Genomic DNA, 72,089 nt, shown 5'->3' with positions numbered 1-72,089 from the left:
TATAATGTGTGTAACTTAGCGACTAAACCACCAATCTATATTTATATTTTAATTTATATGTGTGCATGCATGCTCAGTCATGTCTGATTCTTTGAGACCCCGTGGACTGTAGCTCACTAGGCTCTGCTGTCCATGGTATTTTCCAGGCAAGATATTGGAGTGGGTTGCCATTTCTTCCTCCAAAGGAATCTTGCCCACTCATGGATTGAACCCATGTGTCCTGCGTCTCCTGCACTGGCAGGTGGATTCTTTACCACTGTGCCACCTGGGAAGCCCTTAACTTACGTATATAATGTAAAAATGGCAGATTTTAAAGTAGGTAACTGGCTATACTGCCTATGATGTATATTAAATAACACATCAATCATTGCAATCCTGTCCCGTCTGAGAAGGCCTAATGCTCCAAAACCATCACTTTGCACGTTGAATACTGGATAAAGTGTATTCTCTTACATACCTTATGTTAGGGCTTGTAACTGCTGTAAACTTGTTGCTGAAACTCGGCCTCTGTTCACCGGTGCCAAATAGGAACAGGGAGACAGAGTTTTGGGTGAAGTAGGCATTCTGAAGGAGATCAGCCCTGGGATTTCTTTGGAGGGAATGATGCTAAAGCTGAAACTCCAGTACTTTGGCCACCTCATGCGAAGAGTTGACTCATTGGAAAAGACTCTGATGCTGGGAGGGATTGGGGGCAGGAGGAGAAGGGGACGACAGAGGATGAGATGGCTGGATGGCATCACGGACTCGATGGACGTGAGTCTGGGTGAACTCCGGGAGTTTGTGATGGACAGGGAGGCCTGGCGTGCTGTGATTCATGGGGTCGCAAAGAGTCGGATACGACTGAGCGACTGAACTGAACTGAACTGAGGAAAGAATAGTTTTTTTTTATTGCTTTGCCAGGCAAAGGGGGCCACAGTGGGCTAATGCCCTGAAGACCCTGTGACCCAGCCTGGAGAGGGTAGTAAGGAGTTCTATAGTGTTCAAGGAGCAGGGCATGATCAGCTCGTGGACAGTTCTTGGATTAGTTGGCATCAAGGTAACATTTCAAGCATTATCAACCTTCTGGTTTCAGCCAGTCTAGGGCCTGTGTTCTTGCAGTTAGCAGTTTCCATCTGGTTGGAGGGCGGGGGGGGGGGGGGGGGGGGGGGGGGGGGGGGGGGGGGGGGGGGGCGGTGTCTGCTTTCTGTAAAAACAACTTAGGAATGTGTATCAGGCCTTTATCTATATCCTTCAGGGAACTGGGAGTTCGGGTGATTCTGTTATGTGGCAGAATTACAGTCTACATTGTTACCAGTTCCTTAGCCCAACAGCTATCCTTTGTTTCTAAATCTTCACATTTCCCAATCATTGCCTCAAGTCAGCATTTTACTTCAAAAGACAAGGCCATAGAGGCTTGAACACAGTTTCAAACTTTGTACCAGTTTTGTCAGGAGTAAAGTTAGTGATTTTAGTACATCACATTAAAAAACTACAAGATATTGCTCTGTAATTCATAGTCTTGGGAGAGCCAGACACTGTGGCAGAACTTAATTTTATTAAAGTAACTTCTGAGAGTTTTTCTAAACCCATAGAACGGTTTCTATTTTGAGTACACTAGAGAATAAAGGGAGAAGGCAATGGTAACCCACTCTAGTACTCTTGCCTGGCAAATCCCATGGATGGAGGAGCCTGGTAGGCTGCAGTCCATGGGGTCGCTAAGAGTCGGACACGACTAAGCGACTTCACTTTCACTTTTCACTTTCATGCATTGGAGAAGGAAATGGCAACCCACTCCATTGTTCTTGCCTGGAGAATCCCAGGGACGGGGGAGCCTGGTGGGCTGCCGTCTAAGGGGTCGCAGAGTCGGACACGACTGAAGCGACTTAGCAGCAGCAGAGAATAAAGGGATGCAGAACCACTTGGTACACGCACTGAAAACCCTGAAAGTGACAGTCACTCAGTCGTGTCTGTGTGATCCCATTGACTATACAGTTCACGGCATTCTCCAGGCCAGAATACTGAAGTGAGTAGCCCTTCCCTTCTCCAAGGGATCTTCCCAACCCAGGGATCGAACCCAGCTCTCCCACATTGCAGGCGGATTCTTTACCAGTTGAGCCACCAGGGAAGCCGAGGAATACTGGAGTGGGTAGCCTATCCCTTCTCCAGCGGATCTTTCCTACTCAGGAATCGAACTGCGGTCTCCTGCATCACAGGCAGGTTCTTTACCAACTGAGCTACTTAGGGAAGCCCATGGAAAACCCTAGTGGGTGAGCTACAGAATTTACGATTGTATCACCCAGTGCAGCAGGCGTCCTGATGCGTGATCTTACTAACCCTCCAGCAGTAAACACCACCTTCTACCCTTCTACACTTGAGCAATCTGAACCTCTGGGGCGGTATTCGAACCCATCATCCGAAATCCTCAAAGCCGGCTTAAGCGGCTCGGCACACTGCTCTGGCATCCACTGCGCATGTCACGGAACGATGACCAATGGGAGCCCCGAGCGCGGGAGCGGAGGTGGGGCCATGTTATTCGCTGAACCCTTGCAGCTTCAAAGAATAGCAAGGACGAGAATCCGGTCATCGACCAATCAGAGCCCGTAGCGGTCCTGCTCTCCCCACCCGTAGGCCAATTGCCAGCTCCGGTGCATTGCGAGCGGCTACGAAATTAAATGGAGCGGGGCGGCGGGTGGTGGGGGTGGTGGTGGTGGTGACAGTAGTTAAGATGGCTGATATGAGAGAGGCTGAGGGTGGGAACCCAGAGAGAGGCTCGCCCAAAGTGGGTGAGAATCAGGAAATCTTGGGACTAGCAGGATTGCGACACTCCACTCTCCGTTAGGGAACGAGGCAGCCATCGTATCCCTCCCCCACAAGCAAAATGGTATGTTGCAAGACGGCCACCCTCTCCACAGTGGTACGATCCTGGACGGACTGCTCCATTTTGCGTTCCTCCCCTTTCCCGCAGTCGTCCATTCCAGACTGCCTCGCTAACCCCCCTGGGCTCACACTGTTAAGGTGTGGGCGGCCCTTGGGACCCACTGACCAGAAGGTGGACTCTCTTGAGAGTCTCACACAGACTCGGTTGTGGACCCTTCTGGTGTTACAGAGCGGGAAATAGACAGTTGGGGTCACAGATCAGGGTAGGGGTTAGGAAGGACCCATTTAGGGAAAGTTGGTGGTGATTCTGAGGCTGTGATCAGTGTAGGGACTAGGAGGGGACCTTTGGCTGCCTGGCTGGTCCGAGATGAGTAGCGCAAACCTAGAAGGGATGGAGAGAGCTGGCTGGCACCGTGTTTTCCCATGCAGGTGAGAGGAGTAGGGCAGGAAACGTGGTGGGTGGGACCTCCGAGGTTGATGGGGAAGAGCCCTAGAATAGTGTGACTGGGCCCACACAATGGATCTCCGACATGGGCTTTGCAGCACGGAAAAGTAGGGAAAGGGCAGAGAGAAGGTGGCCATGTTCTGGGTCTCTAAATATCCACCAATGGTGGTGGGACTTAAATGTCTAATGGAGGAGGGTGAGAAAAGGATTGGAGCAGGAATGGGGAGAATGCTAGGCTGAGGGAAGGATAGTGCCTTTATCCAAGTTATTCTGCCATTTCATGAAAACAAACAATGCATAATTATAACATGTTAAGCTCTGTCCTCATCACTTGACATGAATTATCTCATTTAAATCTTCACAACAGTCTTAACTGCTATTGTTATCCACTTTATGGATGAGAGAACTAAGGCACTGAGAGGTTACCAGACTTTAAACAGTTGATAAAAAAAAAGATTAAAAAAATAAATAAATAAACAGCTGATAAGTGCCAGAGCCAGGTTATAAGGCTCGAGAATTTGGCTCTATCCACTGAGCAGTTCTTATCCCTACAGGCATCTCTGCTTTTCTGTGCATGCCCTTTCCTCAATCAACCCCAACCAGGACTAGAAATCAGCCCCTCTCCTAAAACATCCCTTTGGCTGTAGCATCAGTGAACAGTGTAGACATCTCTGTGGGAGGGCCTGGTTCTTGCACACTCGAAGCTGTTTTTCTTCTCTCCCCCCAGGCAGGGAGGTGAAGAGAGGAGGTGGGGGCAGTGAGTAGAGAGCAATAGGTCACAGCATAGGTAACTAGACCATAGAGTGATTATTCAACAGATACTGATTGAGCTTCTGCATGCAGGGTCTTGTGCTAGGTGGTAAGGATATAGCAATGAACAAGACAGACAAGAGTCTGGTTCCTGCCTGCCCTAGGAGTGTGTTTTGGGAATTGCTGGTAGGCAGACTTTGGTTATCACAATGATGCGGATGTTTTGGCATTAAACAGGCAGGGGCCTGAGATGCTGGGGGATAGCCCCACACCACCAAGACTTGTAACATCCATGAATGTCATTCTAAGGTGGTAAAAAGAGGCTTCCCAAAATGTTTCTTATGGAAAGGGTGCATTGTATCCAAGGGTTGGGAACTGCTGTTTCCTTAAGCTAGTCCCAGGAAACACCCCTCAGTCAAGGGTAGGGAGGACCACAAGGGGCAGGAAGGAAAGGGGAGAATAAGGACCAGGGTGTGGAAGAAAACCCTCATGTCTTTTCACTGACAGTGTCTTATTACCTACTCAGGACTTAGGCATGGCAATGGGGATCTTTAAGCAATATTGGATCCCCCCGCTCCCCCTGCCTTGAGACTTCCCTGGCGGTTCAGTGGTTAAGACTTCACTTTCCAGTGCAGGGGGTGCAAGTTCAATCCTTGGTTGGGGAGCTAAGATTCCACATGCCTCTTGGCCAAAAAAACCAAAACGTAAAAAACAGAGGCAATATTGTAACAAATTCAAAAAGACTTAAAATGGTCCACATTAAAAAAAAAACTTTAGAAAAAAGCAATATCCCCTCAAAATAAAGTAAAATATGCACAAGATATAAACAGGAAATATCTCTTCATATGGTGATCCCTGGGAGTTTGACAGAGTTTGGGGTTGATGGGAGAGCATCAGGTGGGTGCAAGTCATTGGGCTTATCATGGTTCTTGGGGGTTCCTGGGTATTCACTGGATTACTGAGAAGTAAGTTAGAACGTCTGCTTCCTGCTGCAGTAGACTGACTTGTGTGGTAAGTATTCAATCCACTTTCCTGCTGGGAACAACTGGAAAAGCTTGATTAGGGTTTTTGGGGTTTTTTAAATCTATTTGAAGTCCCAGGTGAGCAAATTACCTTTGAGGTCATCACCTCACCAAATACTGTCATCCAGTGCAGAGAAGCAAGTGTCGAAGGGAACACATAACAGTAAACTAAACCAGCTCCAAATTATTAATGCAGGTCAACAGAGCAATTCAATAATCTGAAAAAGATTTAAAATGATCATAAAATGATTAATAAATCACTGTATTCCAGGCTGAGGAAACTCATTGTATCAGGGACAAAAATAATAAAAATAAATCTACTTAGGTTTTTTATTTGGAGAAAAATACAAATTTTAAACTTGTCTGCTCCTTAGAAGTAAGAACATGAAATATACAACTTTTACATGTTAATTTACAAAATCACCAGCAAATGTAGCAGAGGTTTAAAACCCCCTGAAATAGACGTAAAGGGGATAGATCTAGGAGCAGAGAAAGAAGGAAAACAAAAGACCAAAGTAGCAGAAGAATTTCATCCTAGGCCCCATGTGGCATTTTAGAGTTTAGGAACCATTTCTCACAAAACTGGCCTCAGCTTCAACTCTCACAAGCTGTGTGACCTCGGGCAACTTAGCAAAGCTACTCTGGGCCACTGCTTCCCTATCAGTAAAATGTAAACAGTTGAAGCTCTCACCTCCTTGGGTCGTCTGTGCATGTGAAATAAGTACATAAGTGTGAGGCACTTAGAAAAATATCAGAAAACACTAAATCAAATTAGATATGAATCCCTCACTCATTCCTTCAAGAAACATTTATTGAGTGTCTAGTTTGTGCCTGGCACACAGTGAGAGCTCAACAAACAATGTCAACATGAATGAATGCAGTGACTTTCTAAGGAAAAAACAGGTGCTTGCCCTAGTGAACAGGCTGGAAGGGACTCCAGACCAGGAGGTATGAAACTGCCCAGTGACTTGGAAGCACCATATGCTGGTTGGTGAGCAGAGAAAGGAGGGAGGGAGGTTGGAATTGCCACACCAGAAGTGGCTTTGATGGTGCTTCCCTGGCGGCTCAGACAGTAAAGAATCCACCTGCAATGCAGGAGACCCAGGTTTGATCCCTGGATTGGGAATATCCCCTGGAGAAGAGAATGGCTACCCACTCCAGTATTCTTGCCTGGAGAATTCCATGGATAGAGGAGCCTGGCGGGCTACACAGTCCATGGATGGGGTCGCAGAGTTGGACACGACTGAGCAACTAACACAAGTGGGTTTGAGCCTTGGCTTAGGAGAGAAGCTTGGCACCTGCAGGCATGGGAGCCATACAGGTTTCCAGGTAGGACTGTGGGTCCCAAGTTGACATGTGCTGTTTTCCTCCAGGTACATGGGAATGCCAGACACAACCCAGATATGCTCAGCTCCCCTCAAGCTGCTGTATGTGTACCTGAAAACTTCACATCTCCAAATGGGAAATAGGTCCAGGGAGGGGTGGGGACTGAGCTGCCATTCTCTTGGGGAAACAGTCTGTCAAAGTTCGAGCTATGCAAGCCCTACAATGCCCCAATTCCCCTCCTGAGAGTGTGCTTGCCTATTTGGAACAGGAGATGCATATAGGAGCAAATAAGGCAGCATCGCTGCCAACCATGAAAGCCAGAAACAGCTCAGATATCTGTTAACAGGAGAATATGAATAAACAAATTGTCTAGTAACACAATGCAGGCTTCCCTGGTGGCTCAGCGATAAAGAATCTGCCTGCAATGTCTCCCGCAATGCAGGAGACACAGGAGATGCTAGTTTGATCCCTGCGGGAGTTGGGAAGATCCCCTGGAGGAGGGCATGGCAACCCACTCCAGTATTCTTGCCTGGAGAATCCCATGGACAGAGGAGCCTGGCAGGCTACAGTCCAAGTGGTCACAAAGAGTCAGACACAACTGAAGCGACTTAGCACGCACATGCACACATAGTAACACAATAGAATGCTATATAGCAGTAACAACTACTGCTACAGGCAAATATGAATCTTAGTAACAGAGCAGGCTGTGGAGCATCTTGATGAACAGTGCACACTAACCAACCTGCCTGGCATGCTAGCTCAGAGCTACTGGGGAAATCATTTAACCACTCTGGGCCTCAGTTTCCCTCCATCAAATGGTAAAAATAGTGAGTGTCCCCCAGGCCAATAGGAGGATTTATATGAGTCAATATTTTCAAAGAGGTCAGAAGAGTGCCTGGCACACATGTTCAGGCTACATGAATGTTTGTTAGATAAAAATAGAATGTTGAGGGACTTCCCTGGTGGTCCAGTGGTTAAGAATCTGCCTTCCAATGCAGGAGATGCGAGTTTGATCCCTGGTTGAGGAACTCAGATCTGACATGCCAAGGGGCAACTAAGCACTCGCATCACAAGAGAATCCCAAACACCACAAGGAGAAACCCTTGCACTGCAACAAGAGAAACCCTTGTACTGCAAAGAGCCTAAATAAGTAAATAAAACATAGAATATTGAGCGGGGGAAAAGACAAGACTCCAAAGATTACACACTTTCAAAAGTTCAGAAGCAAGAGCAACTAAATGAGATGGTGTGGTAGGGATGGGGAAGTTGAGCCAGGTGTGAGCAAGTTGGGGTCTCAGGAGACAGGTGGGGTCCCAGGTGCTTGCTGTGTAATTAAAGGACAATCTTTACTGCAATAACCCTTCAGCACCAGAGCCTTGGACCTTGGGCCCAGAGTAACTGGATGCTTTGGGGAGGAAGAAGGCCACTCAGCCCATGACTGCCCACCGTGGCACTGCAGAAATGCTGTAGTGGCCTATCCCTCTCTGCCAGCCAACCAGAGGGAGGAGGGTCCAAACAAGTCAGAGGGAGATGGGCCCCAGAGAGTAAGAAAGGAGGACAAAAGCTGGTCCAAAAGATGGATCTAACCAGTCAAATGGAGGAGGGCCCCAGTCTAAGGGAGGAGGCCAGGCCTACCGAGGGGCCCCTAGAGGACTTGTTTCCCTTGTGGTTTTTTGCACTTCCTGTTCCCCCGCTCACTGCGGAAGTTCCTCTTCTTACCCTGCACTCAGAGCCCAGCCGGAGAGGACAAGGGCAGGAGGCACCATGAGTGGGGGCCCTTCGGGAGGCAGGCCTGGGGGCCGCGGAGGACAAGGGGTTCAGCAGAACATCCCGTCCACCCTCCTCCAGGACCATGAGAACCAACAACTCTTTGAGATGCTCGGACGGAAGTGCTGGGTGAGCTGGGAATCTTCTGGCCCTTCCTGTCTCCCTCTCCTCCTCTTCTCCTCCTCTTCGTCCTCTTCATCTTCCCCATCCTCTCCCTCTCCTCCTTTCCTCCCCTTCCTCTCTCCTCATCTTTCCCATCTTCCTCTCCTTCTCCTCCTCTTCCTCTCCATCATCTCCTTTCAGAATCCACTTAACCCCATTCACCAATCCCAGGAAGAACTCAATGTTCATTCACTTTCCCTCTGGTTGTGGCTCTTCCTTTGGAGCCATGATGGCCATGGGCAAGAAAGGACCAGGTCTGGTTCCCAGACCCTCTGGCTGCCCCTGACCGGATTCCAACGAGTCCTACTCTCCCCTCCCAGACGCTGGCCACTGCGGTTGTTCAGCTGTACCTGGCGCTGCCCCCTGGAGCCGAGCACTGGACCAAGGGACACTGTGGGGCTGTGTGCTTCGTGAAGGATAACCCCAAGAAGTCTTACTTCATCCGCCTTTATGGCCTTCAGGTGATCCCTGCCCCCCGCCCCCGCACTGGACAGACAACCCAGTTTTCAACCCATAAACCTAGATCTGTGTCCATAACCCTGAGCCCTCAGACAGATCAGTGAAGCCCCTGAGCCCTAGAACCAAAGACTTTATCCAGATGCCAGCCTCTGGTTTGTCTTTCTAAGCCTGTGATGACTGACCCCAGAGTCTTTGTGTCAAGGTCTATAACCCCCAATATTAGTATACCCCCTAAATCTAATCTGTTCCACAAACTCCATACACACACACACACACACACACACACACTATATTTTTACCTGAACCTCATATCTATTTGAAACTCCACATTTTAGGTCTCAGAAACCTCCCATCAGTACTCCTGAACTCCAGAATTTTGCCTAGCTTTTAAGTCATAAATATATTCCACAAATCCCAAACCTAAGTATGCCATTGAATCTTCAACCCCAAATCTGTCCTTTTAAGCCCACAGCATTGGATCCCAGAATTCCTATATGAAAACTCCTAATCACCTAAATATTGAGGTAGCTCTTAAGTCAAAAACCTATTCCACAAACCCTTAACCTAAATTTTCCAAGCATAAACCCCAAAGTCATCCCACTAAACCGATAAAGATAGATCCAGTAGAACCACATCAAGATCCCAGGGTCATCAAATATTGACCAAACTCCTAATTCATAACTCTGCTCTACAAACCTGAAATTGGCTCAACTGCCTCCAAAAAAACCTTCCCAAGTCTGTGTGTCTGAACCTCAAATCTCAATCCCAACTCCTAATACTGGAACCCTACCTGCTCTAATGAAGGCCCCCATATAAGGGGGGGATTTGGGACAGATTCTCTGAATGGACTCAGTTTCCTAGAACTAGAGTCCAAAATCCTCAAATTCAAGTCCCCTTATTCCACATCTGGACCCCAAATCCAAGTTTCTCGCTGAAGGGTCTGACTCCCATTCTGTACCCCAGTCCTCCACTTCTGACTTCTAGATTCCCAACTCTCCAGTTCTGAGCTGGAAATCTCCAAATCAAATTTTGGGGCCCCAGATTTGTATACCATGCTCCCTATCTGGAAAACAGAGGCCCTCCACCCAGGGCATGCCTCGGTGTCAGTGTGCTCCCCCCTCTCCAGGCTGGCCGGCTGCTGTGGGAACAGGAGCTGTACTCACAGCTGGTCTACTCTGCTCCCACCCCCTTTTTCCACACCTTTGCTGGAGATGTAAGTGACCACCTAAACCCTGGGCCTCAGTTGGGGTGCAAGGAGGAGTGGGGAAAGGTGTGGGGAGGTCTGGAAGGCAGCTGACTCCCCAGGCATGTGCAGGACTGCCAAGCGGGGCTGAACTTTGCAAACGAGGGCGAGGCCGAGGCCTTCCGGAACCTGGTGCAGGAGAAGATACAAAAACGGAATCAGAGGCAAAGCGGGGGTAAGGAGGCCTTGGGGAAGGGAAAGAGGTTGAGCAGAAGTGAGGGCAAGAGTGGGGAGCTGGAAAAGCCCCTCTCCTGATTCTGATTTCCTGTCTCTCCACAGACAGGCGCCAGCTCCCGCCTCCACCAGTGCCAGTCAGTGAAGGTGAGTCCTCTAGTGCAAGGAGGAGTAATAAGGGGCTAGCGCAGAAAACTGAGGCAGGGTTGTGATAGTTCTCTATTCATTCTATCTTCCCAGAGAGAAGAGGAGGACTCCCACCCCTGCCCCCTCACCCAGGTGGAGACCAAGGGGGTGAGTGCTGAATATTCCCTGTGTCTCTGGGTGGGCAGGTGTCACCAGCCCCAGAGACACTGGACTGGCTGCTGGGCCTGTGGGGAAAATGGGTGACTGGGCCATTGACCCATTTACCTACCAACCAGAGCATAAGAGTTAGAGACAGGAAGGTGGTTGGGAGAATCAGTGTGTTAGATGGTCATGGAAGGAGTGGGAGAGTGAATAGATACACAGGTGGGGCGTGGGTAGATAAATGAGTAGATGGGTGGGTGCAGTGATAAATAGGTGAATGAATAGGTGGATAGATGTGTGGGTGGATGGATTGGTGGTGGACAGATGGTTAAATGGGGGCATGAATTGATGGAAGGATGTAGATGTACAGGTGGGTGTATAGATGTAGGTGAATGGGTATGTGGGTGAATGGATGAATAGATGGATGGATGATTGAGTAAATTAATGAATGAGTGATGGAATGAATTCAACAGTGAATAAATGAATAAGTGACTAAATTTCAATCAATGGAGAAAGCAATGATTGAATGAGTGAATGAATAATTTAACAAATTAGTCAATGAGCCAGTGAATAGATAAGTCAATACTTAAGTGTGAGTAAATTAATTAATGAATCAGTGAATGTATGGATGGTGTGCAGGACCTACCCACCCACTTCTCCATAAAACCTACTTGGACCCCTCACCCACTCCTTCCATGACCATCTAACACACTGATTCCCCCAACCGTCTTCCTGTCTCTAACTCTTATGCTCTGGTTGGTAGGTAAATAGGTCAATGGCCCAGTCACCCATTTTCCCCACAGGCCCAGCAGCCAGCCCAGTGTCTCTGGGGCTGGTGACAGTGGACATCCAGAACCCAGACATCACGAATTCACGATACCGTTCGCTCCCAGCACCTGGGCCTAGCCCAAGTGATAAGAAACGCTCAGGGAAGAAAAAGATCAGCAAGTCTGATATTGGTGCACCCAGTGGATTCAAGTGAGAACCTCTCTCCAGTGGGCCCATGGATCCTGGGGGTGGGGGAGCAGAGATCAGGTGGATAGGAGGAGAGCTGAGTGAATGGAAGGATGGAAAAATGGATGGGTAGGTGAGAGATTAGGCAGATGAGTGGATGGGTGGGGGGGCGGGCGGGGGGAGTGCAAAGCCAGGACTAGGGAGAGATACCAAAGGCACCAAGATTGCAAATTTTACACAGGCAGTCACTCTCCACCACATCACCCAACTATAATCCAGGACTCCAAGAGTGAGTGCCTCTTTAAATTTTGCTCCCTAGGCATTCCACTCAACCTAGTCCCTCCCTGGTTAGGCTGGTGGGTGAATGGATGGATGGGTAGATATATAGATGGATGAATGAATGGTTGGGTTGGAGAACGAACGGATGGGTAAATGGGAAGTGGGTAGGTAGATGGGTGGGTGAGTGGATGAGTATGTGGACAGAATGATATACAGGCCAGTGGGTTCATATACAAGGTGGATGGGGATGGACAGGTTGCCACATATGTGGATGAAGGACAATTCAGTGGCTACATAGAAGTGTGTGATTGAATGGGTAGTCAAGTGAGTGAATGAATGGAAAGATGGGCATATGGGTAGATGGATGGGTGGATGGATAAGTATGGGTTAAGACAGACTGGTGGACAGATGGGTAAATAAATGTGTGTGGACAGATAAATGGGGAGACAAATTTATATAGATCAGTGGTCTGACAGGTGAATGTGAACAGCTAGGTGGACAAATAGATGGGTGGATGGGTGGTGGAAAGAGGGATGGGCAGACAGATAGGCACCACAAACTGTGAACCCTCTTTAGTTCCATAACTACTATTCTCACTCATTTATTCACTTAAGACTCATTCATTAATTCTGGCTCCTGAGAGTCCCTCTGGGCAGGGGAGGGCAAGAGAGCTTCACTAGGAAGGGAGGGAAGGAACAGCCATGGCGATTCACTGGGGTCTCCTCACCTCCCTCAGACATGTCAGCCACGTGGGGTGGGACCCCCAGAATGGATTTGACGTGAGTAACTCCAGAGTCCCCTGGACTCCACTCAACTCCTGCCTACCCTTCCATAGTCCAGAGCTCCAGATCTACCCCCAGACCCCATCCTTCCCACCCTCCTCTCAGATCCCTCTCTGGGGTGGACCCCATGATAATCTGTGCCCCTCCCCTCCCCACCTTATTCCCCGACCCTTGCCGGGGCCTTTTTCCTCCTGGGAAGGTGAACAACCTGGACCCAGATCTGCGGAGCCTGTTCTCAAGGGCAGGAATCAGTGATGCCCAGCTCACCGATGCTGAGACCTCCAAATTTATCTATGACTTCATTGAAAACCAGGGTGGGATGGAAGCTGTACGGAAGGAGATGAGGCGCCAGGGTGAGCCCCCCGCTTTCTGGATCACCTCTTCTTCTCCAACCCTGGTAGCTGATTTCTAAGAGATACCTTGCAGGCTCTCAGTCCTCATAGAAACCCCTATACTGCTTGAATCAGGAGTTGGTCGGTTGGGGTACCCATTTTACAAGTGAGTAAAACTGAGGCTCTGAAGAAAACTATAATAATAGCTATGTGTTGTCTTTCCCCTCAGAGCCACTTCCACCGCCCCCACCGCCATCCCGAGGAGGGAACCAGCCCCCCCGGCCCCCAACTGTGGGGAGTAACAAGGGTCGCTCTGGCCCTCTGCCCCCTGTACCTTCGGGAGGTGCTCCTCCCCCACCAACTCCCCGGGGACCCCCACCCCCGGGCCGAGGGGGCCCTCCGCCACCACCCCCTCCAGCCACTGGACGCTCTGTGCCACCGCCCCCTCCACCCCCTGGAGCTGGGGGTGGACCACCCATGCCTCCGCCACCACCGCCGCCGCCGCCGCCGCCACCACCCAGCTCTGGGGATGGACCAATCCCTCCCCCAACCCCTCCTTCTCTGGGGCTTGTGGGGGGCCCCGCCCCTGGTGGGGGTCGGGGGGCACTTCTGGATCAAATCCGGCAGGGAATTCAGCTGAACAAGGTGAGGACCAGTGTGATGGAGGATTGAGGAACTGGGACTCTGGGGTGTGCTGTGCAAGTGAGGATGGTAGGGGGCTGGGGCTGAGAGTGATGGGGGTCCCACGATTTGGGGGTTCACTGATAGAGTTGGGAGGCTGGTGGGGAGAGGTGAGTTTCAAGGCAACTATAGTATGTGGAAGGAGAAAGAATGATGAAGGGGTGGGGAGAAGTGCTCCTCTCACAGGCCCTGAGCCCTCTGTGCTGGATCCTGCTTGCTGCAGACCCCTGGGGCCCCAGAGAGCTCAGCGCTGCAGCCACCACCTCAGAGCTCAGAGGGGCTGGTGGGTGCCCTGATGCACGTGATGCAGAAGAGAAGCAAAGCCATCCATTCCTCTGGTGAGAGTGCACCCTCCCCGTGAGCCTGCCATTCAGAGCCCATCCTGCCAGGACCTGTGGCTCTGGTTCCCAGCTAGTGTTGACCTAAAAACACCCCCAACAGCCTCCAGCAATTAGGCCCATCTGTTGATGTGAGAATGAACATGAATCTGTAGCAGTCTCTTTTTTGACAGTGTTAACTGTCATTATGTAACAGTAATATGATTAACTCTCTTTGACAGTGATATTAACATTAATCCCATATGTTCAATAGTATTAACATTAGCCCACTATGTGATGATAATATTACAAAGAACCCTTTCTTTGACACTAATATTAACTCTAATGTCATGTGTCAAAAGATTAACTCATTAAGTGACAATATTATAACTAATTCAATCTTTTACAATAGTGTTAAAGTTAGTCCCTTAATGTATCAACAACATTGTCATTAGGGCTTCCCAGGTGGCTCAGTGATAAAGAATCTGCCTGCCAATGCAGAAGATGCAGGGCACGTGGGTTCGATCCCTGGATCAGGAGGAGCCCCTGGAGGAGGAAATGGCAACCCACTCCAGTATTCTTGCCTGGGAAATCCTACGGACAGAGGAGCCTGGTGTGCTACAGTCCAAAGGGTCGCAAAGAGTTGGACACGACTGAGCAGAGCAGAGAAAGAGAGAGTATTAGCCTCAACCTACTGTGTGACAATAATATAATTAAAGTTCAGCTTTGACAATAATACTGACATCAACCCAGGAGTCTGTTCACAGATCAACAGGAATCCATTATATGACAGAATTATAACAAACCTCATCTTTTGACCATGACATCACTAACCCCATTCTGTGTCAACAATGTTAACATTAATACACTATGAAAAAACAACATTGTAACTTCCTCCACCTTTGCTAATATCTAAATCAGCTCCACTGAGTGACAAGCCTGTTAACAGTAACCCTTTGTGTGACAATAATATCCCAACTAACCACACATTTTTTATAATAATATTAACCTCGCCTCCAACTAGAACCTAGACCCCAGCTATAGTCCCTATCTTGCCCCTAACTCTCCTTCCTCTTAAGAGGTCTCTTTATCCAACACACAAACCTCAGATATAACTTCCAAGTGGGAGATCTCAGCCCCCAGGGTTTAGTAATCCCAACCTCCCAGACCCTAGTAACTCCTCTCTCCAGGGCCTTTGAACCCTCCTACCTATCCTGAGTTCCACTCTTTCTCTCTCCCTCCAGACGAAGGGGAGGACCAGGCCGGGGATGATGATGATGATGATGAATGGGACGACTGAATCACCACCACCTCTGCTGTTCTGTGCTGGGCTCCCCTGGCAGCCCTCCTCGCCACCCTCCACTTAACTTCCAGGCCCCCAAGCCCCTTTTCTTTCCCACCCACCCCTCCAATGCTGTTATCTCTGACTGGCCTCCTCCCACACACACTCACCCTAGCAATAGCCAGGGACCTTTTTATATAAAATGTCTCAGTTCTCCTCATTCAAGGATTTTTAAACAAAAATAAAATAACTGTCTTTTTGTTTCTTTAAATCTCAGTTTCTTTACCTACCAAATGTGAGAATTTGGGGTCATTTTTCCCCCAAAGTCCCTTTTATTCCCATTTCATTTGTTTAGCCGTACATATGTATATTTACTCATTCATTTGTTCCCTTAGTCATTTAGTCTGTATTTCTTTGTTTCCTTCTGCCCTTCCTTCTTTCCACAGATATTTATTACCAGGCACTACTTTGGGGGCTAGGGATAAAGCAATGGGAAACAAACAACAAAAAGTCTTGGTCTTGTGAGGTCAACATTCTAGGGCAGGAGATAGACAAGAAACAAGGAATTAAATAAAAACAGAGTTACAGATCGTGGTAAGAGCTATGTTGTGCTGAGGGGAAGTGATGATAAGATGGAGAGTTCAGGGAAAGCTACTTGGAGGAGGTGACAGTTATGCTGGACCTAAAGAGAAAGGAATCAACCATGTGAATATTTAGAGGGAAGGGCCTTCCAGGCAGAGGGAACAGCCAATGCAAAGGCCCTGAGGTGGGCAAAAGCTTGGTGTGAGGCTGAATGTGGTGAATGAGTGAGAGAGTTATTTGTACACTTATTAAAAAAAAAAGTGCAATCAACACAGTATTAGATCAAGAGAGCACTCAATGATCAGACTTCCCACTCTCCATGCACACAACACCCACACTAGGATCCTGCTGGGCAGGATCCCCCTCTCAATGCTAAAATTTGAGTCTGCCCAGTTCCCAGTGCAATCTAAGTCCTGGCCAATGGCAATGAAAGAGGCAAAGATTTAATAATCACATAGATCTGCTCTAGATCCCAGGCAAGATGCCTCACCTCTGAGCCTCAGTTTCCTCATCTATACAATGGGGGTTGTATAGATATGTAACCTATTTCCAACTGGGATCCTACTGGGTCACCCTCCTCCTCTAGAACTTGCTCTCCAGAGGGGGAAAAAGGCACAACTCAAAACTGTCCCTGGTGTTCAAACCTGTTTTCAAGGGGGTAATTAGAAACTCTTGTACATCAAAGCCTAGAATAGAGGGGCCTACCCCTTCCCATTTCTGAAACCTGGTGGATACAAGATCTCAGGTTTCCTACCTTCAGAGGAGGAAGAGAGCAGGGAGGAAAATAAAGGTGAGGGGGAATTCAAAGGGGGCAGACTTCTTCCATCTGCAAGATCAGTGCAAGAATTTCTGAACCATCCAAGGGCAGCTTAAGGGGTTAGAAGAGGGTGGAGGTGTAAGGAGTAGGAGCTGGCTTTGCCCCTTAAGAATTTCCCTGCAGCCATGGAAGCTGGAGAAGGAGGGAGTCCTGGGTTCCCTTTAATTCTTTCATTATTCTTCATCCTTTACTCCACTTCCCGCCCCACCCTGGTCGGGTTCCCATGGCAAGCACTGAGTCTAGGAAGGGCCTGTCATATCACTTCTACCCCCGCCAAACCCAGAATTCTATAACCCTTTGGGCAGGTTTGTCCTGGAAAAGACCTTACATCACACAACCTCTGAATCCCCAGGAGCATTGGCTAGAGCAAGCACAAATCTGGGGTAAAAGAGTTGACTATGGGGAAGTTGCTTGAGCTCCCTGGGCCTCAGTTTCTTCAGTCTTTAAAATGAAGATACAAATGCTTACCTCACGGGGTTGTGACAAGAATGAAAGTAGATAGTATGTGCAAAGTTCCTGGCTCCTTGTAGGCATTTATAAACATGAGATGCTGTTTCTGCTGTTGTTACTATTGTTATTATTGGGTATCGCTGATCCTGAGTCATCACTGATTATAAAATGCACCATTATTCTATATCACTTAAAAAGACCAAAAGAAAGTACTTCCAGTTAACTTATGACCCATCAGTGCTTTTAAGACAGTCTGATTTTGGATATGTTAAACAATTAAGTGCTTCTAGGGCCCTGGCTGACAATGTTGTTTCTTAACCTGGATTCCAATTCCACATGTATGTTCATTTGTGAAACTCATTACACGGGGTCACCACCCATGGTCTCCTTGTTTTTCTGTATGTGTGGCACACTCCATTGTGAGGTTTATATTAAAAGCCAGTCAAACTTGTGCAGTTTGGAAAGGATAAAATCTTGTATTGGCCCTGCATTGGGAGATGTAGTCTACAGTAGAGTATGCACTAAATTAATGCTGAGTGAACAGATGAACGGCTGGGTGTAGGACACAGTAATAATAGGGTCGTTTCTTACTTTGAGGTCTCCTAAAAAGGTGCTAGCCCAGAAAGATTCATTTTCCAGATGAGCAAGAGATACCTACCCCAAGGTCACTCAACCAAGGTTTTACAGATGAAGAAACTGCCTAAGGTCCCACACTTTAGTGAAGGGTTGAGCTTGGATTGTGCCCAGGTATTTGGGCTCTAAAATCCAAGCCTTTACCCACTATACTATCCTATTTGGGGAAGACTGAGGGATGGTCCCCAACACCTGTAAACCACTACATCTTCCCCAGATTCAGGCAGAAAGAGGTCATGCCAAAAAAAAAAAAGAAAAGAAAAGAAAAAGAAAGAGCTCATGCCTTAAACTACTTTTGTGGGTTGGACAGGCCTCCTGGCTCCTAGGAGTGGGAAGGTCCTGCCTGCCTGGGGAGACTGAGGTCATGTGAGGACCAGCATTTGACTGTTCTAGAAGTAATAACGGAGAGAAGAATTCACGGTGAGACTTCCACTGTTAACTGTTCCACCCATGGCAAGCAGGGGCTAATGGAACTTCATCCTGACCAGTCATTTCTCCAGCTGGCTCACAGTTAGACTGGCAGGCACAGAATAACTATTTGGTTGACTACATAAAGCATGGAGCGACAGGGAGAGGGGCAATTTGAGGAACTGACAGTGTGGTTTATTGACACTGTGAGCTACTTAAAATCTAACTGAATTACAGCCTGCTTGGGACGGGCTGGGGCTGATGACCTGATGGTGCAAAAGAGAGGCAGCCTCCTGAAGGACTTACAGGTTGACTGACTGATGACCTGTGCTGTTGCTGCCTGCCTGGGTAGCCAGATGTTGTGAAGGGCTGACTATTGCTAGGAATCACACCTGGCCAGAGAGCGCGTTTGGATGTTACACTGTCTGGGGATGTGTAAAGGAGATCTGCTCAGTTGCTCAGTCGTGTCCTACTCTTTGTGACCCCATGAACTGCAGCCCACCAGACTCCTCTGTCCATGGAATTTTTCAGGCAAGAATACTAGAGTTGGTTGTCATTTCCTACTCCAGAGGATCTCCCCAACCCAGGGATCAAACCTGTATCTCCTGCCTTGGCAGGCAAATTCTTTACTACTGAGCCACCTGGGAAGCTCCTAAAGGAGGTCTACCCTGAGGGAATTTCAGGTTGACTGATGGACAGATCCGTGGCTGCCTGATAGGCAACTATATCTAGTGACTGACTGTCTACTGTGAACAAATCACAGCACGCTTGACAGACCGTGTGCTCAGTCAGATGTTGAGAATGGCTACCTGGTTGACTGATAGGAGAGGCAGACTGAGTCACAGGCCAGCTGGCCCACTGAAAAATCAGTGTAGGTGCCTGAAACCACGGCTGTCCACAGACAGAATCACATCCACCCTAAAGGGCCCTGGGGGTCAGAGAATGCTGACTGACCTACCAATGAAGGGTATGCCTTGCCTGAGAAATGACAGATTGCTGGCCACTGACAGGTGGCCTGAAGGCTTTAGCTGCTGTGAGTACGTTCTCTGGTGTAATAAACTGCCTGATCATGGCATGAATGAGGAGGAACCTGAGAGAATTATGGAGTGACCAGCTGACAGTGGAGAGTGTAGCCCACACGACAGGGCTACATTCGATGTTGACAATGACAGCCTGTCCTGACATAATCACAGCCAGCCAGAGGGCCCAAGCTGGCTTCCTGGGCGATGGTCAGATGATTTCCCCCAGGGGATTCGGAGCTGCTCCCAGGGCCAGGGTAGATGGAGAGCCTGGCTACTGGACAGACTGATGGTGTGATGAAGGGAATGGCAGGCTGGCTGACAGCAGCATAGCTGTTGTCAACGCCATTTGTCTGCCTCGGGGGCCTCGCAGCTGGCCCGAAATCAAGAATGGATGCTGCTACTGACAGACTGACAGCATGAATGGCGGGCGGGGGTCGGATGAGACAGTGGTAGTGGTAATGGATTTCAGTCGGGCGACTGCCCGAGCAGCTGTATGCGGCGGCAGTCCACCTGGGGAGTCACGGACTGCTTGGGGTTAAAATATGGTGACGGACTGACTGACGGCGGTAATTGGGGGTCTGACAGGACGGAGAATCCCCTCTTGAGGCTAGCTGACAACGTGATTGGCTGACAGCGTGACAGACAGACCGGCGTACGGGCAGGGCGACCGGCGTACGGGCACGGCCTCCGGCAACCTCAGCCGCCCTTGCTGCCGCTGCCGCCCCTCAGACGCACTCTCGCAAAGCACTGGCGAGCACCCGCCTTCGGGACCGAGCCGAGTGGCTGGGAGGGGTCCCGTCACGGCTCGCCGGTTGGTCCGCGCAGGCGCTGCTCGCTGCGCGGCGCGGCCAATAGGCTGCGCGTTCTCGGCCACGCCCGCGCGAGCTCTCTTCTCGCGAGGCCGGTTAGGCCCGAATGTCGTTAGCCGTGGGGAAAGATGGCGGAAAATTTAAAAGGTGAAGCAGTGGCGGCAGCGACGCGGGCCCGCTGGCAGGCTGGGTGGGCTGGAGGGGTGGCGTCGCGGACTCGGGGCCCCCGGCGTCCGAGGCCACCGGGCCGGGAGCCGGAAGGTCGGCGCCAAAAGGCTGGGGCTCGAGGCGCGCGGGCCTGGCGCGCGGGGCTGGGCGGGGCTGAGGGGAGGGGGCGCGTGCCTTGGAACACGGCGGGCGCGGGGCTAAGTGGGGACGCGAGAGGGGGGCGCGCGCCGCAGATTGCGGCCTGACGGTGCGCGCACGCGCGGGGGCTTGTTGGGGGAGGCCGCGCCCGCGCGCGGGAAAATTGGCCGCCGGTGACCGTTACCCTCTTGGTGTCCACGCGAGACGCCGGAAGGGGAGGGGAGGGAAGGGGACGGACCTCCTTTTCAGAGTTGGGGGACAGGGGATTCTTCAGGGGGAGGGTATCTGCTCGCAGCGTGACGGGGGAAGGATTTGAGGCAGAGAGAACTCTCCCAGGAAGAGGGGAAGAGGACTTCCCTAATGGGAGAGCTGGGCTCCCTCACGCGCAGGCAAAGACGGGTGACTCAGTGTGTTGGGGAAGGTGGGCCCCTCTGGATGAGGGAAGCTGCGGGGAGGATGGGTTCCACAGGTGTGAGGGGGAGCTCTGAGGGTAGGAGAGTCCACCTGTGGTCAGTGCAGAGACAGCAACATATGTGAGTTGGGATCACATTAGTTGGGGCTTCAAATGCAACTTTGCAAGGGAAGAGGCATCATAGGGAAAGGAAGGCGTGGGCACAGGCCGAGTCTCCACTAGGCCTGTCTTAAGAGGAGGGGTGGAAATGCACACGTAATAATTTTGCAGAGCTCTTGTACATTTGTAGGTTGACATCTAGAGTATTTAACCATGAGTTTCGGTTTTTGTAATGGAAGGTAGAAAATATTAAACATTTTTAAAAGATGAAACAGGATGAGGACTGACTGATTACATTTGGAACAAGGGTTTTGTGAAATGATTTGATAAAATGGCTTCTAAAGCACAGCAATTAAGAATATGCCTTGAACCAAAAGAAGCCTTTTAAATTAAAAAATCTGTCCTGAAAAATTTTGGTACCCCCCCCCCCCCATCCTATTTGTTCTGTCCTTGAATTCAGAGCACACTCCTTTGGGCGAGCTTTACCCCTCAGAGAAATATGAATGAGATAGAAAATCAAAATGCAGCCTGAAAAAATATATCTTATGGATTTAAGGCACCCACATGAATCATTTGGGGAAGCTTCCTGTAATCTAATATCACTTCACAGTCTCTTATTCTTAATTCCAAAATCCAAAAAGCCCTGAAACCTTAAATTTGGTGTCATTCAGTGGCAAAATTAGGCTATCACTGCCACTATCTTGCATCTTTCTCTTATTCAGTGTGAAAATTCACACTTTTTCTGCAGAACTGTTAATGTGTTTGATTATGGGTTGATGCCCTTGACCACACTAGGGCTGTATTAGGGAATGTAGGGGATATACCTAGAACTTCACTTGTAAAATACCCCAAAAGGAATTTGGATTCTAAAACATCTGGCACCAGGAGTTACAGATGAGATTATGGACCAGTCTTTCCAGTTAATGCCTTTGTCTGGTGCCCTGGAGGCTTTAATCCCATCCCTACCCACCCACCTTGGGACAGTGCACCCTACTGAGATGGTGATTGTGCTCTTTCTTTTGCAAAGTGGGGAGAAGGACAATTAGGTCCTGAACTCCTAGGAGGTTTGCAGGCAGTTTAAAGAATGGTATAGATGGAGCTTAAAGCTCCGGAGTCCGGGTGGGGAATAGATTTCCTTTACGACCATCCGTGCATCAGAAACCACTTGGAAGTCTGCTGCTCCAGGGTAAGCCTTGGACAGTGGGCACTGGGGTAGATGGGAGTGGCACATCTTTGTTGTAGAAGGGTCTTAGCATTGGGAAGGCCTGTGGATTAAATTTCACTGACTCTGAGGTAGTCCTTTGGAAGTCCCAGGGATGATTTGGGGTCCTCTTTGACCCCTGGCCTCATCAGGATGCCCAGCAATAGTTCTTTCTGGCCCTCTTTGTTCTAGGCTGCAGTGTGTGTTGCAAATCTTCTTGGAATCAGCTACAGGACCTGTGCCGCCTGGCCAAGCTCTCCTGCCCTGCCCTTGGCATCTCCAAGAGGAACCTCTATGACTTTGAAGTCGAGTACCTGTGCGATTACAAAAAGATCCGCGTGAGTCTGGGGTGACTGTGGCCAGGGCAGAGGTGACTCAAGGAAGCTGGCTTCCTGCCCCCCTCCTCCCCCATTACCCACATCTGTTTCCAAAAGCAGTTTTCTCCTCTGATCTTAAAAATGTAGGATTAGTAGGCCCTCTTATCATCTCCATTTTACAGGTGGGAAAACGAAGTGGCTTTCTGAGAGGGGCAGGAGCCAGAATGAATCCCTAAATAAATCTCTCCTCCCACCTCCCTCTGAATACAAACCAATTGCAAAAATTGGGATGCTGAGCCCAGGAGTGGAGATAATGATAGCTAATGGTTTTGATGATGATGGACAGGGAACCCTGGCATGCTGCAGTCCATGGGGTCGCAAAGAGTCCAACACGACTGAGCGACTGAACTGAACTGAACTGAATGGTTTTGAGCACTTTGTGTGCCAGGCACTTTCTTTTAGAAACTAATTTAATCCCACCAGCAACATTGTAAAATGGCAACTGTTTTAACTGGAGAACAGCCTGGAGCCAGAATGCTTCAGTTCACATCCAGGCTGTGTAACCCTGGAAAACTTAACCCAATTCTCTGTACTTCATTTTCCTCATCTATAAAATGGGGATAATTAGCAGTATCTACCTTATATAGAGTTGTAAGGGTTAAATTAGCTAATAATACAAATAAATTGCTTAGAACAGTACCTTCTACATAATGAATGCTAGAAAAACATCTGCTCTTTTTTTCTTATTTACAGGATGAGGAAACTGAGGCCCAGTGAAGTTAAATAACTGCCTAAATTTGCACTACTAGGGAGCGGCAGATTCAGGATGTGTACCCAACGTGTTTAGTTGTAGAATCTGTGTAGTTAAACTCTATCCTATAGTGCCTCTCGGCAAGAAAAGATCCTTCTGGCTGCTGTGTGGAGAACAGACCTAGGGGTGAGGGTGGAAGCAGAGGGACAAGTGAGGAGGCTGCTGCTGCACTCCAGGCGAGCAATGAGGGTGGTGACAGAGATTTGAAGTGTAGGGTTCTGGATGTAGCTTGAAGGATTTCCTGAGGGTGGATGTGGGGAGTGTGAGAAAAAGGAGTCAAAGATGACTCTGAGAGGTGAGGCTGAACAGCTAGCAGGAGGGAATAGGTTTGGGAGATAAAATTAAAAGTTGGATTTAGACAGATAGTAAGGGGGAGAGAGGGATTTGAACCTAGTGAGCCTCACTCTGAAAGCCCATGTTTTTTAATCACTGCAAAGAGTCATTCTAGGAAAGGAGCGGTTTGGGTGTTGCCCACAGCCGTTGGGATGGAAGTGCCACAAGAGCTGGCCCAAGGGTCTTGTCTGTCACTTACAGTGCCCCCACCCCTTCCCCACCCCCCCCCAGGAACAGGAGTATTACCTGGTAAAATGGCGTGGGTACCCAGACTCCGAGAGCACTTGGGAACCACGGCAGAATCTCAAGTGTGTGCGCATTCTCAAGCAGTTCCACAAGGACTTGGAAAGGGAGCTGCTCCGGCGGCACCACCGGTCAAAGCCACCCCGGCACCTGGACCCAAGCCTGGCCAACTACCTGGTGCAGAAGGCCAAGCAGAGGCGGGCACTCCGGCGCTGGGAGCAGGAGCTCAATGCCAAGCGCAGCCACCTGGGACGCATCACCGTGGAGAACGAAGTGGACCTGGATGGCCCCCCACGGGCCTTCGTGTACATCAACGAGTACCGTGTTGGTGAGGGCATCACCCTCAACCAGGTGGCTGTGGGCTGCGAGTGCCAGGACTGTCTGTGGGCACCGGCCGGAGGCTGCTGCCCTGGGGCGTCACTGCACAAGTTTGCCTACAATGACCAGGGCCAGGTGCGCCTGCGAGCCGGGCTGCCCATCTATGAGTGCAACTCCCGCTGCCGCTGTGGCTATGACTGCCCCAACCGCGTGGTACAGAAGGGCATCCGCTACGACCTCTGCATCTTCCGCACGGATGATGGACGCGGCTGGGGTGTCCGCACGCTGGAGAAGATCCGCAAGAACAGTTTCGTCATGGAGTACGTGGGCGAGGTAGGGAGACAGGGCTTGGTGGGTGTGTATGGCTCTCCCCACTGTGTGTTCCCACCCTGAGCGCCTGCCTCTCCCCGCTGTATGCCCGAAGCTCCCCTGCTTTCCGTGGGGGAAAGGTGTTGAGGGGGTAACCTGAGTGTGAGAGGGACATCCTGGCAGGGGCACATATTCCACGCTGGTAGTTAAAGGCATGTTGAAATACCTTCAAGCCGGGTTTACTTCATAAGGGTACCTAGCAAAGAGGTAAGTGGGAACTGAAATCCAGGCAGCATTCCTTTTAACAGGCCACGTGGTCTGCACAGGATTGCATCATCTGAAAAGGCACTTCCTCTTCTCATTTCTTGAGGGTCCAGCTTATCACCAGGCAGTGTCTGCCCAGGAGCACTTTTTTTTTTTTTTTTTTTTTTACTAATCTGCACAAAAAGAACACAGTCTGCCTTGGGCGGGAAGCAGGGGCGGGGTTGGCTACCTCCTCCTCTAGCCACTGCAGGACACTGGGGCAAAGCTGATGCTGTGTTAGGCAGGCTGTCTGCATGCCAGACAACATCTTAGGGGCTTCACATGTTCTAAATCCATTTGCTCCTGTAACTGTCTACATGGGCATGTGGGTGGTATCCTTCCACCCAAATGGCATGGCTGCCTAGGTTCTTTCCCTCTTGTGCCTTTACCGTGGCTTTGAGCTGCCTCTGATCCTCAGTGTTGCCTGGTGGGTGGGCTGAGCGGGGCAGAAGGGGAGGTATCTAATGGGCCGGGCCAGGATATGGTGCATATCATGTCTGCCCACACCTATTGGCTGGAACCAAGTCATGGGCCTTACTTCAGTTCAAAGGCAGCTGCAAAGCATGATTCAGCCATATGCCCAAGTGGAAAACAAAAGGGGGTTGGGTGAATAACTAGCAGGTGTCTGCAACAGCAAGTTCCGAAGTGGGTCACGGTGGGCATTTGGGGTGAGACAGTTGTTACATAGGACTGTCTCATGCGTTGGGGAACATTTAACATCCCTGGACCGTGACCATTTAAATCCAAGAGTGTACCTTGTCACAGGGACAGCCCCAAACACCTCTGTATTTCTGTGGGTCTCTTGGGGTGTGATACAGCTGGGAGGTGACAGCATTGGCTATAGTGATAACAGTGATGAAGAGGAGAGGCTCCTGTTCTGAGGAATTTATGTGTGCGTGCTTAATTGCTTCAGTTATGTCTGACTCTTTGCGACCCTACGGACTGTAGCCTGCCAGGCTCCTCTGTCCACGGGATTCTCCAGGCAAGAATACTTGAGTGGGTTTCCATGCCCTCCTCCAGGGAATCTTCCTGACCCAGGGATCAAAGCCATGTCTCTTAACATCTCCTGCATTGGCAGGTGGGTTTTTTTTTTTGTTTTTTTTTTAAACCACTAGCACCACCTGGAAAGCCCTGGAGAACTATAGAGAGGGTCATAGCCCCAGGGGGTGGGGGGAACAGAAACTGTCTAGAGACTGAGCAGTCCACACTTCAGAGGACCCTGACAGTCTGAACGAAGAGATAGCCACACCCCAGACAATCCTGGGGGTCGGGTGGAGTAAATGTCCATGTGTCGGAGGACTTGACAGTCTAGAGGAAGGAGGAGGCGGCCACAGCTCAGAGGGTTCCTGATAGTCTGTAGGAAGAGGTGGCTATGTCCCAGCACGACCCAAGGAAGAGGGCAAGCTCTCCAGAGGACCCTGGCAGTCCGAGTTAAGAAGTGTCCACGCTCACGCTGCCCTGACAGGAAAGTGAAGTGTCCTTACCCCAGCGGCATAGTGACAGTCAAGAAGCTCAGGTGTACCAAAGAGGCTCTGACAGCCTGGAGGGAGTGTCCACACCCTCAGAGCCCTGACACTCCAATGGAGATATTTAGGTCTTAGAGGGAGAGCAACAGTGTGGAAGAGATGTCACAGCCCAGAGGGGTCGTAGCCATGCAGGGGAGGTGGCATTCACACCCACAGGAGTCAGCGGTCCTGAGGAAGTCCAGAGCAGGGGTGTACCTAGCTTCACCGCACTGGCTGTCTCTGGAGGAGTTGTCAGCAGCACAGGAAGATGCTGACAGGTGAGGAGGAGGAAGAGTCTTCAGCTCATTGGCAACCCCAAGGTCCCACGAGCCCGACTCCTTTCACACCATTCTTCCTTACCGTCCTTACTCCTCCATGCTATAAACATGGCAGTTACTGGGGACCCTCTCATTCCCTATCCTCACTCTTCCCACATTCTCTTCAAGGTATTTCTTGGCTTCCCTCCTGCCACATTCAGTGACTTCCAGGCCCACCTCTGACATCCTTAGACCTATGGGGCCTCCTGATGGCAGCACAGGCCCCCAAACACTGCCAGGTCCAAAACCACCCCCCTGCATCCCACTCTGACAAGGCAGCATGGCAGAGGGCTCAGGAGGATGGAGTCTGGGTGCCTGAGGCTGAATCCCAGCTCCACCACTCATCAGCAGTCACTTAACCTGTTTGTGTCTTAGTCTCCTAATCTGTGTAACAGGAATGATAATAGCACCCACCTCATAGACTTGTTCCAAGAACTAAAGTGAGTTATGATGTGTGAAGCATTTGGTGTTCAGTACACAGTAAGTCTTCAGACAACGTTAGCCATTATAGTCCAAAATTCAGAACATCCAAAATGCCCAGAAACCAAAAATTTCTGTAGCCTACCTGGCTACAAAAGCCAACTAGACCAGATATATGCCTATTTGCAGTCTGTTTACCCCACTTGGTGTGCATATTCATCATTTTGCAGAAATCTTACTAGATTATGTGGTGCTGGCCTACTGGGTGTTACATAATCGGGGGCATACCCCTGACCCCCTCCACTCTGGAACCCAGTTCACTCTCCACCTCTGCTCTGTCAGTCCCTACACCATTGTGCTTCCACGTTCATCAGAACATCACCACCCTAACCCACCAGAGAACATAGCCTAGGTTATCCATTCTGAAACATGCACTTTCTTCATGTTTTTTTCAACTCTGAAATGAAAGTGAACCTCACTTTAATTAGTTTAATTAAATGATGGCATATCATCATTTAATTAGCAGAAGTTTTTTTTTTCTTGGGAAAGGGCACACAAAAGATGGGAGCCTGTTAGATTTTGACAAGCTACAGTACTCAGCCATTCCTAACACGAAAACAAACAGAAACCCCTTTCACATATCTGAACTTGTTGGATTCTTACAACAGCCCCTGTCAAGTTGGGATTATTGTCATCTCCATTCTACAGATGAGAAAACTGAGGCACAGAGAGGTAACGTGCTCAGAGTCACCATGCTAGTAAAGTGGGCCCAAATGTCTAAAACTGGTGTCCTGCCAGACCTGGTGGAGTGTTGTGGTTTGGGTTTGTTTGTTTGTTTCATTTGGCTGAGAAAACAGGCACAGGGAGAGAACATTCAGGATCCCATATCCAGGAGGGGGCAGAGCAGCAACTGGCTTCTGAGTCTTCTGGTTCCCATTCCCATCAAAACCCTTTCCCAGCTGCCAGCTTCTAGCCCATCTGTATTCCCTAGTCACCCTGGTAGGGAGCAGGGACATGGACTGTTTTGCTCCCAGGTTTTTTTTGGGGTGGACCAACCCTTACAGAGTGGGGCTGAAAAGAAGCCAGAAGGAACCCTTTGTGCCCTGCAGGGTCTACAGTGTGACTCACTCATGGGGAGCCTGAGGGAGCAGGTAGGGGAAGAACGGACAGGAAAATAGAAACTGGGGAGGGACCCAAAGGGAAAAACCAGCCCAGGCACCACCTGGTCTGCTCATGAGCCCAGGAGAGGCTGCCCTTTGATCCCAGGCTTCTAGAGGCAGCAGTGGGTGGGGAGCGGGAGCTTCAGGAAGGCTGCACAGATAAGTGACATCTGTGGGAGCTGACATCAGAAGGAAGAGTGTGTTCTCTGGGAGGTGGAGGGAAGCTGACCTTGATGTACTCCTACTCAGAATACTTCTGTGACTCCTGTTTTGTCCCACAGGAGAGAGTCCCCACTCTTCAATCTGGTCAAAGCCCTTTTGTGATCTGCAGTTCCCTTTAGATGGTATCTCTCTTCCACTGCCCCTCAAGCTCTAAGCACTAACGACTGTGATCCATGAAGGTCAGACCGGCCTGGTCCCTGTGTTCTCCCAGCAGTGACCCCCAAGGGCCAGTACCAGCCTGGTCCTGTGTCTCCCCCACTCAGCTGTGACCCCTGAGTACTGGGGCCAGGCACAGGGTAGGCCCCATGGAAATCCACTGAATGAATGAGCGAACAAACAGAAATTGCGATGGGGAAGCCAGGTTCCTCAAGGAATGGAGCTGGAGTAAGGGGCAGTAAGCAGCGTGACACAGGGGATAAGCCTGCATCGGCTGTTAATCAGCCTTCAGCATGGAGCAGAGGCTGGAGGTGGTGATGGAGGAGGCAAGAGAAAACAGAGGCTGGTCACAGGCTGGCATGAGAATGAGCAAGAAAGGAGGCTGGGGTGGGTCTCAGGCTTATGTCCAGTGTGGCAGGAGGGTAGTGTTGGGCAGTGGTCTCTGACAGAGGGAGAGGGAAGAAGATGGGATATGGCAAGAAGAGAGTATCTGAGCTGCCTTTAGGGCCACCGCTGGATTGAGGTCAGGGCTCTGAGCTAGAGAGTAGAATACACATGACAGGTGTCTACTGTGTGTCAGCAGCGTACTGCGCTGGCACTTGTTGCTGATAGGCAGCAAGAACCCAGGAGTGGAGAATGAGGCCGGCCCTGGTCTAGGGGCACCCAGGCTGAGGAAGGGGAAGTCTTGGCTACTGGTGGGACCTCACCCAGAGGCAGCATGGTCGGGGATTACCAGAAGGCTGTGGTTGACCAGGAAGAGGTGACATGAGGGATAGAGAGGAGGGGTGGTGTGTGGCGGGGGTTGGGGTGAGGAGTCCATCGCCAGCACTTGGGAGGCAAGGACAGGCTGGGCTAGGATAGTGGTCCGGTTACTAGGACAGGCGGGGACCCAGCTGGGGAGGAGGATACGCCTCCTGCTGTCTTAAATACCAGCTGTTGGCAGTGCACAGTGTTAGGCCTGAGTGAGGTGGTCTCATCTGTGCTCTGGTCTCCTTACTTTCCTCTTCCTTCTCTGTCTGAGTTTTTGGCCTCCACCTCTTTTTTGTGCTATCAGACTCTGGGGTCTTGGCCTTTTCTCTGGACCTGGGACCTTTGCATTAAGATTCTGTGTGTCTAACTCTGCCTCTGGTATCTAAGTCTCTTTCTCATTCATTCAGTCTCCCTTTCCCCAGGCCTCTCGTGCTCACTATGTGCTTTTTGCTGTCTGCACTGCCCTGCATAGGCTTCCCAGGTGGAACAGTGGTAAAGAATTCACCTGCCAGTGCAGGAATCATAAGGGACGTGGGTTTGATCCCTGGGTCAGGAAGACCCCCTGGAGAAGGGAATGGCAACCCACTCCAGTATTCTTGCTTGGAGAATCCCATGGAGAGAGGAGTCTGGCGGGCTATAGTTCTTGGGGTTGCAAAGAGTTGGACACGACTGAGAACACAGTGCACACACCGACCTGCGCTGGCTTGATTCTCTTGTGCTGGTCCTTCAGTGCCTCAGGCTCTCTTGCCCTGGATCAGCCTCTCACTCCCACTCTCCCCACCCTTCTCTATTCAGCCCTGGGTCTTTTTCTTCCTCACCTTTGATGTGGGTCTCTCACTAAGGAGGTTTCTCTCTCACTTCTGGACCTTGTGACCGGCCTCCACCTACCATTGAGAGACTCACCATACCATCCAGAGGCCTGAGAAGGGCTGCCAGCCCTTGTGTGTCACTACTGAGCCAGCCACAGGGGTGCCTCCTTGCTCCCTTGTTCTTCAGGGGGCCAGGATGGGGGTCAGGAGCTCTGCTGGCTTTCCTGAACCTTCTGGGCCAATCTCCTCTCCCCTGTGGCCTTCTCCCCAGATCATTACCTCAGAGGAGGCAGAGCGGCGGGGCCAGATCTATGACCGCCAGGGTGCCACCTACCTCTTCGACCTGGACTACGTGGAGGATGTGTACACTGTGGACGCCGCCTATTACGGCAACATCTCTCACTTTGTCAACCACAGTGTGGGTACCCGCAGGTGGGCAGGGGGTTGGGAGGAGCAGGCTGGGGCCCCTCCTCACCCTCCTGCCGTTTTTTGTTTTTTGCCCAGTGTGACCCCAACCTCCAGGTGTACAACGTCTTCATAGACAACCTTGATGAGCGGCTGCCCCGCATTGCTTTCTTTGCCACCAGAACCATCCGGGCAGGCGAGGAGCTCACCTTTGATTACAACATGCAAGGTGGGGGTGGCAGGGGACTGGGGGCAGGGACACACAATGACATGGGACATGAGGACCCCTCCCCAAGGAGCTTTAAGATGCTCTTCCTCACTCCCAGTCTCCTATCTGGACTCCTGGATTCATGCCTACCCTTTGCAGATCCCTTCATTCCTAACCACTGGACCCCAAGCCCGAGACCCTCATACCAGCTTCTCCTGAGGCTCCTGGGGGAGGATGTTTGGCTCAAGAGTTGAGACACTCCTCCTGATTGCAATCTTGTCTGAATTTCCCCAGTCCCCCAACCTTCACTCTCCTAACCCCCTTTGACCTCCTCATTCCAAGCCTCTGGACACCCTTGTGGCCTCCAGCCAGTCCCTTTCTTGACAAACTAGCCACCTCTGAGACACTCAAGGGGAATCTTTGGCAGGAGAGTTCAGATGCCCCTCTGGATGCCCAGGTGACCCTCCATTCCTGACCCCTGTCTGACACAACCCTCTCGGTTACCCCGACAGTTCCCTGCCTCCTCCGAGAACCCTCACTCCTGGCCATCTTCCTAACACCTGAACACCCCTCTAGTGGAAGCCCTGGCCCCTGCCCGAAACCACCAACCCTATGCCCCACTACCTGACTCAGATCTCAGACCTGCTCCCCGCCCCTCAGACTCCTGGGTCCTGTGGTAAAAAGGGCAGTGGGACCCCTCCATCTTGGCCTTCTGTCTAACAAGTACCCCCCTCCGGCTGTGACTCCACAGTGGACCCGGTGGACATGGAGAGCACACGCATGGACTCCAACTTTGGCCTGGCTGGGCTCCCCGGCTCTCCCAAGAAGCGGGTCCGCATTGAATGCAAGTGTGGGACTGAATCCTGCCGCAAATACCTCTTCTAGCCCCGTGAAGTCTGAGGCCAGACTGACCAAGGGAGGCTAAAAAGCTGCCCACCCCACCTACCCACTGCTGCCCTCCTGTTGAAGAACAACTGCCAGGGCCTCCTGCCTGCCTCCGCCTGCCCCCTGCTCAGGGCTGCATGGCCATGGGGAAGATGGACTCCAGGAGTCCCCTCTCCCTGTCCCAGCCCCATCCATGGGTTGCACTTACAAACCCCTGCCCACCTTCAGAAGTGATTTTTCAACACCAGGACTTTCTGCAGTTGGGATTCATGGCCTAGCAAGGCGGTCTGAGGGCTGAGCCTCAGCCCATACCCAAAGTAGAAACGTTTGTTTTTGCACCTGCTTCTGGCCAGAGCTTGAAGGGTCTGCTGCAGGCCCTCTCCCTGCTGCCCCAAGGGTGTGAGGAAGCATTCCCAGGACAGGCTGACCCCAGAGCCCAGGATTCCCAGTCCATTCACCTCCCCTGCCACAGAAATGTGCTAGTGAAGTGGGGGGGGGGGGTCTTCAAGGGCTGCAGGCTGTGGCTGGGTCCTGCTCATGCTTGCATGCTGGCTGGTGTTGGCCTGACAGCTGTAGGGTCTCCTTTTCAAAGCTGTGCCTCTGAGAAGCAGACACCCACATGCCACTAGAGGAGAGTGGATGCCCACAGCCTGTTGGCCAGTGAGAGGCAGCCCAGACTTTGCCTGTCCTTAAGGTGGGCAACCCACTCCAGTATTCTTGCCTGAAAAATCCCATGGACGGAGGAACCTGGTAGGCTACAGTCCATGGGGTCACAAAGAGTTGGACATGACTAAGCGACTTCACTTCACTAAGGTGGGCTGGGACTCAGCTCTGCCTTTGCAACAGCTAGAAGGTGCCCAGGGCTCTTGAGCTCAAAGGATGCTGGGAGCCCTTAACCTGCAGCGTGAGGACTGCTGATAGCACCCAGAGCTGGGCCCAAGACCTAGCTAGGCTGTAGACAGCACTTAGACAAAATGTGCATGGATGGGATACTGAGGAGGTGCCAGGCACTGGGCTGAGCACCTGGTCCACGTGGATCGTCTCAGGGAAGCCTTGAAAACTATGGAGGTGGATCCCAGGAAAGGGCCCGTGTGGCAGAAGGCAAAGCACAGACCAAGAATGGGGTGGGGCTGGCTTACCCACCAGGGTGTGGCGAGGTGAGGGGAAGCCCCTGTCGCCTCCTAGCCCTCCAGCCCTTTGCACTCACCTTGGGTCCTCTGGTCTCAGTTCCCTGCCCACAAATGTATAAAAGGTGAAGGCGCTGATGGCTGCCTCATCCCTTGCTTCCCCTGTGAGGTCTTCTCTAGGAAGCCTTCCATCCCTGACTACCTGTGCGCAGTGTCCCCACGTGAGACTGTGTGCCCTGCCAGCAGATGCCAGATCTGTGTGTCTGTTTTTGTGTGTCTGTGCTCCCCACCCCCAGACTGACCTTCAGGCTTGTACTGAATCTGATTCTCCTCTTGTATATCCCCTTGGCCCTCCCAGTCTGGGAATGGGCGTCAATAAAACAGGTTATTGACTGAAAAAACCAAGGCGTGGGGATTGAAGACCTTGTGTAGGTGGGGGTTGGGGAGATGAGAGGCTGGGAGCAGGGGTGCCCAGGAATGCAGTCCTCCAACCTCAGCCATTTAACATTTCCTGCAGTGTACCACTTGCACCACCGTCTGCATACATGCTGACCTAAGATAAGCTTGCTTTATACTTAAATGTTATCATACACTGGACAAGCAAGCTAAATCCATTGCTGTTGAAATGGACAAACCATTATCACTGGCCATACATATGACACAATTCTAGCTGGATCCTCCATGCTTTTCAAACTTTTGAGCCCAAAGCCTGCTTACTACATTCAAAGAGAAAAGTCTGTATGTGCTGAGGGAAGCTTTTCTGCAAATATTTATTGAGCACCTATATGTGCCAGGGTATAAAACATAAGAAAGAAAGGGTGTTTCAAGTATACATACTTGTCTTCATCATCCTTCAACCTGAATGTGAACCCATGCCCTTTGGTTCTGCTCAGAGACCACACATGCTGTGACATAGGTACCCAAATATTTCAGAGACCTTGCACACAGGCGACAGGATCCTGAACAGCTCAGAGATCTAAGTACAGGCCTCTGAACAGCTCATAGACATTACACCCTGGACATTGACCCTGGACCTCAGGGACCTCACACCTTGGGACACATCTCCCTACAGCTCTGCAATCCTGCCTGGACACAAACCCCATATAACCCATGCTGCACTGAAACTAGAGGACACAGACTCCAAAGAACCCCGAGGCTGCAAATGCTGCCCCCTACACTGCATCCAATTTTGGGGATAGAGATTCACAAACATCTCAAAGACCTCACAACCTGCGATACTGTTCCCCAATCTATTCAGAGCCTTCACCCCTGATCATCTATTCCCAAACCGCCCAGAGACCTCACAGCCCCAGACAGACCCCTGCACCCCAAACAGCAGAGCTGTGAAACCCTGGACATGGACCACCCAAACACCCAAGAGAACACAGATCCCTAACTGGTTCTAAAACCTCATGCTTTAGACATGGACCCCCAAGTTACTGAGACACCCTGGAACACAGCACTAAACATTCCAGAGGCCTTATTCCCTAGAATATAGTGCCACAAACAACTCAGACTCATGTCTTGGACACAGACTCTAAAGAACTCGGAGATTCCATGGCCCAGAAACAGACCCTGTTCAGAGAATTCTGACCCTGGGAAACGTCTATACACAGCTCAGAGACTCCACAACTTCTGACACAGACCTCTAAACAGTTCAGAGTCAGGACATTCTAGGAAATACTGAAGCATTTAAGAGACCTCATGCTTTGCAACCCACATACCCAAAGAGCTCAGAGACCTGAAAGTCTGACTTCAGGTCCCCACAAAACTCACAGACTTCACAACCAAGGATAAAGACCCAGCACCTTCTCAGAGAACTTCCAAACTGGGATAAAGATGGGCAAACAGTTCAGAGACCTCATATCCCAAACATGATGGTAGGGCACACCAAAACCACATCTGCTGAGACACGGGCACTAAACCAGCTCAGCAACCTCGCACTCAACAGATTCCTGTTCAGACATGTCACAAATTGGACAGAGATTCCCCACAAACAGCTCAGAGCCTTCAACGCTGAGACACGTCTGCAAACAGCTCAAAGGCCTCATGTTCTAGTTCACAGAAGAGCTCAGAGACCTGAAAATCTGGACATGGATCCTCTATAGCTTCTAGGCTTCATGTCCTGTGATACAGACCCCAAAAAACTCCGAGGTCACATGTTCTGGACACAGACCCCAAACAGCTTAGAAACCTCACACCCTAGGCTAATATCCCCAACAAAAAACACAGACTGCCAAATGATTGAGAAATAGCACACCCTGGACTCAGACCTCAAAAGCACTCAGGGAACTTGCACTTTGTGCTTGTATCCAGGAAGACTTCAGACATCTGACCCTCATGGACACAGATCACCAAACAGCCCAGAAACCTCACGTTCTGGGCAAAGTCGGCCACACATGGCAGAGAAACCTCAGAACTGGGACATGGACCCACAACAGCTTGCAGACCTTGCATCAGAGAACTTCTATCCTGGGAGACAAACACAAAAACGGCTCAGACACAGCACATCCTGGCTCCCTGTGCCCACAAACAAGCAACTCACACTGGGACAAAAACTCTCAGACTTCATTAACCTCACGCCCTGGAAAGCAGACCTGCTAACAGGCCAGAGACCTCACATATCAGATACACAATGCCAAAATGCTCAAAATTAATGAACATCACGCCCTATGACACAGACCCCTACACCACTCAGAAACATAACAACCAGGACATGGACCCCAAAACACCCAAGAGACACCATAAACTGTTGAAAGAACCCCAAACCTCTCAGAGACCTCAAACCCTGGAAACCTAGTAAGTCAGGGATCCCATTCCCTGGGATGGAGGCTCCTCCAACAGGAGTTACCTCACTCTCGGAAACACACCCCAACAGTTAGGGACCTCAACAGCAAGGGGATACAGAGCTCAGAAATCTCACACTCTGGGACACAGAGGGTGAAGCACCTCCAAGGCCTGAGGCATTAGAAAGACTCCAAACTCTAGAAACGTATCCAGAAACTGCCCCTCAAAATCACACCCAAAGACAAAACCCCCGACATCAGTAAGAACTCATTCCCTGGGACATGGGCTGAAAACAGTTCAGGGGGTGACACCCAAAACAGCTCAGCCACCTCACCCCTAAACAGAGACTTCTCAATGGTTCAGAAATGTCATACTCTGCACAGAAACTACCACAGAGTTGAGAGATTTCACGCACCTAGTAAAGACCTCCAAATAGCTCAGAAAACTCACTAAACAGCACCCCCCATTCCCCCATTAAAAGTTCAGAAAACTTGACCCGGGAACAAATCCCTAATGAATCAGATAGCTCACACCCTGGGATTGAGGCCTCCCCAAAAGAAGAGGCCTGAAAATATGTTCCAAACAAGTCAAGAACCTCTCAAACCAAAAGAGCTCAGGAACCACAGACTCTAGGACAGTCACCCAAAAAACACAGTGAACTCACCCCTGGAATGTAGACCATAAAGAGCTCAGAACCCCCAAGTCCAGAATTCAGAAATCCTTCTGAGACTTAAGATATAGACCCTAAAATATAATTCAAAGAAAATATGCTGGATGTAGAACATCGAATAACCTTAAATCGCAGGACGCACACACCCAAACAAATCAGGAAACTCACACCCTGGGACAGACATACAAAAACAGCTCAGAGAATTCAAATTCTAGGAAGTACAAGCCCCGAAAGACCAGACCTCACATCCTGTAACATACTCACAAAAAGATCAAAAACCACACAGCCTGAGATACCCACAAGTATTTCAGAGAAACAGCATTCAGGGACATATACCACAAACATCATAGACCACAATCCCTGCAACATTTGCACATAAACATACAGGCATGCCACATGTTGCCATTTGGTGTTTAGTCGCTAAGTTATGTCTGACTCTTTTGCAACCCCATGGACTATAGCCCGCCAGGCTCCTCTGTCCATGGGACTTTCCAGGCAAGAATACTGGAGTGGGTGCCATTTCCTTCTCCAGGGGATTTTCCCGACCCAGGGATCAAACCCACATCTCCTGCATTGGCAGGCAGATTCTTCTACTGCTGGGCCACCAAGGAAGCCCTGGGATACATACTCACAAACAGATCAGAGCACTCATATCCTGGGAAATAAACCAAAGAATGGATGAGAGATTCACACCCACAAAAAGACCAGAGACTCAAATCCTGAAACATAAACCCAAAACACCTTGGGACCTCACATGCTAGGACAAGAAAGACAGGTTAAAACCTTGTGATCTGGGACACAGAGCCCCAGAAAGATGAGACACCACACACTGTTGATGGATATACTAGAATATATCCTCACATCTTGAGACACACACCACTAGAGTTGTTGAAGTACATCCACAAATAAATGTGATACCTGGGGACATGGGTCCTCACATAGATCAAAGACTTCACACCCTTGGACATATACTCACAGACAAGTAAGAGACCTTGAAAGCTGGAAATACAGAACTAGATGAAAGAGCTCTCATCCTGGGACATAAACCCCCAAAGAGGTCAGATAACTCATGTCTTTGGACATACGCCCATAATCACAACAGAGACCTCAGACCCTAAGACACAGAGCGTCACACAGAGCATATACCATGGAATGTACACAGCAAAGGGATCAGATACTTCCCACCCTGGGACATACATTGAAAAAGGCCAGAGAGAGACACATATTCTAGGAAATATACTTTAAATCTTGGGAAACAGATCCACAAAGAGACTAGAAACCTCAAACATTGGGACGTGCACCCCAAAACAGATCAGAGACCACACAGCCTGGGACACATATCCACAAACAGCTTGGGATTTCACATCCTGGAACAAACATCAAGAAACAAATTAAGAGACCTCAAATGCTTGACAATACACATGAAGATATAAGGGCTATCACATCCTGGGACATAGAGTAACAAAATGTTCACAGACCTCACATGCTAGGAAATACAGAAACAGATCAGAAACCTTACATCCTAGAACATGCACTCAAACAGATCACAGACATGAAGTCCTGCAAAACACACCCACAAACCATTCACAAACCTTGTATCCTGGAACATACAACAAGTCAGAGACCTCACATCTGATGCCTGCAACCAAAGAGGATACAGATAACAGATCCTGAGATGGACATCCAAAACCTATCAGTGACCTGAAATTCTGGGAAGACAGCAACAAACAGATCAGAGATCTCCATTCAGCAAAACAGACACACCAAGTGGACAGAGACACACATTCCAGAATACTCATCCACAAAGAGCTCCCCAAAAAGTCATGTATTGGGAAATATACCCACAAACACCTCAGAGACTTCACATCCTTGGACATTCACCAACAGATCAGACACATCAAAACCTACAAATCACATACAGAAACATACTGGTTCTTATATATGGGGGAATACATCCACAAATAGATTGGAGGGCTCAAGTCCTGGGGTGTACATTGACAAAAATATCAGAGACCTTACAGCCTGGAGCATACAAAACAAAGAAAGACATCAAATCCTGCAACACCCATCCACCATCAAGTTAGATACTCCATGTACTGAAGAATACATCCAGCAAATACACAAGATTGTAGACGTCACATTTTGTAGCATAACCCACAAAGAAGACAGAGGATCCAAGCATTTGTAGGTTCAAATCTCTCTCACCTCAGCTTCTGCCATCACATCACTTTTTGTGACTTTCCTCTGTCATCACATAGCCCTCCATGTCTCAATAAACAGTTACTTCAAGCTCTCTGATACTGAAGGTTCTGCCTCCCTCATATAAAGATCATATGGTGACTATACTGGATCCTCCAAGGTAATCCAGGATAACTGCACCAATCTCAGGATGCTTACTAATACATATTTGCCAAGTCCCTTCTTCCAGGTAAGATAACACATTAAAAAGTTCTAGGAATGGGGTGAGGACATTGATCTATTATTCAACCAAAGAGAATATACATGCACAAACAAAAAGAGGCCTCACATCCCAGTACATACACCCAGGAAATGCTCAAAGAATTCACATCTGGAGTTACACACCTCAGAGACGTTCTACCCTGGGAACATACTTGTGAAAGATAAGAGAGCTGGATATTCTGGAACATTCACCAATTAATGCTTAGAGTCCTCACACTCTGAGAATCAGACCCACAAAGACATAAGAGAATGCACTCTCTGGGACATACACCCCCAAAGAAAAGAGGGACCTGACATCCTGGGATAAACTCCCACAAAGAGGGACCCACATTCTAGGACGCCCAAATAGACCCTCTCTGACTCTGGGATATGTACACCCACAAAGGGCAGAAAAAAGCCCACATTCTCTGACATATACACACAAACAGGTCAGGGATCTCATAAACTGGGACATATAACCTCAAATGAAACAGACTGCATATACCCTTTTACAAACCCACCCAAAGAGATGACACACTCGCATGTGGCATAAATGCACAAAAGATCAAAGACTCAATCTGAGAAATACAATCCAAATCACACCAGAGACCTTCAATCTTGCAACATGAACTGACAAACAGGTTACAAACCTCACGTGCTGATAAATGCACCCAGATAAATACAAACACTGGAAATCTTTGGGCACACAGACTCAAGGAGATCAGAGAATTCAGATCCTGGGATACACACCTACAGAGATCCTCCCCGAAACAAGTGCATGGAAATACACCCATAAGCACCTCAGAGGGCTGTTAATGTGGGACATGCACCCACAAATAGATCAGAGGCCTCACATCCCAAAACACACAACCAGAATGAACTCAGAAATCTCACATCCTGGATATATCTCTGTCTTATCTGGGCTTCCCTAGTGGCTTACATGGTAAAAAATCTGCCCGCAATGCAGGAGACCCAGGTTCGATCCTTGGGTCGGGAAGATCCCCTGGAGAAGGGAATGGCAACTCCAGTATTCTTGCCTAGAGAATCCATGGACAGAGGAGCCTGGCGGGCTACAGTCCAAAGGGTTGCAAAGAGTCGGACATGACTGAGTGACTAACACTTTCACTTTTCACTTTAATCTATCTATGGTGATATGAATATTGATATAGATAGGTTTTAATAGATAAGACTTTCACTTCATGGCATATATGCCATCAAACAAGTAAAAAAATGCTTAAATTATCCCCATAAGACATCAGATACCTGGAATAAATACCCACAAACAGCTCAGAGATCTCACACTCTGGGATGTATTATACATTCACAAAACACCGGAGACCTCATATCCTAGGACATGCACTGAGAAACAGATCAGAGAACTCAACTCCTGTGAAAACACCATCAGGCACATCAGAGACCTCACACTCTTATTCATTCCCCCATAAAAAGACCAGACACTTTACACTATCAGACAAGTACACACAAACAGATGAGAGAATTCCCATGATGGCATATACACCTGGATTCACTCCCTGTTTCATTCGCCAGTGAACACACCAGGGGCCTCTCAACACAAAACTGAGACAAAAAGCAGATCAGGAATCCTCACATCCTGGAACATAATCCGAGAAACAGATCTGGGGTTTCAATCAAAGGGAAATCTACCCACAACGAGCTCAGCATCCTTACACCGTGAGCATGCATACCTCAACAGTTCAGAGAACTCACATCCTGGGACCTGTACACAAAGTCAGATCAGAGGCCTCCTCTCTTACTCCAAAACAGCTGGGCCCACAAATTCTGGGACATGCAACATCAAAGACAACAGAGACCTCACACCCTGGTTCAAATACTCGAACACAAACCAGAGACCTTCCATCAGCAGACACACACTCACAGATCATGGCATTCACGTTCTTGGGTGTGTACTATCAACCAGAGACCTCACAACCTGGGACGTTGTATTCTCTTTTCCCTCTCTTCCCCCCTCCCTCTCATCCTTCCTACCTTCCTTCCTTCTTTCTTTCCTTCCAGAAAAGAAGGCTACATTTACTCCATTTCTTTTTTTAATTTTTTTGGGTCACATTGTGCAGCCTGTGGGGATCTTAGTTCCCCGACCAGGGACTGAATCCAGGACCTCAGCCGTGAAAGCATGGAGTCCTAACCACTGGATCACCCGGGAATTAATTCCCTATTCCATTTCTTGAAGATGCAGGCCTTTCGTCTTCTCAGAACTTGCTGCTGTAACAAATCACCACAATCCTACTGTCATAAAACAAGTTTGTTATCTTACATTTCTGCAGATCAAAAGACTGGCAAGGAGCCTTACAAGGTCAAAGTTAAGGTGGCAGCAGAGCTGGTCTCCTGGAGTTCCGAAGGGAGAAACTAGTCCCTACAGGCCACCTGTATTCCCAAGCTCCGGGCCCCTTCCTCCCATCTTCAGTCAACAGTGTTTCATCTCCAAATCTCTCTCTCTTTTTATTATCTATCTATATCTCTATGTCTCTTTGATTGCTGTTTATGTCATCGTGTTGCCTTTTCTGACTCCACTTCTGTCACTACATTGTGTTCTCTGACTCTTACCTTCATGTGTCCCTCCTATAAGGACACTTGTGATTACACTGGGCCCACCTGGGTAATCGGGGATAACTTCCTCATCTCAGGATGCCTAACATAATCATACCTGCAACACCCCCTTTTCCATATAAAGTAACATACGTATAGGTTCCAGGGATTAGAAAGTGGACCTCTTAGAGGGCTGTTATTCAGTCACCAAAAACAAACATGCACCAATAGTTCATGGACCTCACGCTCTGAGTCACACACTTCCAAACAGATGAGACACCTCCCACCCTTTAATATTCACCCAGGAACAGAGAGACACTCATTTTGGAACACATACCCACCAAAATGCTCAGTGTCCTCAATCACTTGGAATTAAGCTTACCATCTGGGACACACACACACAAATTGTCAAGAGAAACACATCCTTAGACATAAACCACAAACAAGACATGTAGCAGCGAGCTAAATGGATCTCACACCCTTGATAAACCTGCACAAAGAGTTCAGGCATTCACATACTGTGATAAACACAAACAGATCAGAGACCTTACGGGAGAAATACCACCAAAAAGAGATCAGAGCCCTCAAATCCTATAGCATTAAACTACCTTACATACAGGAAATACAACTAGAATGAGTACAGAGACATGGCGCCTTGACATGCACATCCACAAACAGATCAGAGAACTCATAACCTGAGACAGACACCCACAGACAAATCAGAGATCTCAAATCCTGCAATATATACCCACCATCAAGTCAGAGACCTCATTTGCTTGTTTGCTCTGTTGCTCAGTCGTGTCCGACTCTTTGCTACCCTTTGGACTGTAGTCTGCCAGGCTCCTCTGTCCATGGAATTCTCCAAGCAAGAATATCGGAGTGGGTTGCCATTTCCTTCTCCAGGGGATCTTCCTGACCCAGGGATTGAACCTGTGTCTCCTGCATTGGAAGGTGGGTTCTTTTACCACTGAGCCACCAGGGAAGCCCAGAGATCTTGTATGCTAGGAAAAAAGAGCCAGAAACCAGTCATAGGCCTGAGAGCTTACAACATATAACACTTAAAAGGTCAGAGAGCTTATATTCTGGGACATTCCTCCCAAACAGGTCAGAGGTTTCAAAACAAAGGAAATAACCCACTGAGAGCTCAGCAACCTCACAGCCTGGATACACATACCTTTAGATCAGATAAGTACATAGACATAGACATGTGTGTATGTGTTAAGTCGCTTCAATCATGTTCAACTCTGCATCATGTCTGACTCTTTGCAACCCTATGGACTGTAGCCCGCCAGACTCCTCTGTCCATGGGATTCTCCAGGCCACAATACTGGAGTGGGTTGCCACACCCTCCTCCAGGGGATCTTCCTGACTCAGACTCAGGGATAGAACCCACGTGTGTTACACCTTCTGCATTGGATGGGTTCTTTACCACTAGTGCCACCTGGGAAGTACATACCTTCAGATCAGGTCAGTATATAGATATAGACACCAGTCAGTCAGTCAATTCAGTCACTCAGCCGTGTCCGACCCTTTGTGACCCCATGAACTGCAGCACGCCAGGCCTCCCTGTCCATCAGCAACTCCCAGAGTCCACCCAAACCCATGTCCATTGAGTCGGTGATGCCATCCAACCATCTTATCCTCTGTTGTCCCCTCCTCCTCCTGCCCTCAATCTTTCCCAGCATCAGGGTCTTTTCAAATGAGTCAGCTCTTCGCATCATAGACACAGACATATATCTATCCATCTATCTATCTAGGCAAACAAACCAGAAATCTCATAAGCTTGGAAGTATCCTCCCCAAACCTCAGAAATCTGACAACCTGGCACATGCACACACCAATGGCACAGAGAACTCATATCCTTGGAATGAATATCCATAAAGAGTTCAGAGATTGCATACTTCCTAGAGCATGCTGAAAGCAAATGGATCAGAGAACTAAGATCCTGGAAGAACACCTTGGCATAGGTCGGAGACTTCACACTCTGGTTCACTGGCCAGTGAACACATCAGACATTTCATAGCATCAGATGCTACCTACCAACAGATCAGGGCATTCACATCCTGGGACATAGACCAACAAAGAGATTACAGACATCAGCACCTGGACATGTAGCCATAAACAGATCAGAGACCTCAAACACAGTTTGGAGGCCTCACATGTGACATACATTATCAAATAGATCCGGGACCTGAAATCCTAGGATGTACATCCACACACAGATGAGAGCCTCACAACCCTCCATGAAGTCACAAAAAGACCACAGACTTCAAACTCTACAACACACACCCACAAATAGATCAGAAACCTCAAGCCCTGGTTCATATATAACAAACAGATCAGAAAGTTCAAATCCTGGGATATGTTTGACAAACAATGTTGAGATCATAGGTACCTGAGACCCACAAATGGAGACCTTAAATCCTGCAATGCACAACCACAATCAGAGACCTTACAGGTTAAGAAAACACCAGCAGAGACCTGACATCTTTCAACATAGATCCATTAACAGATCAGAGAGCTCATGTACTAAGACATACTAGCAAACAGATCCGAGTCCTCAAGTCAAGGACATACACCCACAAAGAGCTCTGGACTCCCTCACACCCTGGACATACAAACCTAAACAAATCAGAGATCTAACATTCTGGTAAACATGTGATCAAACAAATCAAAAACCTCGTATCACCAGAATTACCCCCCAAGCATATCAGAGACCCAACAAACTGAAAGGCAACCCACAAACATTGCAGAGACCTTAGATATTGGAATGTCCTCTCTAAATCAGGTCAGACACCTCACATACAAGGACATGTACCAAAAAAAAATGTGTGGAGACCTCACATCCTGAGACATATCTCCACAAACAGCTGTAAGACCACAAGTTCTGGGACACACCCCCTCAAACATTCAAAGACCTCTCAACATGGTTCATACACCTATCCACAGATCAGAGACCTCCCACCATCAGACACACATTCACAAACAGATCATGGAGTTCACACCCTGGGATGTGCCCTGACAATCAGATAGAGACAGCGTAACCTGAGACATTGTTTTCATTTCCTATTGCTGCTATAACAAGTCACAATCTTAGTGTCATAAAACAGCACGCATTTATTATAGAAGCCAAAAATGGGTTTCAAAGGGCTAAACCCAAGTTGTTGGCAGAGCTGTGTCACTCCTGGAGGCCCTCGGGGAGAATCAAATGTTTCCTTGCCTTTTCCAGTTTCTAAAGATGCCTGCATTCCTTAGCTCTTAACTCCTTCCTCCATCTTCAAAGCCAGCAGCGTTTCATCTTCAAATCTTTCTCTCTGATCTTTACTGCTGTCATTACATCTGACATCTTCCCTGACCGACTGTTCTGCCTCTCTCCTATAAGGACCCTTGTGATTACCTTGTGCACACCTGGAAAATTCAGAACAACCTCCTTCATCTCAAGATGATTACTTCACATCTACAAAGGACTTTTTGACTTGTTCCAGAGATTAGGGCATGGACATCTTTCAGGGACCTTTATTCCAACAACCCCACATATACCTCCACACACAATTAAAAACACCCCATCCTGAGACACATACCAATAAGTAGCTCAAAGACTTCACATTCCGTGCCATATAATTCCAAAGAGGTCAGAGATCTCCAACCCTTGGCCATACATCCAAAAAAGGAGTGAGGCCCATGTGCTGTGCACATCATCTACCCACAAACAAGGCAGGGACCTCACAAACTGAAATATATAACCACAAATAGAAGACATCTCACATCCCTGACAAACACACACAAGGAACCAGAAACAAATTCTGTGATAGTAAGGTGAAAACAGAACAGAGACCTCATATGACAAATGTACCCACACAGAGGAGAGACTCTCTGCAACCCAAGACATACACTCACAAACATAGTAGAGCTCTCAAGTCCTGCAGCACACACCCACAATCAAGGAAGAGACCTCACATTCTAGGAAAACCAGCTTGAGGCTGATTATATACCTGACATCTTCACAAAACACCCACAAAGAGTTCTAAGGATTCATATCTTGGGACCCAGACCCACAAAAAGCCATACAAGCCATACAAAATGCAACCATAATGAGCTTCAAATCTCACACCTGGATGTGTGTGCTTGTGTGCTTAGTCGCTCAGTCATGTCCAACTCTTTGCAACCCTTTGGACTTTAGCCTGCCAGGATCCTCTGTCCACAGGATTTTTCAGGAAAGAATACTGAAATGGGTTAACATTTCCTTCTTCAGGGATCTTTCTGACCTAGGGATCAAACTAGCTTCTCCTGTGTGTCCAGCACTGCAGACAGATTCTTTACCTGCTGAGCCATCAGGGAAGCCCCACACCTGGATATACACACTGAAATAGATCAGAGATACATACATATATGTATACATCTACATGTGTATATACATGTGTATATGTAAGTACATGTGTATATGTAAGTATATATACGTACGTCATCAAATTAATCAGAAATCTCCTATTTCAGAAACACCTATGAAACATCCAAGACCTAGCAACCTAAACATAATTCACAGACACCTCAGAGACCTCACATATGTACACATAAAATGAGTACAGAGACCTCATGTCCTGGGGCACACGCTCGCAAACAGATCAGAGCCCACATGTTCTGAGACATACACCCACAAAAACCTCAGAGTCTACAATTTTAGGGGGACACACTCTCAAACAGGTCAGAGACCACTCACCTGGGCTCACACACTCACACACACAGATCCAAGACCCTTGCCATCAGACATACACTCACAAACACTGTGGAGCTCACATCCTCAGATGGCCAGATAGAGGTGTCGTGATCCAGGACACTGTATCCTTTTCTTACTGCTGTTTTAACAAAGCACCACAATCTTAGTGTCATGAAAAAACACACATTTATTTATTATACTACATTTGTGTAGGTCAGAAACCCAAAAGTGGGTCTTCCAGTCAGTTCTAAAATCAGATGTAAACAGAGCTGTCTTCCTTCTGGGGACTCTAAAGTGAATCCATTTCCTTGCCTTTTCCAGTTTCCAGAGCCACCTGGATTCTTGGTCCTGGGCCCCTTCCTATACCTGCAAAGCCATAAGCACTTCATCTTCAAATCTCTCTGATCTCTGCTTGGGTCATCACATCTCCTTCTCTGTCTCTGCTTCTCTCATTATCTCCTCCTTGATTAGGGCTCCCTGGCACATGCCCTTTGCTGGAGCCTATTAGTTGCCTGGACGCATGTACAAACAATTAGAGATGTCACAGCCTAAGACAGACTCCCATCAACAATGCAAAGACTTCACAAGCTGGGACATATACCCACAAACATCTTCACATCAGATCACCGTGTCTGATCTGGCTTTTGTCATTTCCATTCCTGACAATAACCATTCTGTCCCTCTCTTGAGAGTCCCTTGGACAACAAGGAGATCAAACCAGTCAATCCTAAGGGAAATCAACCCTGAATACTCACTGGAAGGACTGATGCTGAAGCTGAAGCTCCAAAACTTTGGCCACCTGACACAAACAGCCAACTCATTGGAATATAAGACCCTGATGCAGGAAAAGATTGAAGGCAAAAAGAGAAGAGGGTGATAGAGAATGAGATGCTTGGATGGCATCACTGATTCAACGGATATGAACTTTGGTGAATTCCAGGAGATGGAAAGGGACAGGGAGGCCTGGTGTGCTGCAGTCTGTGGGGTTGCAAAGAGTCGGACACAACTTAGCCACTGAACAACAACAACCCCCTCATTTCAGGATGTTGCGATTACATTGGACCCACCTAGACAATCTAAGAAAATCTCCCCATCTCAAGATGGTTAATTTAACAAGGTCCTACTGTATAGCATGGGGAACTATATTCAATATCTTGGCATATATCATAATGGAAAAGAATATAAAAAGAATGTATATATGTGTGTAACGGAGCCACTGTGCTGTACAGCAGGAATTAACACAACATTGTAAATCAACTATACTTCAATTAAAAATACATTTTAAAAAGCAAATGCTTAACTTAATCGTATCTGCCAAGTACCTTTTAACATGTGAGGTCACATTTTCATAGTTTTCAAGGTTGAGGACATTGGACAAGGATAGCATATTGAAAAGCAGAGACATTACTTTGCCAACAAAGGTCTGTCTAGTCAAGGCTATGGTTTTTCCAGTGGTCATGTATGGATGTGAGAGTTGGACTGTGAAGAAAGCTGAGCGCCGAAGAATTGATGCTTTTGAACTGTGGTGTTGGAGAAGACTCTTGAGAGTCCCTTGGACTGCAAGGAGATCCAACCAGTCCATTCTGAAGGAGATCAGCCCTGGGATTTCTTTGGAAGGAATGATGCTAAAGCTGAAACTCCAGTACTTTGGCCACCTCATGCAAAGAGTTGACTCATTGGAAAAGACTCTGACGCTGGGAGGGATTGGGGGCAGGAGGAGAAGGGGACGACAGAGGATGAGATGGCTGGAAGGCATCACTGACTCAATGGACGTGAATCTGAGTGAACTCCAGGAGTTGGTGATGGACAGGGAGGCCTGGTGTGCTGTGATTCATGGGGTCACAAAGAGTCAGACACGACTGAGCGACATAACTGAACTGAGAAGGCTTTAAGTCAGCAGAGCAGAGACAGACATTCAAAATTAGAGACGTCATATCACAAAACACACACCTACAAAAAGCTCAGAGACCTAAAATCCTGGGGCATACACCAGAAATAGTTCACATCCCTCATCCAGAGTCACACATCTAGAGAGGGATCAGAGACCTCCGACCCTCAGACAGACATCTAAAGAGAGCAGAGAGATGTACATCGTGGGACATACACCCACAAACAGGTGTATGGAATAGGTCTGGAACCTCACAAATTGGGGACACATATTCCCACTCAAACAGACCTCATACCCTTGCCTAATAAGCAGGAGACTAGGAAAAAAACTTCAGTTACCATGATACACATACAAATGGATCAAAGACCTCGTCTGAGAAATACTATCAGAAATGGTTTGGAGACCTCAAACCCAACAATAAGAACCCACAATATGTCAGAGAGCTCATTTCCTGGAACATACTCCCAGAGTGATTAAAGATACTTTACATCTTGGCACATACATCCACAAAGAGATGAGAGAGCTCAAATCCTGGGACACATACCTGCAAACAGATCAGAGACCTCAACTCTGAGATACACACTCAAAAGGAACTCAGAAACCTCATACCTTGGATATACACACTTTAACACATAATACACCTCTCATCCCATCATATGTTTTAGCATCAGTTCAGTTCAGTCACTCAGTCATGTCTGACTTTGCAACCCCATGGACTGTAGCATGCCATGCCTCCCTGTCCATCACCAACTCCCAGAGTTTACTCAAACTCATCTCCATTGAGTCGGTAATGCCATCCAACCACCTCATCCTCTGTCACCCCCTTCTCCTCTTGCCTTCAATCTTTCCCAGCATCAGGGTCTTTTCAAATGAGTCAGCTCTTCACATCAGGTGGCCAAAGTATTGGAGTTTCAGCTTCAACATCAGTCCTCCAATGAACACTCAGGACTGATTTCCTTTAGGATGGACTGGTTGGATCTCCTTGCAGTCTAAGGGACTCTCAAGAGTCTTCTCCAACACCACAGTTCAAAAGCATCAAATCAGAAATCTCATATGCTTGCAAATAACACCAAAAGTATCAATATCTAACACCCTGGGATATACACCCTCCAACAGCTCAGGGAACTCACACCTGGGATGTACATCCACAAAGGGCTCTGAGACCACACGTCCTAAGATCTATGTCCAGAAACAGATCAAAGAACTCACGTCCTGGGAAAACACCCTCAAACACATCAGAGTCCTTTCAACCCAGTTCACTTACCAGAAAACAGATCTGAATCTTTATACCATTAGACATGTACTGCTCCCCCCACCCAACACACACAGAGATCAGAGAGTTCACACCCTGGGGTACACCTCAACAAACAGATTAGAGACCTCACAACCTGGACACGTAACCACAAAGAGACCACAGACCTCAAACCCTGCAATCTATACTTTCAAAGAGACCAGAGACCTCATACTCTGAGAAATATACCAACAAACAGATCAGAGGACTCACATCATGGGACATACTCCAGAACACTTCAGAGACCATATACAACCACAACTAGATCAGAGATCTCAAATCCTGCAACAGATATTCACAAGAACATCAGAGATAAGACATACTATGAAAAAGATCCAGAAACAGATGACAGAACGAATATCTTGTGACATATACCCACAAAGAGATCAGAGAGCTCAAAGCCAAGCATAGGTACTCACAAGAGATCAGAGGATTCAGGCCAAGGGACATAAACTCACAGTGAGCTCTTTGAAACCTCGCACTCTAGATATTCATAACAAAATAGGTTCGAGACTTCATATTATGGTAGATATATCACTGAGAAAAGCAGAAAGTTCATTAACATCAGAAATACCTCTGAAACACACCAGAGACCTAATAACCTGGAATGCAAACCCCAGATACCTTATTAAAGAGCTCATATACTATGGGCATTCCCTGACGGTCCAATGGTTATAGGTTTTGTGCTTTCACTGCTGTAAGCCCAGGTTCAATCCCTGGTCAGGGAACTAAGATCCCACAAGTGGCACGACCCCCACCCCCCCAAAAATAGACCTCAAATACTGGACACACATCCTGAATCAGCTCAAAGACCTCATATCCTAGGACACAAACATACAAACAGATTGGAGACCTCACATTCTGAGACATACAGGAACAAGCAGCTCAGAGACCAAAAATCGGGGGCACACCCTCACACCGTCTGACACACATTCACCAACAGATAATGGAGTTCTCATCCTGGGATGGGCACTGACAATCAGATACAGACATCACAACCCAGGACACTCTTCATTTCCTATAACAAATCACTAAAATCTTGGTATTGTAAAACAACACTAATTTATTATCTTACACTTCTATAGGTCAGAGACCTAAAATTGAGTCTTACAGAGATAAAGTCAAGTTGTCAGCAGAGCTACTTCCCTCCAGGAAGCTCCAGGAAAATGCACTTCCTTTCATTTTCCAGTTTTAGAGGCTGTCTGCAGTCCTTGGTTCATGGTCCCTTCCTCCATCTTCAAAGCCAGCAGCGTTTCATCTTCAAATGTCTCTCTGATCTCTCTTCTCTCTGTTTCAGCTGTCAAATCTCCTTCTCCAACTCTGCTTCCATCATTACATCACCTTCTTAGACAGCCTGCATTGTCACAGTGTCATTTCTGACTCTCACCATCGTGCCTCCCACACGTAAGGACCTTAGTGACTACACTGGGCCCACATGGATAATCCAGGATAAACTCCCAGCCTCCTGGTGATTAACTTAATCAAATCTGCAAAGTCCCTTCTGCCAGAAAGTTAACATAGTCACAGGCTTCCCAGGTGGCTCAGATGGTAAAGAATCTGCCTGCAGTGCAGGAGACCCAGGTTCGATCCCTGGGTCAGGAAGATCCCCTGGAGAAGGAAATGGCAACCCACTCCAGTATTCTTGCCTAAAGAATCCCATGGACAGAGGAGCCTGGGGTTGCAGAGTCAGACATGACTCAATGACTAACACTTTCACTAGGGACTGAGACGGGGATATTATTGAAGGCCAGTATTCAGCTGAACAGAGATGTACATGCATAGATCAGTCGAGACATGATGTCCTGGGAGACACATACCCACAAACTAATCAGGGAACTCATATGTGATTCATATACCCACAAACGGATCAGGGACCTAAAAACCTGGAAAATATAGCCATAAAGAAATCATAGACCTAAAATCCTGCAACATAAGCCTACAAAGAGTTCAGAGACCTCACATGTAGGGTAGTACACCCAGAAACAGATTAGCATTCTCACACTAGCACATATACTGAAAAACATGTGAGAGCTCTCAAAGCCTGGCACATACACTCAAAATGAGTTCAGATACATCACCTGCTGGAATTCACTTCTAAACAGATCTGAAACCTCACAATATACACCCACAAACCCGTCATGACCCTCCCTCCCTGGGACATATACATACAAAGAGCTCAGACACCTCACTCTGGGATATTCACCACCAAGCAGATCAGAGTCTTCAAGTCCTGGAATATAAAACAAACAGATTAGAGCACTTGCATCCTTGACAAAATTCAAGAGCAGACATCACACATTGAAACATAGGAATGAACAGAGAATAGACCTCATACCATGAAACACACCCACAGAGAGGTCACAAGCCTTCCATTCTCTAGTCATACACACCCTAAGAGATCTAAAACTTCATATGTACCCACAAACAAAATAGAAATCTCAAATCCTGGGCTTCCCTGGTGGTTCAGTGGTGAAGAATCCATTTGCCAATGCAGGAGACATGAGTTCGATCCCTGATCTGGGAAGATCCCACATGCCATGGAACAAATAAGCCCATGAGCCACAACTATGAAGCCTGTGTTCTAGAGCCTGGGAGCCGCAACTACTGAAGCCTGAGTGCCCTAGAGCCTGTGCTCCATAACAAGGGAAGCCACCACAATGAAAAATTTGTGCACTGCAACTAGAGAGTAGCCCCCCTCCCTGCTTGCCACAATTAGAGAAAAGCCTGCATGCAGCAACGAAGACCCAGCACAGCCAAAAAGAAAGAAAGAAATTTTAAATCTTGGAAAATAATCCTCCTAGAAGATCAGAGAACTGACAGCCTGGGATGTACACCTATTAAAAGGTAGAGAAAGTCACAAATGATCAGAGAATCATTCAATCAAATCCTGGGAATTATACCCACAATGAGATCAGAGACCTTACATCCTGGAATATGTACCCTAAAACAGATTAGAAATCTCACCCCTGGACAAACATACCCCAACAGATCAGAAACCTCACATCCTGGGACAAATGCCTGCAAACAGCTGTGGTCCTTACATCCTGGGACATAAATGCACAATCAGATCATGCATTACACCCTTGACAAACACAGATCAGACAACCCCTTCTGTGATGTTCACCCACAGAGAGACTAGGAACCTCACAACCTGAGACATACAAACATAATATACCAAAGAACTCAAATCCTGCAGTATCCACCACAAACAGATCAGAGACCCCATATACTGGGAAAAACATCCAGAAGCAAAGCAGAGTCCTCTCAAATTGGAATACATCACTCAAAATAGAGGAGAGAGCGCATATCCTGGGACTATACCAACAAATAAATTTGAGGCCTCATATCACAGGCCATATACTGTTGCTCAGATGAGAGAACTTACCTCTCTCTCTGGAGAAAGGAATAGAGGAGAACATCAAGGGACGTCAACAACATCAAGGGACATACTACCACAAATAGATCAAAGACTATATTTTTCTCACATACACCCATGTGAGAGACCTCACATATTGGAACATACAATGACAAACAGTCACAGATCTCACACCCTTAAACATACAATGACAAAAAGGATCATAACCCTAAAAAAGTCTTAAACCATTAAATAATCCCCCAAACCGATAAGAGACCTCACACCTTGGGACCTACACCCCAAAAGACCTCATGGGCCTCACACACTGAGACCTAACCCACGGACAGAAAGAAACCTTACAACTAGGTTTATTCAACTCACAAACATATCAGAGGACTTACATTCTTGGCATACACTCATGAAAGATACCTCACATACTGGTAATTATAGTGACATGAAGATCTCAGATCCTGGGAGCTACGTGCACAAACAAATGAGTGACCTCATGCGCTGGGACAGACACCCACAAACATATCACAGATCTCCCATTCTGATGAATATACCCATAAACAGATCAAGACCTCACAACTGAGACCTACACACACAATGAAACAGCAGACATCACATCCTGGGATATTGCAGAAACAACCCAGATACCTAAAATTCCAAGACAGAAAGCCACAAACACAACACAGACGTCACACCTTGGAATAATAACCATAAGAGATGAAAGACTTCAAACTCTTGATATAGTCATGAAAAGATCAGAGACCTTACATACAGAGACTTCTGTGGACAAACAGATCAGGGACTTCTAACTCTGTGACATACACCCAGAAACAGATCAGAGACCTCATCACCCAGGAAATATACACACAAACAAGCCTCGACATACACCAAGGAAAACAGACTCACATACTGGTATATAGCAACAAAGAGATCAGAGACCTTACATTCTTGGAAATATACCACCCAACATATCAGAGACCTCACACTTGGGATATACACCAACAAAGAGCTCAGACACTTTATACCATAGGATACACATGTCCAAAGAGATCAGGGACCCACATCATAAGTCATGCAGTCACAAACATACTTGAAAACTCACATTATGCAACCCCCCCAAAATAAAACCCCACAGATCAGAGACCTCATTCCCCAGGGTATACAAACAGAAAAATATCAGGGAGTTTGACATACACCCATATCCTTGACATATACCCGTCAAGAGAGACCTCATACACTGAGACATATACAAGGACAGAGAAGTGAGACCTCATTTTGGGACATACACCCAGAAATAGATGACAGATTTCATACTGTGGGACATACACCCACAAAGACTTCAAGGAACTTACATCTTGGGAACCACACCCACAAACATTTTAGAGACCTCACACCCACACTCACAAACTAAGCAGAGACCTCACACTCTGGGACATTCACCCTCAGATAGAATAGTTCTAACATCATGCAACACACACCCAACAAACAGATCAGAGTACTTATACTCTCAGAAAACCACAACAAAAAATCTGGGAAGTGTAATAACCAGGGCAATATATCCACAAAGAGTTCAGAGACCTCATATCTTAGGACACATACCACAAACAGATCAGAGAGCTCATACATAGGCACAAACACCTACAAAGAGATCAGAGCTCTAATATCCAAGGGTGCGTGCTCAGTCACTTCAGTCATGTCTGACTCTTTGTGACCCTATACACTGTAGCCTGCTAGGCTCCTGTCCATGGGATTCTCCAGGCAAAAATCCTGGAGCGGGTTATCATTTCCTCCTCCAGGGGATCTTCCTGACCCTGGGATCGAACCTGAATCTCTTCTTGTGTCTCCTGCATTGGTGAGCAGATTATTTACTACTTGAGCCAACAAGGGTATAAGCCCCCAAAATAGATAAGGACTTCATACTCTTGACATACACCCAAGAAGAAAGACCTCAAATTCTGTAGCATACAATGACAAACAGATCAGAGAACTCATACACTGAGATATATACCCACAAGCAGATCAAAACTTTATATCATTGGATGTATACCCACAACAGAGCAGAAACCTCACACTCTGGACATTCACACCCAAACAGATCAGACAACTCACATCCTGGAATATACACCCACAACCAAGTCAGAAGTCTCTCATCCTGGGAAACAACACCCAAACATATCAGAGAGCCCTCATGATCTCAGACACACACTCAAAGAGCTCAGATACCTCAAACCCTGGTATATACACCTATGAACAGAGACCTTGTATACTGCAACATTCAGCCACAGTCATGTCAGGGATCCCACACATTTGGGACATACATCCAACAACAGCAAAGGAACATTACAACACCCTTAAACAGTTTAGGGGGCTGAAACCCTAGGATACAGATTCCCCCTGCCCTCAAAATCAGTCATATTAATATCTGAACACAGACTCTCAAACACCACAGAAACTTCATATCCAGGAACTCGGTGGCCCAAACTATTCTGTCACCCAGTACTCTGGATGCAGACTCTAGTCACCTCAGTGATATATCTTTCTGGACCCTAAAAATCCCTATAGTTCAAAGAACAAACAAAACCTGTACGCATCCTCCAAAGAGTTCATGGCTGTGAAATCTGAGACACAAATTCCTAAAGGCCTCAATGTCCTCACACCCAGAACACAGACTGCCAGAGGGCTCAGAAAGTTCAAATCCTGGACCCCAATACAAGGTATTTTAGAGACATTATACCCTGGGGTCACAAATCCCAAATAGTTATGATCACATTCTGGACATGAACAGAAAAACATCCCAGAACTCCCATAATTCTAGACCTAGATCCTCAATTAGTTCAGACATCTAAAACAGAGAGAGAGAGAACCCAGAGATCAGAGATCTGAAGATGTGAAGCACAGAATGCTTAAAACATGCAGATATGCATACAGATTACAAGAAACTCAGGACTCTGGAACCCTGGACCAAGACTCTCAAAGAGCTCAGAAACACCACAAATCTCCCCTAAATTTAGCGGCTTAAAACAATGGTAAATGTTAATTATATCACACAGTTTTGAGGAGTCAGGAACTCAGGAGAAGCTTGGCTGCACAGTTCTGGCTTTGGATCTCTTGGGCTGCAGTCATCTGAAGGCTGGAGTGAAGCCAGAAGCTCCACTTGCAGGTTGGATCACTTACCCGGCTAATGAATTAGTGCTGGCTTTTGGCTGAGATACTTCAGTTATGTGGTACAGGTGTCTCCCCAAGGGGCTGCTTGAGTATCCTCACAATATGGTGGATGGCTTCCACTAAAGCAAGAGATCCCAGAAAGCAAGGCAGAAGCCAAAATGCCTTTTAAACTTCCCTAGAGGGCAGAAGAAGAAGGGGGCAACAGAGGATGAGATGGCTGGATGTAAGTCTGAGCAACAGACATGAGCTTGAGCAAACTCCAGGAGATAGTGAAGGACAGGGAAGCCTGGTGTGCTGCAGTCCATGGGGTTGCAGAGTCGGACACAACTTAGTGACTGAACAACAACTAAGTAAGCATTGCTTTGGTGCATTCCACAAATTAGGGAGTTTTAGTTTCATTTTTATTTAGTTCAAACTATTTTTAAAAATTTGTCTTAAGGCTTCTTTGACTCATTGAGCCTGTGTGCATGTGTGGTAAGTCACTTCAGTTGTATTCAACTCTTTGCAACTCTGTGGACTGTAGCCCACCAGGTTCCTCTGTCCATGGGATTCTCCAGCCAAGAACACTGGAGTGAGTTGCCATACCCTTCTCCAGGGGATCTTCCCCACCCAGGGATCAAGCCCGCATCTCTTACATTTCCTGCATTGGCAGGCGGGTTCTTTACCACTAGCGCCACCTGGGAAGCCCCTTAAGCCTCTGCACCCTCTCCCAAAGCCTTTCTCCAGAGCTCAGAACATACCTCTTGCATAAATGCACAAACCTGTCTGTCTTATAACCAGATTTACAGTTTTCACAAGAGGAACAATGTTTTTTCCTCATTGTGTACCCCTGCCTCATGGTATACAGTCTATTATGTCTGTGCTCAACAGAACAAGTGAAGTACAATTGTGAATTTTGTAGAGATGGAGACACAATTCTGGCGAGTATTTACTCTTTCTTGAATCCAACACACATTTATAGTAAACAATATGTTCATGTTACTCCTACATTCCAACTGAGATAATCTCAGACCCACACTGGCCCCTGACCAGAGATGGCATTTACCTGGATTGCATTCCTCCCCCTACCCCTGAATTCTGCTTTCAGAAGTCAAGGGAGTGTAGGTGTGTGGACTGTATATTGTCCTATTGACTCAGAGCTAAGTCTTCTAAAACTTTAGTAAATCAAGGTTTAGAAAGATGATTCAAAAAGTTAGACTCTCCTACCATCCAGCCAGGACTTAGGGGTTCCAGACTCTGAAACAGGGTCTGAAAGTGAAGTGAAAGTGTTAGTTGCTCCGTCATGTCCGAATCTGCAACCCCATGGACTGTAGCCCGCCAGGCTCTTCTATCCATGGGATTCTCCTGGCAAGAATACTGGAGTGGGTAGGCAATTCCTTTGCCAGGGGATCTCCCCAACCTAGGGATCAAACATGGGTCTCCAGCATTGCAGGCAGATTCTTTACTGTCTGAGCCACCACATGTGACAACATCTAGGGACAGCTGGGAGGGCGGAGGTGCTACTGGCATCTAGAGGGTGGAGATCAAGGATGCTGCTTGTCATTGCCCTTTAGTCAAAGACCCCTCACCCCCAGGAACATACCTGTAGTTAAACAAGTTGGGTTTATTACTCACTGCAGTGAGGAAGAACGTGGGGAACCGTGGGACATCTAGGTAAGAGGGTGTTAGAGAGAACAAATCATAGAATCTGGGCTTCAGTTGAGTGGTTTTGGGAAGGGTCTAAGGAACTGCAGGCTCACTCTAGATTGGATGCTGTCACAAAGTGAGAGCAGATTTATTATTTGGTATCTCAATAAGCCTTTAAATCTATGGGGAAGGCAGCCTAGAGTAAGGATAATGCTGATATTGATATAAAAGTAGCAGTCACTCATTTTAACCAAGTTGTTATTGTTGTCCAGTCCCTAGTCATGTCCAACTTTGTGAATTTATGGACTGCAGCATGCCAGACTCCTCTGTCCTCTACTATTTCCTGGAGTTTGCTCAAATTCATGTCCACTGAGCCAGTGGTAGTATCAAACCATCTCATCCTCTGTCACCCCCTTCTCCTTTTGCCTTCAATCTTTCCCAGCATCAGGGCCTTTTCCAATGAGTCAGCTCTTCCATATAGTCCGTATAAAGCTATGGTTTTTCCAGTAGTTGTACAGATGTGAGAGTTGGATCATAAAGAAGGCTGAACACCAAAGAATTGATACTTTCAAACTGTGATGCTAGAGAAGACTCTTGAGTCCCTTGGACTACAAAGAGATCAAACCAGTCAATCCTAAAGGAAATCAACCCTGAATATTCACTGGAAGGACTGATGCTGAAGCTGATGCTCCAGTACTTTGACCACCTGATGTGAAGGGCTGACTGATTTTAACCAAGAGAGAGGGATGTTTGCTATCGTGTGGATGGCACAGTGACCTTGTTTTTGCCTATGCTTAGACAACATTATAACATGGCTTGGCTTTGTCTCATTTTGGCATGGTCTCAGAATAACCTTGTCTGAGGTTAGTATTCTATGAGATTTTTTTATGTCTAATAAGAGAATAACAGCCTACCTGTGGGTGTCAGAACAACTTCTGGATGTTGGGGACTGCTCCTTCTCTCTCTTTCTCCCTCCTTTCTTTTCTGTCTCATGCTAAACATCTGTTATGAGTTGAGTTGTATCCCTCAAAATTCACATGTTGAAGTCCTAATCCCTAGGACCTCAGAATGTGACCTTATTTGGAAACAGGGTCATTACAAATATAAGACAAGGTCATACTGCAGTAGGGTGATCCCCTAATGCAATATGACTGGTGTCTTTACAAAAAGAGAAATTTGGGCACAGACACACACAGGGAGAATGTCATGTGGAGATGAAGGCAGAGATTGGGGTGATGCAGCAAAAGCAAAGGAATGTCAGACTGCCAGCAAACCACCAGAAGCTAGGAAAGAGGCATGGAACAAATTCTCCTTCTCATCCCCAAGAAAGAACCAACTGGACTCACACCTTGATCTCAGACTTCCAGCCTTCAGAACTGTGAGAAAATAAATGTCAATTGTTTGAGATAGTGAGTTTTTTATACTATTTTTAAATTTTTATTGTTGCTTTACAATGTTGTGTTAGTTTCTGCTGTACAATGAAGTGAATCAGCTATATGTGTGTATATATATATATATATACACACACATGTATCCCCTTCCTCTTGGACCTCCCTCCCACCCCACCCACATCCCACCCATCTAAGTCCTCAAAGACTGAGCTGAACTCCCTGCATTATACAGCAGGCTCCCACTAGCTAGCTATTTTACACATAGTAATGCATATATGTCAATTCTACTCTCCTAATTCATCCTACTCCCCCTCACTCCCATGTCCACACATCGGTTCTCTACATCTGTGTCTCTGTTCCTGCCCTTGATGTGGTGCTATTTTTTACAGCAGCTCTAGCAAATGAATACAACATCTTACAACACCTTCCATAAAGGATTTTCCAGCCCGCGGAGGCGGGGGCAGGAGCCGGAGCCAGAGCGGGCGGAGGCGGGGGCAGGAGACGCTGGAGGCTCGAGCTAACCGGACGGGTCACTCCGGCTCTCCCGGGTGAAAAAAATTAAAAAAAAAAAAAAAAAAAAAAAAAGGATTTTCCAATCCAAAATGTCAATAGTGTGTGGTGATCATTTTGTAATGTATAGAAATATCAAATCACTGCTATGCACTTGGAATTAACATCATGTCATAGATCAATTATATTTCAATTTAAAATGTATTATTTATCCAATTATTATTTTTTCTGTGTATTCCTCTTTATTTTTTATTATTTTTAAGCTTAATGGTTGGTTTAATTCTGTTATGAATAACAGAAATCTACTCGCATTGGCTTAAAACACAGTTTTTTCCTTTCACAGATTGTATTTATTTTTTAATTTAACTTTTATTTTATATTGGAGTATAGTTGATTTACAATGTTGTGTTAGTTTCAAGTGTACAAGAAAGTGATTCAGTTATACATATACATATATTCATTCTTTTTTCAGATTCTTTTCTTATATAGGTTATTAAAGAATATTGAGTAAAGTTCCCTATGTTATACATATCTACTTACTCTTGATTTGGGGGAAATTCATGTAGAATATCATAATCTTAAGATTCATGGTCTGAGTTTTCATTTACATAATAAATTTCAGTAATATAAAAAAAAAAAACTGTCAACAGTGCTGAGGTTGAAGAATCCTGCCCTAGACATGGAACCCAAAAGTACTTACTAACCTCAGAATCTCTGATAAAGACCAATAAAAAGTAGCAGAGTACACACAGCTTTGTACATAGACCCTCAAAGTGCTCAAAGACCTCACACCCTGAATACAGAAGCCTAAACAGCTCAGAGAAGATGTGCCTTCAAGAGACCCCTAATAAGTCAAAAACATTATTCTCTGGGGCAGAGACCACCAAGAAGATGAAAAACCTAGCATCTAGAAACAGAAACCAAATGCTCAGAGACATCAAGTATGGGACAGGAAACCTAAGAGAGCTCTGGGTCCAAAATGCTCAGATATTTCACACTTTGAACACACACCAAATAGGCGAACAGCTCAAGAACAATAGTATCATTCATTTCCTGCTTCTAAAACTGTATTATCTTTATGTAAGTGCTTTACATTAGGGGAAGCTGGGCAAAGGGTATACAAGAACTCTGCACTATTTGTGCAATTTTTCTCTAAGTCTAAAATGATTTTTAAAATAAGCTTTTTAAAGGAAAAAAGATCAAAGGACATAGAACGGAATTTATAAACCTTAAATACATGGTTCCACAAGCTCAGAAAACAACATTATGTCCCTCTAGTAGTCAAAGAAATGCCAAAAAAAAAAAAAGGAATTCGACTTTAAGGTAAAAAACCCCACTTACCCAAGGACAAAGACCCTCAAACAGCTTAGAGACTTTATACCCTGGGACAGAGATCCACAAACGTCTGTAAAACCACAACCCCTGTGACAAGAGCCTCAAAACAGCTGAGAGACTTCACTGTAGGGCCATAGACATCATACCTTGAACTGAGATTCCAAACAATGAGATTTCACATTCTGAACACAGTCCTCCAAAATGCACACAGCATGTAATAATTATAAGTCGACTGACTTAAAAACCATTTTCCTCCTACTCACTTACACTCAGCCAAACACCTTCCCTGCTTGATGCTTAAAATCCCATCATCAAAGTTTACTCCTTTGAGTTCTTTCTCCCCTTCAAAATTCTCCTTTAATTGTCACACATCCTTCTGTCCTAAAGCGTGAAATCATGCATCTCTCTCTAGTCATTTATGACCCAGCCCCTCACCCTACTCCTACACACACACACACACACACACACACACACACACTGCCACACGCCCCGAGTCAGGCCTGGTCCAGAAGGGGTAGGAAACGTCCAAGTCATCCTCTCCCGGGGGAGGAGGGGATGGCTTGGAGGAGGATCATGAGATCGCCTTGAACCTTCTCTGCCGGACTCAGACCTACAAAGGCAGCCTAATACAGTGATGTCAGGAACCCTGGAAAAGAATTTTTCTCAGTTGCTGTTGTGAATGGTGAGTGGATCCTGAAATCAATATAATGGGATGCAATATGCATTGTTCTAAAAAGAGAAACCACAGGTAGAAGAGAATATAAAAGATTACCCAACACATTCTGTGCCAGCCAATAATACCAGCTTCTTTTACAGGTGCGCAAACTGAAGTTCCTAGATGGGATTCGAACCTACAGTGTCCAGTAGCCAAAGCCCTGCCTCAGCAACTCCGAACGCCGACCCGGGAGCCATAGCGCCTGCGCCAATCCAGCAGCCAATGGCATCCCGGAGCCGGTGGACCCCGCGCTCGTAGCCTTTAAGTGATTCCAGAAAACCTCAGTACCCTGGAAGAGCTTCTGTAGGCAACCTAGCGGCGGCCAATCAAAGCTCAGGGCAAGATTTGATCCCGCCCTCCTCATCTAGGATCCAATCACCACTCCACGACCTTCCACCCCACTCCACCCACCCCGCTGTTGCTTAGAAGCGGTAGCCAACTCAAGCGGGACCAAACATAAGATCGTGGCTGTGGCTGAGGGTGGAGTTTACCCTACCCCGGCCCCCAGGGCCGAGGTCGGTCAGGGCATCGCTATTCTCAGCCTGGGGAAGGGGCCAATACACGCGCGGGATATTTCGTGTTCACAGACATGAAGTGGTTTCTTCCAAAGTACACGACCCACCCACCTCCGTGGTACCTCCCACAGTGGACTGTTCCATCTCTGCGTCGCGCGATGGAGTGTCCCAGAGGTGCAGAGTCTCGTCAGTAACTTCATTCCCAAACCTCACGATTTTTGTGTGTGTGACCTAAAAAGAGCTCTTTTATGTCAATACTCTAAGGATCATTCACACTTCGATTCACGCTGACATAACTACAGACTCTCTCTCTCTTTCATATCTTCCTCCCCTTGCCCATATTCCATCCCCCATCTCCCTCTCAAATGTCCCTCAATAGAGCATCCTAGCCTAATGATCTTGTTGAGAGCCATGCTGAGGGATCCAACCCCCTGCTGCAGATCCCTGGCCCATAAAAAGGCATTTGTTCCCCTGATGCCACTGGTAGAAGTGTGAATTTATGTGCCAGCATCTATAAAAATTAAAAAAAAAAGACACCTCTTCCTACTAGAACGTCAGTACTACCAGGGTGTATATAGATTTCTAGTTCCCCTGTGTCCCCACAGCACCTAAAACTGTGCCCTGTACAAAGTAGGTGCTCAAAGGGGGGAGGGGAGTGGGGGGTTGTTGAATAAATTGAGTCCTTTGACCTAGCAGTTCCACTTCTAAATATGTGTTCTAAGGAAATACACATGCACTGGTTTGTGTGCACAAGAATATGAGATACACAAACTGGGGCGCAGGGTAATTGATGTCATACTGTTGCAGAAACCAGTAATCTAGAAACCACGCACCACACTCGGAGAATTGGGGAACTCAGGTTTATTACGCCTGAGTAATAAACTGAGTGGGCCCAAACTCTGAGCCCCGAACAAAGGGGTTACAGAATTTTTATATATGGACAGGCATGATTAAGTGGGTTTACAGGTTTGCAGGCACTGGGTGATTGCAAAGAGCAGTACAAGGGTGAGTGAGATAAGCTCCAGTTCCTAGTATTGTAAGTCCCCACTTTCTGAGACTATGTGACCTACGTGATCCAGACTTTGCAAGGAGCAAGCTGAGTTACAGAGGCAGAAGGAGCAGGAGGTTATGTAAAATTTTAACTTTTCCTCTTTAATACCACAGAGTATCAGCTGTGAGACAAAATAAGACCTCAACACTGGAAACATACCCCACATGGCTCAGGAATGTCACATCATTGGACATAGCACAAAAGAACTTGGAGAACTCACATGATGAGACATAGATAACCAGTTCATAGATCTCATCCTTTGGTCACAGACTCCTACAAACATCTTAGAGATTTTACTCCCTGGGACACCAAAATGCCTCAGGGACCCATCACACTGGGACACAAACCCCAAATAGCTCACATACCTCATACCACAAACACAGACCCCCCAACAGCTCAGAGATCTTGTCAACTGAGATTTACATTAAAAATCTAGGCAAAGACCTCTGGCTCTTGACATAGACCACAAAACAATTCAGAGGCCTGGACACAAACAGAATGAGGGTGCTGGAGGGACCATTTACAAGACATACTGTTAATGGAAAAGCAAGTAGGAATGCAAGTGAAAAAAAAAATGCTCAAAGACATGAGATGAGCACTGGCCCTGCAAAGTGTTCTAAGATCTTATAGCCATACAACTCAGAGAAACAACTCAGACACAAATCTTGTGCCCCAAATCATAATCACTTCAGTGATCACACTCCCTAGGATATTGACCCCAAGGAGCTCAAAAAGGTGACATCTTGCACATAAGTTCCCAAACAACTCAGGAGACTCTCACACCCTGGGACAAGACAGGGTGTCTTGTCCCAAAAAATAGAATAGTGGGGACTTACCCAGTGGTCCAGTGGTTAAGTCTCCACACTTCCACTGCAGAGGGCACAGGTTCAATACCTAGTGGGGGAACTAAGATCCTTATGCCATGCAGCATGACCAAATAAATAAATATAGTACAGTAACCTGTGACTCCAGAAACAGGTCTCTAAACAGCTAATGAGACTTGATACTCAGGAACACAGACATCCAAATATTCATACCCCCTACACCCTGGAAGAGAGGTTTCAAAACACTACAGAGATGTAACCCTCTGTTACAAAGGCCCCCAAATATCTCAGATACCCCAAAACACAAGACACAAAGTTCAAAACAACACAGAGGCCTCATACCTTGGACGCAGACCTGAAAACAGTTCAGAGACCTTACAACACAAGTTAAATGAAAACAGAAGATTTCATAGAAATAAACCACAAATAGCCTATGAGACTTCATACTCAAGAACTCAGACACTCAAAACACACAAATGCCTTGGAAAAGGGACATTGGTACAACTCAGTGACCTCACTGTTCGGACGTAGGCCCTAATATAGACACATCACTCTCTGAAACTGAGATCACCAAAACAATCAGAAACCTCATGCCTGGAAACAAAACTCAGCTTACTCAAAAATCTGACATCCTATAACTCAGGATGCACATGACCTCAAACAACTTGCGCATTAAAACCAAGAATCCCAAACCGCTCACAGATCTCCAGACGTGGGTACCCAGCACCTGACAAACTTTATACACTAGACGCAGACTTCTAAAACATTTCCAAGGCTGCACATTCTGGGATAGAGACCTGCCAAGAGAATAGCGATGTCCTACTTTGTGACACATTCCCATAAATAATTTTGGAAACAGACCCCAAATAGGGCAGGGACATCATAATCAAGAAAGTAATCCCTACCCTCCTACACACTTGGTGGGAATGTAAATTGGTGCAGCCACGACAGAAAAATGATATGGCGATTCCTCCAAAAACTAAAAATAGTTATCAGATGATCCAGCAATCCCACTCCTGGCATATATCTGGGGAAAACTCTAATTAAAAGAAATACATGCAGCCCTAATCTCTGTTTATAGCAGTACTATTTACAATAGCCAAGATATGGAAGACATGGAGGCAACCATTAAATCTCCATTGACAGATGAATGGAGATATATATATATATATAATGGATTATTATTCAGCTGTTAAAAAGAATGAAATAATGCCATTTTCAGCAACATAGATGGACCTAGAGATTATCATACTAAGTGAAGTAAGTCAGAAAAAAAGACAAATACCACATGATATCACTTATATGTGGAATCTAAAATATGACACAAATGAACCTGTCTATGAAACAGAAACAGACTCACAGACCTAGAGATCAGACTTGTGGTTACCAAGGAGGAGGCGGGTAGGGGAGGGATGAATTGGGAGTTTAGGGTTAGCAGATGCAAACTATTATATAGACAGTGGATAAACAACAAGGTCTTACTGTACAGCACAGGGAACTACATTCAATATCCTATGATAAACCATAATGGAAAAGAGAATGAAAAAGTATATATATATATATACACACACACACACACACACACACACACACACACACACATATATATATATTACTATATATAGTAATATATAGTGATTCACTTTGCTGTACAGCAAAAATTAACAAAACATTGTAAATCAACTATACTTTAATATAGTGAATTATTTTTTTAAAAAGAGGACTTCTCTGGCAATCCAGTGGTTAAGACTCCATGCTTCCAATGCAGGGCCAAGAGTTCCATCCCTGGTCAGGGAACTAAGATCCCATATGCTGTGCAGAGTGGCCAAAAAAAAATTAATTAAATTGAAAAAAGAAAGAAAGTAATCTCTAACAGGATAAAGACACCACATCCTGGGACTGACATATATGAAAGGAAAAGAGATTTCACATTCCAAACGGCTCAAGGATATCACCATATGGAGCACAGAATCCAAAGAGCTTGGATACCTCCCACCCTGAAACACAAAGGCTGGAACAGCTCTGGGAACTGAGACCCTGGACACAGACCCTAAACAGCTCAGAGACCTCACACGTCAGGACACAGACCCCAAAACACCTTAAAGGTGTAACACCATGGCATGACACACTCACAAAAGTACCTCAGAGACCCAGACCCTGCAAACAGAACCCAGAAATAAATTAAAAGCCTTATTCTTGAGAACCTATGGAATAGCACAAGGAACTCTACTCAGTGCTCTGTGGTGACCCAAATGGGAAGGAAATCCAAAAAAGCGGGGATATATGTATATATATAGCTGATTCACTTTCTTGTACAGCAGAAACTAACACAACATTGTAAAACAACTATTTGTTGTTTTGTTGATGTTACTGTTTTAGTCCCTAAGTGATGTCCAACACGTTTTTGACTCCATGGGCTGTAGCCTGCCAGGATCTCCTGCCCATGGGATTTCCCAGAAAAGAATACTGGAGTGGGTGGCTATTTCCTTCTCCAGGGCATCATCCTGACCCAAGGATTGAACCCTCATTCCTGCACTGGCAGATGGATTCTTTACCACTGAGCTACCAAGGAAACCCATGAGCTAAAGATAAGGCTCCTATACTTCAATAATTTTTTTTTAACAAAAAAAACCTCATTCCTGTACCTGAGACCCACATAAGCATCAAAGACCTCACACATGAAAACATCTGCCAAATAGCCCAAAGATTTCAAGTGGTAAGATTTAGACCCATAAGAGTTATGAGTTCCCACATCTTTGACAGAGACTTCCACAAAGTTAAGAAACTTTAAACTCTGGACCCACATCCCTCTGCAAAGCACAAATCCTCACACAAATGCAGAAAATACATTCCAACAGCTCAGAAAACTTACACTGCAAGAAAAAGAACTATGAACACCTCAACAATCTCATTCTGTGGTAACACACTATTCAAGCATGAAGATTCTGAGGCCTTGGACAGTGATTCCCAAGAAACTCAGAGATTTCATAGGCTGGGACAATGATTCAGAAACACTGCAGAGACCTCACACCCTGAGACACAGTGTCCCAAAGATCTCAGCAATCTTACACTGTGGGCACAGCAGTAAACAATTCTGAGGCCTCAAGCTTTGGACTGGGTCCACTCTCTCCACCCCTTACTCCTAACCAACCTCACAGACCTCACAAGTTCAGAGAAAATCCAAAGCAGAGACCTCACATCCTGTCACAAAGAATCCTAATACGTCAGAGACCTTCAGACCTGAACACATACCCCAGACAGCTCTGGCAATTTACACCCTAGGAACGCACAATCCCCTAAGGGCTCAAACTATTCACTCAGGGGCATCAGTGACAAGTACCTCAGCGATCTCATCTCCTTGAGATTCAGCTCTCCAAAACAGTTCAGAGGACATGACACAAAACCCCAAACAGTTCAGAGGTCCCACACTCTGGAACCCCAATCCATGGACAAACAGTGATAACACACAGTTACACAGATGATTAACAGACTCCACCCCTTAGAAATGGAACAGAGGTCAGAGACATCATACCCTTATCAGTGATTGTCCATCGGAAGAGACTCTTCACGCACCTGGAAACATATCCAGTTCAGTTCAGTTGCTCAGTCGTGTCTAACTCTGCGACCCCATGAATTGCAGCACGCCAGGCCTCCCTGTCCATCACCAACTCCCAGAGTTCACTGAGACCCACGTCCATTGAGTCAGTGATGCCATCCAGCCATCTCATCCTCTGTCGTCCCCTTCTCCTCCTGCCCCCAATCCCTCCCAGCATCAGAGTCTTTTCCAATGAGTCAACTCTTCACATGAGGTGGCCAAAGTACTGGAGTTTCAGCTTTAGCATCATTCCTTCCAAAGAAATCCCAGGGCTGATCTCCTTCAGAATGGACTGGTTGGATCTCCTTGTAATCCAAGGGACTCTCAAGAGTCTTCTTCAACACCACAGTTCAAAAGAGTCAATTCTTCGGTGCTCAGCTTTCTTCACAGTCCAACTCTCACATCCATGCCTGACCACTGGAAAAACCATAGCCTTGACTAGATGGACCTTTGTTGGCAAAGTAATGTCTCTGCTTTTCAATCTGCTATCTAGGTTGGTCATAACTTTTCTTCCAAGGAGTAAGCATCTTTTAATTTCATGGCTGCAGTCACCATCTGAAGTCATTTTGGAGCCCCAAAAAATAAAGTCTGACACTGTTTCCACTGTTTCCCCATCTATTTCCCATGAAGTGATGGGACCGGATGCCATGATCTTCGTTTTCTGAATGTTGAGCTTTAAGCCAACTTTTTCACTCTCCACTTTCACTTTCATCAGGAGGCTTTTTAGTTCCTCTTCACTTTCTTCCATAAGGGTGGTGTCATCTGCATATCTGAGGTTATTGATATTTCTCCCAGAAATCTTGATTTCAGCTTGTGCTTCTTCCAGCCCAGCGTTTCTCATGATATACTCTGCATATAAGTTAAGTAAGCAGGGTGACAATATACAGCCTTGACGAACTCCTTTTCCTATTTGGAACCAGTCTGTTGTTCCATGTCCAGTGCTAACTGTTGCTTCCTGACCTGCATATGGGTTTCTCAAGAGGCAGGTCAGGCGGTCTAGTGTTCCCATCTCTTTCAGAATTTTCCACAGTTTATTGTGATCCACACAGTCAAAGGCTTTGGCATAGTCAATAAAGAAGAAATAGATGTTTTTCTGGAACTCTCTTAACATTTTCCATGATCCAGCGGATGTTGGCAATTTGATCTCTGGTTCCTCTGCCTTTTCTAAAACCAGCTTGAACATCTGGAAGTTCACGATTCACATATTGCTGAAGCCTGGCTTGAGAATTTTGAGCATTACTTTACTAGTGTGTGAAATGAGTGCAATTGTGCAGTAATTTGAGCATTCTTTGGCATTGCTTTTCTTTGGGATTGGAATGAAAACTGACCTTTTCCAGTCCTGTGGCCACTGCTGAGTTTACCAAATTTGCTGGCATATTGAGTGCAGCACTTTCACAGCATCATCTTTCAGGATTTGAAATAGCTCCACTGGAATTCCATCACCTCCACTAGCTTTGTTCATAGTGATGATTTCTAAGGCCCACTTAACTTCACATGGAAACATATCCAAATGGCTAATAATTCCCATCATGAGACACAGAACCTCCCCCCGAAAAAACACACAGATTTCATACTCTGAACATACATCCCCAAGTCGCAGAAAGTTCACATCCTGGGACCCAGACCCTAAAGAGCTCAGAGAACTGGAACCCTTGGACAGAGGCCAGGAAACAAATGGAGACATCAGGCCATGAACACAAATGCCCATGAGTTCACAGACCTCCTGTGTTGGGACCAGGATCCAAAATATCCCAGAGATTTCACACTATGGGTTATAGGTCCCCCAGAAAGTCCTTTCAGCTTAATCATAGTCACCAGAGAGTGTGAATTCACCTAGAGAGTTCAGACATCTCACACCTTGGACACAGAACACCAAAAACAAAACAAAACAAAACAAAAACTGTTCAAAAACCTCCTACCTTGATAACAGATCTCGAACAGATTCACAAACTTCATGGAAACCAAATGGCAAAGACAACTCCAACTTGAGACATAAACCTGATCCTTTTTCTAACAGACCACTTATTAGTCATAGGTATCACACCCTTACACAGAAACCACCAAAAGTGTGAGAATACCCTAAGTGACACAGGAGTTTTATGGCATGGAATACACACCCAAAAGAACTCAGATGCTTCATACCCTTCAGACAGCTCATATCCTCAAACAGCTAAAAGACCTCATTTCTGAGAGGGTGTGGAGAAAAGGGAACCCTCTTACACTGTTGGTGGGAATGCAAACTAGTACAGCCACTATGGAGAACAGTGTGGAGATTCCTTAAAAAACTGGAAATAGAACTGCCTTATGATCCAGCAATCCCACTGCTAGGCATACACACTGAGGAAACCAGAAGAGAAAGAGACACGTGTACCCCAATGTTCATCGCAGCACTGTTTATAATAGCCAGGACATGGAAGCAACCTAGATGTCCATCAGCAGATGAATGGATAAGAAAGCTGTGGTACATATATACAATGGAGTATTACTCAGCCATTAAAAAGAATACATTTGAATCAGTTCTAATGAGGTGGATGAAACTGGAGCCTATTATACAGAGTGAAGTAAGCCAGAAAGAAAACAGCAATACAGTATACTAACGCATATATATGGAATTTAGAAAGATGCTAACAATAACCCTGTGTACGAGACAGCAAAAGAGACACTGATGTATAGAATAGTCTTATGGACTCTGTTGCAGAGGGAGAGGGTGGGAAGATTTGGGAGAATGGCATTGAAACATGTATAATATCATGTATGAAACGAGTTGCCAGTCCAGGTTCGATGCACGATACTGGATGCTTGGGGCTAGTGCACTGGGACGACCCAGAGGGAGGGTATGGGGAGGGAGGAGGGAGGAGGGTTCAGGATGGGGAACACATGTATACCTGTGGTGGATTCATTTTGATATTTGGCAAAACTAATACAATTTGTAAAGTTTAAAAATAAAATAAAATTTTTTAAAAAAGACCTCATTTCCTGGACCCTGACTAAAAAATAATTCATAACCATTGTACCACTACCAAACATCCCAAAGAAACTCAAAAGCCTCAAGCTTTGGGGTACAGATATAGAACCACCTCCAATACATCACACTGTGGAACACACCCAATGTGAAAGTGAAAGTTTTAGTCACTCAGTTGTGTCTGAATCTTTGTGACCTCATGGACTGTAGCCCACCAGGCTCCCCTGTCCATGTGGATTCTCCAGGCGGGAATACCAGAATGGGTGGCCATTCCCTTCTCCAGGGCATCTTCTCAACCCAGGGATCATTCCTGGGTCTCTTGTATTACAGGCAGATTCTTTACTGTCTGAGCCACTAGGAACACACCCAGGGACACTATAATTCAAACAGCTCAGAGACCTCATTTCTTGGAACAGAGCCCTCACCCCCCACCCACATCCCCACCCCAATGCCTTAGAGACCTCACACCATGGGACAGAATACCTCACACATTTCAAAGACTTCAATTCTTAAGAAAAATACATATATTTTTCAGATCTCTCACAGCCTGGACACACATTCCAAAAGAGCTCAGATACAACATACCATAAAGCACAGAGGATCAACCTTGGAATTGAGATTTTCCAAAAAGAACAGATATATTGTGCTTAAAAATGTACCTCAAATGGTTCAGGAACCTTGTACCATGCAAGACAGATGCCAAAAGAGTTCTGAGAATTTACATTCTGAGATGTGGACACCAAAACAACTGAGAGATCTCACACTCAAATACAGGAACTATGAATACCTTAGAGCGCTCATTCCTTGGGATTCAGGTCCATAAATGGCTTAGAGACTTCAGTTACTGGAAATAGTACTTTAATAAATCAATAACATCACACACTGGAACTGATACCACTACCCCTGCAAGGAACAGAGACTTAACACTTGGAAATATACCCACAAACAACTTAGGGAACTCAGGTCATTGGACATAGAAACCAATGGTTCCAAGACATGTCACCCACTGGACAGAGACACTCACACATAATCCAGAGTTTTCAAATTCTTTGCTATAGGTGCCCAAATAGTTAAAATAAATTCTAATTCAAATAAAGTCCCCAAAGATCTGAGAGACCGCATATCCTTTAGAATGAACTTCCAACAGTATAAGGATCTTTCACCCAGAACCACAGTACCAAACTATAATCTGAAAACTGTGGGGGGAGTAGTGGGGGGAATCTCTGGGGATTTTTTTTCTTTTTTTTCTCTTGGTTTGCCCCAAATGGTGGCCGCACTCCGGAACCATATGGCAGCAGTATAGGCAGCTAAATACCCAAGAGAAATGACACCATTCTGGCCAGAGGACCAAGGAAACAAGCTCCTGAAGGCTGCAGAATGGGGAGGGAAATCCCACAGAAGAGAGAGCTAGAGAAAGGAATCCCCTAATTCCATGTATAAACTGACACAAGTCTCAGGCTTGCTCCTGAGCTATACGTGCATAAGGACAGCAAAGCTTTGAATACTACAGTCCACAAAAGGCGAGATAAAACTTGTGGTTTGAACCTAAACAAGTGGATTGTCTGGTAAAACAAATCATTATTTTCAGGAACTTAAAAAGACCTAGAGTCTAAACAACACAAGCTTTAAAATATCCAATATATAACCTAAACTTCCTATACATACAAAGAGCCATGAAAATGCAGTCAATTCTCAGAGACTGGACAACAGATCAGATCAAATCAGTTGCTCAGTCGTATCCGACTCTTTGCGACCCCATGAATCGCAGCACGCCAGGCCTCCCTGTCCATCACCAGCTCCCGGAGTTCACTGAGACTCACGTCCATCGAGTCAGTGATGCCATCCAGCCATCTCATCCTCTGTTGTCCCCTTCTCCTCCTGCCCCCAATCCCTCCCAGATAACAACATGTAAAAATTTAGATGTTAGAATTCTCAAAACTTTTTAAAAGACACCTGAAATGAACGGTATGCTAGAAGGTTTTGGGAGAGAAATAAGTTTTAAAGGGGCTTCCCAAGTGGCACTTGTGGTAAGGTACTCCCCAACCAATGAAGGAGATATAAGAGATGGGTGTTTGACCCCTGGATCGGGAAGATCCCTTGGAGAAGGAAATGGCAACCTACTCCAGTGTTCTTGCCTGGAGAATCCCATGGACAGAGGAGCCTGGCAGGCTATAGTTCACAGGGTCACAAAGAGTCACATATGACTGAAGCAACTTACCATGCATG

General features: G+C 46.9%; 2 protein-coding genes and 1 long non-coding RNA gene across 3 annotated transcripts; 2 read left to right on the top strand and 1 right to left on the bottom strand.

The window, feature by feature from the left end:
- Positions 1 to 8,106: 8,106 nt before the first annotated feature.
- On the top strand, positions 8,107 to 15,383 carry WAS (Wiskott-Aldrich syndrome). Its single transcript, XM_027533368.1, has 12 exons — positions 8,107 to 8,295; positions 8,649 to 8,789; positions 9,914 to 10,000; positions 10,103 to 10,205; positions 10,310 to 10,351; positions 10,445 to 10,498; positions 11,296 to 11,470; positions 12,462 to 12,504; positions 12,707 to 12,860; positions 13,069 to 13,484; positions 13,744 to 13,858; positions 15,082 to 15,383. Exons 1-12 carry the CDS (start codon positions 8,164 to 8,166, stop codon positions 15,135 to 15,137), a joined length of 1,518 nt encoding a protein of 505 aa, XP_027389169.1. The 5' UTR covers positions 8,107 to 8,163; the 3' UTR covers positions 15,138 to 15,383.
- Positions 15,384 to 19,765: 4,382 nt separating this feature from the next.
- Positions 19,766 to 32,861, top strand: SUV39H1 (suppressor of variegation 3-9 homolog 1). The gene is made up of 6 exons (XM_027533367.1): positions 19,766 to 19,987; positions 22,051 to 22,196; positions 23,551 to 24,213; positions 30,103 to 30,249; positions 30,336 to 30,465; positions 31,196 to 32,861. Exons 1-6 carry the CDS (start codon positions 19,969 to 19,971, stop codon positions 31,327 to 31,329), a joined length of 1,239 nt encoding a protein of 412 aa, XP_027389168.1. The 5' UTR covers positions 19,766 to 19,968; the 3' UTR covers positions 31,330 to 32,861.
- Positions 32,862 to 49,849: 16,988 nt separating this feature from the next.
- On the bottom strand, positions 49,850 to 61,930 carry LOC113886834. The gene is made up of 3 exons (XR_003509564.1): positions 60,974 to 61,930; positions 50,980 to 51,040; positions 49,850 to 50,164 (listed from the first exon to the last, which is right to left on the bottom strand). It is a non-coding gene; the product is annotated as an uncharacterized LOC113886834 (long non-coding RNA).
- Positions 61,931 to 72,089: the final 10,159 nt, after the last annotated feature.

The sequence above is a fragment of the Bos indicus x Bos taurus genome, chromosome X (genome assembly GCF_003369695.1).
Source record: "Bos indicus x Bos taurus breed Angus x Brahman F1 hybrid chromosome X, Bos_hybrid_MaternalHap_v2.0, whole genome shotgun sequence".
Taxonomy (NCBI): domain Eukaryota; kingdom Metazoa; phylum Chordata; class Mammalia; order Artiodactyla; family Bovidae; genus Bos; species Bos indicus x Bos taurus.
This window is presented reverse-complemented; position numbering and strand designations above follow the sequence as displayed.

What these genes read in the sequence shown, in the direction of transcription:
- WAS (XM_027533368.1), top strand. Translation starts at nt 8,164, where the DNA reads ATGAGTGGGGGCCCTTCGGGAGGCAGGCCTGGGGGCCGCGGAGGACAA. An exon ending in CCCAGGTGGAGACCAAGGGG is followed by an intron (nt 10,499 to 11,295) that starts GTGAGTGCTGAA and finishes TTTTCCCCACAG; the next exon opens with GCCCAGCAGCCAGCCCAGTG. An exon ending in AGGGAATTCAGCTGAACAAG is followed by an intron (nt 13,485 to 13,743) that starts GTGAGGACCAGT and finishes TGCTTGCTGCAG; the next exon opens with ACCCCTGGGGCCCCAGAGAG.
- SUV39H1 (XM_027533367.1), top strand. An exon ending in CTCACTTTGTCAACCACAGT is followed by an intron (nt 30,250 to 30,335) that starts GTGGGTACCCGC and finishes TTTTTTGCCCAG; the next exon opens with TGTGACCCCAACCTCCAGGT. An exon ending in CTTTGATTACAACATGCAAG is followed by an intron (nt 30,466 to 31,195) that starts GTGGGGGTGGCA and finishes GTGACTCCACAG; the next exon opens with TGGACCCGGTGGACATGGAG.